Below are 71260 nucleotides of genomic sequence, written 5' to 3' on the forward strand. Positions count from 1 at the left end.
ACCGCACGCATAACTTTGACCTCGTCCGTACGAAGGGCCCACTTACAAAGGGGTGTTCGTGTATATTAATGATTCTGATGGGCCACAAATCTAATAATATAAATAAAAGGATCACCTAGGCACTAACATTCGGCGGGAGGCATTTGCTTATTGGATTTTGCCACGTGCTTGCAATGCAATCCCACATCATTGCATGCCACGTGCTAGATCTCTGAAGTGGCTCTTCATCATTGGCAAGAAAGAAGGGAAAAGAAAATGGGTATCATCATGGTTAATTATACCAATATTTTTTACAAGAGAAGTCAACTCCCCCACCGTAATGTTTATTTTTTTGACTTTTCATTCTTTAAATACTAAAGAGTTTTCATCTGAATTAGAACGGTTCAAAAGTATAAATAAAAAATGAACGGCACAGAACTACTTTTGGCCATAAAATATATTTTGATTGAGTTTGGTTAACCATGGCTTTTTTTTTTTCCATATAAGTTGATTTTTGCAAAATTAATTTGATTTGGCTAATCAAGCATGTCTCTAGTTCGTAAATGTATGCAACTTACATCTCCTGGAGGCATGAGTTTTATGCTATTGTCCATGTGAGAGCAGTACTGTAATGTAATATATATATATATATATATATATATATAAAAGAATGTCTATAATCGTTTTTGGAGTTTAAGGCTTATGGTAACTTCAGTGGGCATTTCTCAGTTTTTACGACCTACCTTAATAATAAAATACTACTATTTCAGTCTTTAATATAGAACTTAATTATTGAGTTGATTTTTGTTATAAATATATGATCTATTTATTATATTTACTAATTTTTTTTAAATTACCGCTATGAATACTCCCTCAACCATAATCAAATAGAAGAGAGAAAGGATATTAAGGAAGATGATTATTGTTTTGGAAAAAAAAATATGTTATATTTTTATAATTAACTAACTTATATGGTTTTCTTAATTTAATCAAAGTAATTAAATAGGTCTTATATTAAGACCGGAAGAATATCTTTCAGTATGAAAAATTTAGAAGGGAGGGACTTGGTTCCCTTCTCATGGGTTGGTTTTACAAATTTTTATGGGATTTTTGAGGGGGGGGGGGATTTGTTTCCACTTCCCCTCCCAAGGGTCTCTTTGGTTTAATTTGTGGGGGGGGGGGGTTTAATGTTATTTCGTTCAATTTAGGGAGGGAGAAAAAAAGAGGATAGCAGTATTAATCAATGACATGCAAAATAAATATATAAAGAAGAAATTCATTACACTCATACAAGTAGTATTCAGAGATAAAATGACATAGGTAAATATACTTTCACGTGTAGCCAACTTCACTTATTTACATTTATTCTCTATGTTCCATTTTTGTAGTTTTGGCCAAAAGAAATTATATAGTTTCGCATTTGTAAACTTATAAAATAGATCATATGTACAATTAAATTGTGAGCCATAGATTTGCGTGGAATCTGAGGTGAGTTGTAAATTCATGATTCGTTTTTTGCCAACAAAATTCATGGTTTATACTTTATACACATTACATTTTGTTATACGTTTTATATTATGCATATTAATACTATCTCCGGTTCTAATCATAAGAGTTAGTTGAATAATTTGAAAAGATTAAGAAAATAAGTTATATTAGTTATTTATAATAAATAAATATTATCTTTCCTAAAATATCCTTACTAATCAAGTGTATTGGCTAAGAACTATCATTGTTAGAAAGACTACCTTGAAAAGATATATATTTATAAATATAAGAAACAAAATGGATTAGAGTCTTATATTCATGATCAAAATAAAAATCAAATAAAGTCTTATATTAAGTACTGGAAGTAGCATATGAATGTATAGATGGTACTGGCTGATGGCACTTCACTTTTTCAAATGCAAAATGAGATGTGGGTTGGGCAAGCCTTTTGCTTGCGACCCAAAGCGGCATACAGCCTGCGTTTAGACTTTAGAACTCTCATTTGGGCTTCCTCCAGGTCAACAGTACTGGTTAATATCTTAATTACGTAATTTGAATAAATTATTTAATCATAATCCAAAATTTGAGAACATTAGGGAAAATTAATTGCAGGTGCTTATAATTTTTTTTTTCAGTTTTTAATTTGATACTGGGTTATTCTCTTCTCTTAATTAAACACTCTAATTTTGCTCTGTTAGTACTATTGTTACCTTTTATGTGGAGGCTAACAGTACTAACAACAAAATTACAGAGGCCAATGGTGCGAACATATATTAAATGGTTTTCCCAGAACATTATCACAGAGTTCAATAAAAAAAAAAGGAAGTAAGGGAATTGTGTGACTGTATTCTCACTTTATGGAGCGTATTTTTTGAAACAAGGTCATTAACTAATCATTATTTTTTTTTCCAAAAATGATTTATGTTTTAACTCGCACATTTAATACGATCCTCCCGCAAATATTTTCTCTCTTTTTCCTAATGAAATGGACTATTTATAGATGAAAAACTACTTATGGACTTGTAAGTTATGAACTTCCTCCCATCTTCATTACAAGACAATTAAAGCTTTGTGTAGTCCAAAATATGAAGTAAAAATGCAATGTCTATATATGTTTTCAATCTTGTCATTCTTTTATTGCATTAAATTGCTGGCAAGCTTTTAATCCTGATATAATATTTTATTGGATATTAACTTAAGGGACAAGATAAAAAAGATTAAAATTTTCATACAAGCGTGTGTACACATATCAGTTGCTACTCCATCAAAATGTCGGAGTAATTAGTTTGCCCTGTAACTAAGAGTGGGAGAAAGTATGCGTATAAATATATAATAGGAACAAGGGTAGAATGGTCCCAAAGGATTGAATCAGTGACATTTAAGTCTAACAATATCCTCTTCTTTTTTGAGCAAAGCTAACAATATCCTTTTCAGGAAAGAAGTTCTAAATATAGCTTTCGTTGCAAATAATTCCTCGATAATTAATTGCAGTCTTTTTTTTCTGGACCAGAGGCTGAAAGGAAAACCACCTAACGCGGACGATATTAATTGCAGTCTGCAGACAAGACAATTTAAGTTTTAGACATAGTTGTAATTATTTTAATTAATATTTGCAACTCATTTTCAAAAGTTTTTTGAGACCTAATTATCAAATTGAACTTTAATATTATTCTCTCTATTTTAATGCTCACTCTTTTTTACCTCATAATTCAAACTCACGGCCTGTGTTTAAGAAAGATTTGAGAAAAATATTTAGTAGTGCCACCCTGGTTCTAATTCATAAGTCACTTGTAGAAAAAAAATTTAATCCTAAATATAAGTCAGATGTAATATATTTAATACTTATTTTTTAATTTTACTTCTTACTCAATTCTCATTGAAAAGAGAAAAAGAAGAGGGATACATAAAAATGATTTGTAAATATAACAAAAGAAAACTTTAATAAGAAAATAAAACTAATTTTTTTTATCAATTTAATACTATGCGAGAATTTATTATAAGGTTACAGAGAATGTATTATAAATTTATATTGAGCATAATAGTGCTATATTTGAGGCCAAGTGCCTGACATTTTAATACTCGGTCTATCTATTTATCTTAACGATTGCAGCCTGCCAACCTCCAACCAATAACATAACATCAAAAAATTAAAAACTCAAGGTCCATACTTATGAGGCGCTGTTATATATATGTATGAAACTGCCACCCGCAAACTAATCAGGTGAGGAGGCCAGAAAACAAGCTAGAGTTATATGGCGATGGATAACGCGCTCGTTTCAGAAGCCAATAACCTGGCCACCTCCCCGCACCCACCTTCCACCTACTCCATCGATTTGGGCGCTTTCGACCTCGACGAGGCTCTCGCCTCATCAGCCGGTGATTCATGCCGCCGATTTGCCCACTCTAAGAGCTTCGTTGCCACATTGCCGGCCGTTCAGCACATGGACGGCGATGCTGTTTGCTCCGTTTGCATGCAAGGCTTTGACCAGCGCAGCAACCTCGACTCCGACGATGGAAACAAACAAATACAAATACCCTGCGGCCACGTGTACCACTCCGGCTGCATCGCCGCCTGGATCTCTCGCTCCAACTCCTGCCCCCTCTGCCGCTCTCATATCTTCCCTCCACTCTCATCAATTACCTACACAATGTCTTGATCAACGTTGTCATATATACTATATACCAGTATGAGTATCTTTACACCTTTATATGTATATATGTGTAGTGCCTTGTTATTACTTATTCTTCCCTTAACGGGGGTTTTGTTCTTGGAATTAATGAGCTCCATGCATGGAGGAAGTGAAAATAAAGAGAAGGGCACATATAGAGGAAGAAGAAACAGTCCAGCGAGTATTGTTTCATCCAATGAGAATACGAATTAAAACGGAAGACTTTCCTGAAGATCTCAACATCGTTACAGGTATGCTGTATGCCTAAATTCAAATGTTTTAAATGAACTGAAAAGGTCAGGTAAGGAAAAGAGAGAGAGAGAGAGAGAGAGAGAGAGAATGTCGACGTTGAATGCGTACAAGATAAATATATACATCTAATGGATAGATTTATGGATGATGACGACGACACTGGGAGCTAAGTCCAAACCGAAAAAATGAGTAGGCTAAATGCGAGGCGACAACTCTTTATTATCCTATCCTTTCAAATGATAAGGCGGGGGTATTAGTAAATGGTCTTCCGGCAAGCATAGAAACCTGACAACCAAGTTACGGCAAAGTGAGCCACAAACGAGTAATTACCTTTTCTGTCAATAAATGAAAAGACAATTTCTAGAAGATGATGAAGATGACGAGAGGATTTAATTAGTTATGAAGTTGAAATTAATATATACTACTTTCGATCATAATTATAAGACGTTATTTATAGTCTACAAATGAGGTCTTATAAATAAGACTGGAGGTAGTAGATATATATAGTATAAAATTTACATATACATTTTTATAGTAAAAATATATAAAGTAAAGAAAGTCATTGTTCAGAGTCCACCGAAAAAGAGTGCCATTTTTGAGTTGTTTTTAGATGACCTGCTTGATTTGCTGTTGGGTCTGCTTTTAGGCCACATGGGCTGCATTGAAAGAGAAGAGAAAGCAAAAGCTTATAGATCATCATGAACAAACATCACATTTGTCACCGACGGGGTTGGTCCAAGTGGTAAGTAACTTGGTATCACTTAAGTGAAGTCTCGAGTTCGAGCCTCAACATATGTAGAAATCCCTGTTGGAAGACTCACCCATCACAGCCAGATATGCGACGCGGGTCGAATCCCGATAGGTGCTTCTGGGTACGCAGACTTAGAAATTACCATGCACATACAGATACACATTCGGAAGCTTTACCGGAGATATATATAAAAGGTATCCGAAAAATGCAAAGAAGTAAATGTTTTAAGAGAAGATGGATTTATTTTTCTGAATGTGAGGATGTATATGATGGTTGATTGCCTTTAATTTCATTGTTTCATCAGTTGGACGAAAATTCTTTGTTGTGACGATTAGAATATATATAACAGCAAGTTCTAGTTAGCCGCGAACATGAAGTGACTCCTTAATGGCAGTTTGTTCGCAAGCATTTTATGCAGCCAGATACCTCATACTCACTATGCTTATGGTTATGGATATATACCTCCATCCACATATTTCAAATCTCATGAGATATGTCATCAATTTTCTCTATGAAGCAACACAAATGCTCTTAGACTACGTACTCACCCACTTTCAGCAGTTTTGAGTTAAGAACCTTATGGTTTGTCCATTAAGGGATTATTAATCCTTCAGATTATTGTCAATTTTTATCAAGGCTATTGAAGACGATGTGCTACTGACTGGCCATGATTTAGTATTAGTAGGAGATCTGATCAAATTTTAGAGAGGTTTAACCTAAATTCACCCTAACTTACAAAAACAAAAAAATTATATTTTCTCAAAATGATAACCACTGACATTTAAAATCTAGACTTGCCTTTTCAAAACAGTCCATGGGGCCGAAACTTTTGTTACAGTCTCATATAATTAAAATTGTTTTTTTTTAAAAAAAATCAAGTGGTAGTATTACAATTGATATTCACGTATCGCCTTGCTTAAATCTCAAGCATAATTTTTTAAAATGCTGATTATCGCTACCTAAACTTTCATTTTTATTTATATAAATTTATTTGTTATTTTTAAGGTAAAAAGTAATAATTGATTTTATAATCATTATTTGCCAATAATTTCTTAGCCGACTGTGGCTGTCACTTGAATTTTTTTAACACAAAAACAGTATGATCATTTCACAACGAAAGTTAATATAAAAAAAATCCCGAAATTTTTTGTAAAAAATTACGTCATTTCATAGTTTTAATATAAAATTTGCATATCAGCTCAAAAAAAAAAATAAATAAATAAATAATCAATTCTGGTGTCCAATTTCAGCCCAAAAAAAAAAAAAAAAACTAAGCACTAGTTATCGCTCAACGCGTCTTTGTGCGCCCGGAACCCCCAAATCCCTAGTCCCTAATCGCAGGACGACGTCGGCTTCTTCCCGCTTTCTGACGCCATCACCACACCCTCGAGTCCTTTCCGGTGATCCCCTATTCCGTCATACCTTTTGGAAGCATAGAGAAGCGGAGGTAACGCTTATTTCTTACTCAATCAAGCAGCAGCAAGCTCGACTGTCCAAATTCATGAAGTCTACATGTGAAGTTCAGAAGTTGTCTTGCGGGATCGTCGTTGTTGGCAAGCTTGGGCTTCGATTTATATGGCGCTTTCTACATGTACTTGTCAGCATATGGTATTCCATATTAGCCCTGGGTAATAAGTGTGAAAGCTTCCTGATCTCTTCGGCAGTATTGAAAAGCTACAAATTATGTAATTTGGGAAAGCTTCATTACCTCGCTATCGTGATAGAAAGCGACGATGCTCATCAGACTTCAAAAGTCGTTGAGCTTTTGCGGTGGTTGGATTCTCTTGGTGTGAAGAACGTATGCCTCTATGACAGGATTGGAGTGATCAAGAAGTCTAAGAAAGCGATTGTGCAGCAACTGAAGATTGAGGAGGCTAATGACGCTGACGCACTCCATGGTCCTAATCACATGACTATAGAATTTGCTTCGTATGCAGATGGGAGGGAGGGAATGACAAAGGCAGCGAACTGGATTTTTGCTCAAAATTTGAAGCGACATAGTTTGGGTGACACACTTGATGTTCAACACTTGACTGAACCTCAATTGGATGAGGCTCTGAGAATTGTTGGTTACGGAGGTCAGGAACCTGACCTTTTGCTGGTCTATGGACCTGTGAGGTGCCACCTTGGTTTTCCTGCATGGAGAATTAAGTACACGGAGATTGTACACATGGGATCATTGAACTCCATGAGATACGGTTCCTTAGTGAAGGCTATTTATGATTTCACGAAGGTGCATCAAAACTATGGTAAATGAGAAGGATTTTGCTAGTTGTTGCATAGCATAGGTATTTAGAATTGTGAAGAAGATCCCTTCCTTTTAGTAAATTTTTAAGATGTAACACGATGAGAAATGGAATCGCCTTGTCATATTTCTTATTTAAATTTCAATTTCGCTCATGCTATGGCCTGATTTGTACCCTGCGCTCTCAATTCATGGAATCACAAGTCGTTCACTTGAAAAAAAAGGGCTACTTTCACTTCTTCCGTTTGCCAGTTGTGTTCATATAAATCATTACTATAAATTTATTCATTGACCGAAAAGAAACAGGAACTTTTCTAAGTAACTGGATTCCATTTAGATTTGAGTATGTAAAATAAGATGTTGCAAGTGGAGAATGCTTTCTAAACGTGGTGATCAATAGATTGTTGTATATATATCAGCCAGAAAGATATGGGAATATTTGGATCAATAATTGGATTCCATTTCCATTTTTTGAGTATTATGAAAAATTTGAAGTGCATGTGTAGAATGCTCCCTGAGCATGTCGATCTATAGGTTGTCGTATAGCCCCGAAAAACTTAACTGATAAGCGTTAGTTCACCGTAGCGATTCTAATTCGATTTATTATTATAATGCTATATGATAGAATTAGAATTATAACCACATTATAAAAAATTTTGTTTCATGCCGCGTTCTACTGATATAGAATTATTAGAGACTCTGAAAGACATTGATGTTTCGAGCCCATCATGCAAAGTACAGATAATATTCAAGCCTTCCAAGTTGATCACGTCTTTTGTGCAAGTATATATCAATCTGAGAAAATATAACGCGGTTCATTCATATTAATGTCATGTTGATTCTATAAATGATCGTCTTTTAGATGCGATATGCCCATTGATCTGATTCGTTATCATTCAGTCTCCGGATGAGTAATTGCTGGACAGGCCATATCTTTGACACTTTAGTTTTTTACGAACTTCCATTTCATATTCAAGGTAAAAATTCCACATGCAATTTGATCTCCCCGTGCACGGGGGAGTAAGTTTTAGTCATAACTAAGCCAGTAGGCCATTACAGGGACAAGAGCCAGAGGCTCTATTTCCTAAAACAAAGTGGCCAAGGCAAAGTAACTTAGGCCACCACGATTCCTCAAGCACTTTTCAAGGCGAGTTTTGTTACACATTGGCATTACATGGCACGATATAAGATTTTCATAATGGTAAGCATACAATTACTCATTCTTGCATGTGCTGCATAAAAAGCACATTATTCTACATGTCACACGCAAATCCTTATTTGAGCCGATATCTTAGCATGTTTGGGCCAATCATTCACCGATAGTTGCGGTAGACAGGAGTATACATGCAGCTTTCGGCATACTTCAGAAGATTTTCAGGACGAGGGAGACGTGTAGCCACCCCTACAATCGAAGTTCAGTGATTATTATGAGTTACGCAAGGAAATGCGTGCATTCCTGAGAAGCATGAAATGGATTGATAAGAGTTCAAGACAAAGAGAAACACACACCTAGTTCATACGCCTTGGCAGCAACATTAGCAGCTATATTAGCTGAGATTTTTCTGATGTCAGAGAATGGTGGGTATATCAATCCATTTTTGTAGTTATCCTCTGTCACTTGTTTAGCCAGGGTTTCCGCTGCGCAAGACAAAGAAACCAAGTTCAATAGAGCATTTCTTTGTTGTTCTTACAGCCACAAGCAATTGTTGTAGATTTCTTTTTTAGAAAGACATTTACAGTGGAAGAAACGAAGAAAATATATGCAGTGGGCTCACAAAGAGGACAGACAGAACAAAATATTATGTACTTAGAATGCATCATATGCTACATTTGCCATCATCCACTTACAGGCTGCTAGAAGCATATCATCATGTACGCGAATTGCCCCTGAGATTACTAAACCCAAGCCAAGGCCTGGGAAAATGTAAGCATTGTTTGCCTGGTTTGTCGAGAAAAGAAAGTATATAAATCCCAGTTCTCGAACCAGTTAAAGGAGGATCACATAAAATAAGTTAGAGGAGATTGTGAAACCTGGCCAGAAGCATAGACTTTGCCCTTGTATTCAACAGGATCAAAAGGACTCCCACTGGCAAAAATTGCACGACCCTTTTTCATGGAAACAAACATAAATTATGGCTCATGTTATCACAATAAAATTGAGTATCAAACATAATTTGCATCAAATCCTCCAAACCAGTATCAAACATAATCTGCTACTGCTATCTTACCCCACTCCATTGGTATGCTTCCTCAGCTGTACACTCAGACTGTGACGTTGGATTAGAGAGAGCCAAAATAAGAGGTTTCTACAGGCCAAGCATGACACAGATACAGTTATTACTGAAGAAGTTATATTCAAATAAACAAACACATACTAATAAAAGCAAATGTTCAGGCACAACATGAGAGAGACAGAGAGGTGTTTACTTCATTGAATGAAGCTACAGCCTCAATCACTTCCTTCGTAAAGGTTCTTCCCACTCCTGATGATCCAATCAAAACTGTAGGCTTGATTACCTGAATATGTAAACTATTTAAGCGTCAAGACCGTTCCAAAAACAACTGTTAAATAAACAGAAAAATTTTGGCACCTTGACAGCTTCTAAGAGACTGTTAAGAGGTTCATGTTCATGAGCCCAAGGCTTCTTGAAATGTTGAAGTGAATTCTTTCTTGAACTAACAATCAAACCCTGAAAGAGATAAAAAAAGCAAAAAACACTTAATTGGAACCAAACTGAACTTGAGGAAACAAGAAAGTAAATAAATGTAAAAGGAACAATTTTCCGAGGAATGATATCAAGCTCTCAACCACCTTTGAGTCTACAAGCCATATCTTCTTGCGAGTCTCTTCTATAGGTTTCTTTGTCTGGAGCAAAAAAATATAAGTTAATGTAAGAAAATCACTGATTATGAGGTAAATTCCATTGCAAAACAAATTTCGCTTTTTATAGGCCACAAATAGGTCTTCACCTGCTTTGACATCTCAAGAGCTATTAGCTCTGCAATACCAGTTCCTGCCTGAAATCATGATAGAAAATAAGTTAGATGAAATAAAAACAAGTCAAATACATTAGAATGAGTGAATTTTTGCACACGAATTGTTGACCAAGTTAAGTAGATACATAAAAGCAAACAGAAAGGTGTGTGCGTGATTCTCTATAGGAAAAATGGTTTAATCTTTTGTACTACTTAGTTTATTCCCTTTCAGTTTAACAGGGCGGGAACAAGCATTGATATTTAAGCTATAAATAAAATAAGGAAAAATAAGGAGTCTTTACTTCTCCAGCACCAAGGAACAGGAATGTATGGTCGGCCAGAGAGCCACCAATGAGCTTCAATGCTGCAACAACCCCAGCAAGAACAACAGATGCAGTGCCCTGATGCAACAAGACAATAATTAATTAGAACATAATAATCTTCCAAGAATAGATGTCAGCTTTCAAGCAAGTTGGTACCTGAATATCGTCATTGAAAACAAGATGAGTTGTGCCATATTTTGCCAGCAACTCAAAAGCATTGTGATTTGCAAAATCTTCAAACTGCAGAATTTATTTTCTTAAATAGTCAGTCGAAGAGCTGGGCTAATGCATATAGAATCAAAAGCCTCATAATGCATGCATGAAAGTGATAACCTGTATAAGAACTTTTTCTCCATAGTTTTGCTTCACAGCAGTCATGAATTCTTGCAGAAGATCACTATATTCCTAAGAAAAAACCACCACAGTTGCCTCAAATTAATGCAAGTCAAACGATGCAGATAGTAAGATTATGTCAAAATAAGTTCAAGCTAGACATATATGATGTAAAAACCTGTCCAGTTGCCCTCTTTTGTCTAAGTCCAATGTAGAACTCGTTGTTCAGCAATTCCTCATTGTTGGTCCCCACATCAATTGTTATGGGTAAGCACTAGCCACAGAAAAGAAAATAAACGAAAAGTGAAACAAAAGACAGTCGCAGCATGATGTTTCTACATTCTGATTCTTGACCTCTACACAATCTAAATATAATGATATAATGAAAAGAAGCAGGCAATAAGCTGAAAATGCTTACTGCAGAGGGACGAACTCCTCCAAGTGCTGTGTACAGAGCCAATTTACCAACAGGAATTCCCATTCCCTGAAATACTTTCAACATTATTATGTGAAGGCTTGTTCATCTATTCCAACCATGAACGATCTGGAATGATTTAATATCACTGTACATCATGGAATATCAGTATCTTGCAGAAATACCTGGCATCCAAGATCTCCAAGTCCCAAAATTCGCTCACCATCAGTTACAACTATGACCTGAATACTCCTCTCAGGCCAGTTTTTCAGTACCTCAAGGATCTTCCCTCTGCAAAATGCCAACACCTTTGTAACACTGAATCAAGTCAAATCTTGTCCAAAATTGCATGGGGGAATACAGGAATTTATTTATATACTTCTCTTTCAAACTAATGTAGAGGCCCTGAGGACGCCTGAAGATGCTTCCGTATTTCTGGCAAGCCTCACCAACTGTTGGAGTATAAACAACTGGGAGCAATTCCTCAACATTGTCAATGAGAAGTTTGTAAAACAGCCTCTCGTTCCTCTCCTGTAGACCAGAATAACACACAATGTTACTCTCTCATATCATCCTTTTAGCTACATATATGGGAAGCACAACAAGGAAGTCCAAGCATCACAAAAAGGAGAAACGAAACAAATGGCATAGTCATTCAAGACATAAAAATGGAAAGGTCTGATTTTCCCAAAAGCTATATCAAGCGGTGTCACGTGATCATAACGAGGCTATCGAAGATGCATACCTGAAGGTCCATCATTGCCATATACTTTTGCAACGGGACCTGATATTGTCGGATGTTGTTCATCAGTTTCTTCTCCTGGGAACAAAAGAAAATAAAACAGAGAGAATAAGAAAGAAGGGGTAGAAAAATGAAAATATACCACTAACAAGTAAGAGAAAAAGGTGTCAATTTTATCATTGAAATGCAAACCTGAAGTTGTTGGGAGCTAACCACGGGAGGGAGGAGTCCACGCAAATAGTGAGCATCCCTCTCTTTCTCAGTGAAAGCAAGCCCCTTGTTGTACTGAGGATCCCTCAACAAAGCGTAACCACTGCAACACAAGTCTCACACAAACTCAGACCACAAAGACTGAAAACATGCTGGCAACAAAAACAAAACATGCTGGCCGAGAAACTTGGTGAAATTATTTGTTAGAAAAGACTGCACGATCAAGCATACAAGCAACCATGAAGTGAGCTAAAGGAAGTACAAAGTTTTGAGAAGCTGACCTGGCAACTGAGTAAGTCCAGGGGGTGACGAGTTGATCCTCGGTGGCGCGATCCTCGCCGTAAATATCCTCAACGCCGCCGCTGACGACGGATCTTGGGCTGAGGTCCAGCACCGACTCTCCATCTCTGATCGCCTTCAGGGTGCTCTCCATCCTGCGAATTCCTTCTTCTTGTTTCCTTCCAACTGTGCAATGGTCCTTTTGATATCACTCTGATATTTTCCTCCGCGAACCACCAAAGCTACCACGAAGTCCGGAGTTGATTGGAATCCAGTGTCCCCGCTTCACAAGAACTCTGCTTTTCTTTGCATGCACGGCGATGATTTTATACATCAAGTCAGTGGGAGGCCACTAAGCAAGTGGCCATGTCAATTCAATTTGTTTAAAGGTTGGACCATGTGCCCCGGCCGACTGAAAAAATAGACACAGCGCACCGGTGACTAAAAAAATAGACACAGTGCACATCTGTTTCTCATGGATAATAAAGTAATCATCTTTAGTTTTAATGGGGTTGTTTTTCACTTTTTTCTCTATGATTGATGATCAAAGCGTAATAATACTGAAAAATTACCGTTTATCTGGGTAAATCAAGTAGTTGGTTATTAATAAAACAAAATAGAGGATTACGCGATGGGAAGGTGGAAGAGAGAAAGGAAAGACGGAAGCTTTTGTTGTGTCCGTGTTCGGCGCGAGAGGGAGAAGTGGAAACAACTAGGAGGTGGTGTGGACTTTTCAAGTCCAAGAAGAGAAATTAAAAGTCGTCTCTGGTGGACACACGTGTCTTAATTGGGGTCCATGCTGGCAGCCTGGCGCCAAAGGCTTCAAGGGACTAGTAAGCTTTAGGGAATATCTTGGAGAGCAGTAAAGGATATACATTACAATTTACATTTCCATTAAGCATATGCTCAAACAAGTGATAATTAAAAAAGTAAATTACACCACAAATAAATTAAAACACATTGAATTCTTTCCACTTTTAACAGACTGTTAATCCACTCTCATAATCTAATTTTAAGTAAGTATATGAAGGAAATTATTATTATTCACTGTTAAGGTGATACCAAATACCAAAATAATTCTTAATATAAAAGTTCATTTGACTTTTATTTTAGTCCTAAATATAAAGCTATAATATATTTTATCTTTCATATTTATTTATTTTTTTAAGATAATTCTTGTAATAATGATATTTATCCCTTTTTTTAAGATAGTCCTTGTAATAATTTTTTTAATATATTTAAATTAGTCAATTAGTTTTTATATTAATAACAGAAGTTAATAATTTGGAAAGAAACATGTAAATTGAAGAAAATAGTGATCTGAATAATTGGGGCTGGGTGGTGCGGAGAGATATTTACTGTGCAAAGTCACAATCATATATGTGATTTGAAGTACTAATTGAGAGAATTTAGATTAATTTTGTATTATTCGATCCTGAGATAACATTATCCAGCTCAGCAAATAATGGATAGATGCAAAGACATGATTGGTGGGACATGCATAATCCCCACCGTCGGCGTAGGGTTAATTAATGCGAAACAAAACAAAAGGAAAAAAGAAAAATGGAGGATGAGGACGACTTTGCATAGAAGAGTTAGAAACATGACAGCTCGTACCTGGGGGATAGCATTAGCAAGCAGCCACTTTTGAAGTTTGAATATTCTGTTGATTTGATTTCTGAATGCAATTATTTCGAAGCATACCTCCAAATATAAAAACTAGTTTAATATATTTGTCTACTTTTTTAAGAGTAATTCTGATAGCGGTTACACATATTAAACATCTTATTAAATAGTAATTTTAACTAATATACATGATTAATAAGGATATTTTAAGAAAGATAATACATATTTATTACAAATAATTAATTTAATTAATTTTTTTAATCTATTAAAATTAGTCAATCAGTTCTTATATTTATATTAAGAATTGAAAGTAATATTTAATCATTCATACTCTTCCATGAGTGTTTTAGGGGTAGAAAATGCTCCCGTCAATTTGAAATTATCAGTCGACGTCAATGTCGATTAGTCAAAAAGTTATGTTCCAATAATTTTAACACTTTCAAAAAAAAGTATTATTCGAATAAATAGCCTAGGAAACTCAGAGGTCCTCACAGAATTATCCAGCTCCGACGATGTTCGGCTTGGATGTATATCCAAGAAGTGGAGGATAGGGAGAATGGCCACAATTAGCAGCACAATGAAACGAATAGTTGGGAAATGCATGCTAAATAAGACCTTTTTAGTCTATGTAATCCTTATTAGTCCTTTTTTTTGCCAACGTGATCTTTATTACATTGATTCTTAACTATTATTCAATGATTTTTTTGGGCCAAATCTGTTTTTCAAACGTAAGAGGACAACGACAAGGTACCGGAGAACGGTAAGGGTCGATTGAAGTATCAGAGTAAGAAAGTCTATCAAATATAAAACTTCTATAACATATAGTTTAGCTTTGTGATTATCGATTTCCTCACACATACAAGTCACCAGTCATACAGAATATTAACGGTATAGAGCGGGAGTTTTATTGTTGTTGTTATTCACAAATAAGAGCCGATAAGCTTGAAGGGGCGGAATATAAAACTTTAATGTCATCTTCACATTGAATCTCAAAACCCATACTACCTCACGCGAAGCACAAATTCTGAGAGGTGGTGAATCCGCTCCTTTGGTTTGCTAGAGCATGAAAATCCCATCATAAATCCTATCATCTAGGCCTCCTTGGGCACCCCGTGGGGATATGCCTTGTGCATCAGTTATCCCACAAGGGAGTAGAGAGACGGAGTGCAAGACAAGACAGAGATTGAGACTATTCCTTCCTTCTTTCTCTAACCCCCCCTTTCCCTTCTCTCCCTTCCCTACCTCCTTTTCTTACCCTTCATTTGGGCCTAGATAGATATACGAGATTATTCAACATCAAAACCCGCGGACCTTCCGTCCAGGATAGACACGGCTTGAGTTTAGTTGCTGAGCCTATTAGCTCGAACTCTTGAAGCTGAGATATTCACGATATAACATGGCTACTAAAATAAGGAACCCAAAATTCGGTAAATTTCCAATATTAAATATTCACATTTCGGTTGAAGAAATAGTAATCACGGCAACCAGACTTCCTAGGACAAAAAAATCTGCTATATGCAAGTTTAGTGTCAGTATCGGCAATGGCCCTAAGAAATGTAATTGTGTATCTACAGCAACTTTCTTCCACTCGTGTTATTTCTGCGCACCAACACAAAAAGAGGAAAGAGGGACCGAAAAAACATGCAATTACAAATCCAGTTATTCCCGCTGGGCATACTAAATGAGAGATGCAGCCACCAATTGGAATAGCTCAGCTTCCCCTAACTGTGTTTTCCAAACCCCAACATCGAGACACAGTAGTTTCTCAAAAAGCCTAGCTAAAGATGAATCATGACAGCGGACTTACTTTCCATTTTTGGGTGGCATACTTGGTAATTTGCTGCACACTAATTGAGCGACCACACAGCAGCTAAATTGGCTATATGCTTCAAAACATAAAGCCGGAAATAGATTAAAACTCATATGCGCCCTGGAGTATCCGGATACTCATGGTAAAGTAGGGTTAGCAAGTCCCATGGATGCTGCTACTTCTCTGGTAGCCAATTCGTCAGCTTGTTCCTGAATAGATAAGAAATTAAATCCAAAGTGAACATAATTTAATAATCTAAAAGGATTATCATGGTTGCTTGTATTAGTTATTGTCATAAACCATGTTCTATAAATATTGCAATCAACTGAACATTGTTACCTGAAGGCGATGCATCAGATACATCAAAAAGAGGTGTACAAACACCTGCGGACAATTTTTTCAGGTTAGCAAAGAGCTCAAATCTTTTTGTTTTATCCTATTTCAACCATTGAGCCTTTTAAACACATTTTGAACTGATCTCACCAGATAGAAAAACAGAAAAACTCGAGCTGTAGGATACCGCCAAAGAAATCTCGTGGCCCTAACAGCCCCTGAATCTAGCAGTTTCACTGCCTTTTGTAACTGTATCAAGCATGTCAAATATGAAGCCAAAATTAGTGCTGAAAGGAGAATGCAAATGACTTGAAATATGTTCGTTGTTATACCTGAGCACTTGCACCAATCAAATGACGATGATATAAGGGAAGAGGCCTGCGATATTAATTAATTCTATAAAATCACTTTCCTGATTCCCCAATTGGAAATGAAAACCAATCACTCCAGCAAGCATAACCAATCAAAAGAGTGAATTAATTTTGAATTGCAATGAAGAAAATGCATTTATTACCTTAGCATGCACAATAAAAAACAAACTGGAATCCCAGAAACGGACTAGATTTCATATTTAGATGCAAACAAGTGATTAATTAAACAGATTAAAGCATTATAGTTTCTCGTTCCTTTACAAATAAGGAGGACCTAAGTTCGGCAATGGAGGCCGGTAGGAACATGCATATCCCAATCAGCAAGCACAAAATCATTTAAGGTAGAGTTCTCAGTAATTTCCTTCATAAAATATCTTACAGAAAACAAGAAACATGCTAATATAAACTAAAGAGGAAACATACTCAAGAGATTTTATTTCAGTTTCTTCCTCCCAAGATGAAGATGCTCGTCGGGAAACCCGACTTCTTTCAGCCTCTACCTGTCGAAATGACAATGACTTCAACTTGCGTGGACCAAAACACTGATCATGCAGCCAAAAGCACCTAAACACATACCTGTGCTTCTTGAAGACGCTTTATTTCCTTCTCTAACTGAAATTCTGTGGCAGCTTTTTCACTGGCCATGGTTTCTAACTGTGTTTGCTTATAGTACTGGGTATGCAAAACAAGAAGCATTTCTATGACACACAAAAAAATCGAACATCACAAGCAACAAATGAAATTGAGCAATGAATTACCAAAAGATCAGTTAGTTCACGATAGCGTTTCTCGAGCTCCATATGCTCCTGAGAATGTAATATAACTACAATCAGCACAACCAGCGTTCCAAACTTCATCATGACATTAAAACATCTTAGAAAGGCATATTTAGTTCCAACTTGAATATGTGTTGAAAACTATAAATGAAAAGCAAGATCACATTTGAGGTGAAATTATTAATTACTAGTTTACTAATCCTCCAATGGTGGTTATGGACTTACAGTCTTATAGACAGCTACACCTCTATTAGAAATTTTACAGCCATCGTAACATCCACTTGATATAACATATTTAGCATGATAATGGAAATACCTGGATGCATGTGATTGCCTACTTACAGAAAACTCAAAGGAACCTTTTCACAATCAATCAAGTGAATTTATGTCTGCTACGTCAATTAATCCTGACTATCCAATTATCAACCATTAAATTTTCAAATGTCAAGTCCATTATATCCTCAAGTAAAAACCATTTAAATGATTAGTATACTTCAGCCAAAATTAACATAGTATAATACCATGTTGAGAAGTAAGCTTGAAAGTATTTTTTCATGTAACGAAAAATAATAATAATAGCTCTTAATTGATGAAATCAAAAGAATATGATGTTCTTTACTTTGACATTTGAGTCCACCACTAATGCAGCTGTGTAATCAAGTCTGAGTCCTGCTGATTTTAGAAACATGGTTCTGTGTCTCTCTTCATGCAATCTAAGAAAACAGACATCATGGAGAATTCCAGCGTCCACAAATGAACCAGGCTATTTTGGAAGGTACAAGGTCACAGTTTGTTTTCATAAATTTTTCTTGTTTTTACTTGAAAAATTTAATGGAGAACGTTCAAAAATTTGAATTAACAAAAACATTATAGGCTACACAACTCCAGCCAGAACCTTTAACGGGTCAAACAGATCCAAGGTTAAAAGAGGAACGTACTTTTAAAATAACCTCAAAAAACCAACTCCATTTGATGCCATTTGTTCACACACAGAAGTATATGAGGTAGTATGGACTTTTATTCTTAAATCTAGGACAAAAGTACATTAATTTAACCTTGAGAAAGATCCACAAGTGACAAAAACAAATGTCTAAGAATATAACACAGCTATTAGGAATTCTACTATCCAACAGATTTATGATTCACGATTCAAATAAAAGCTTTTCAATTTACAATTTGACAGCCTTGCTCATAAACTGAATAAACTAAATTTAATGTGGGAAGCTATGAAATTTCAAAAAGCCAGGGCCCTTGCTTTGTGTACTTACACATGTTTGACAAGAAGAGTTAACTTGTAAATAAACTAAGAAATATCAAAGGCAAATACCTGGCGAGAGTAATGCTCAGCATCCCTCTTCATGGCAGCCATTTCAACTCTCATTTTTTGCAACTCAGCCTGAAGTCAGAAATAATGAATATTAGTAAGCAAATTTTAAAACTAAAGATGGAAAATTATTATCTCATAAAAATCATTGCACAGAATTAGAAGTTATTTGCCTCCAAAGAAGAAAGCTTATTTTCAGCATCTCTCTGGCTCTGGCGTGCACGCTCCACTTCTTCTTGCCATGCCTGAATCTGAATGTATTAAAGTCATTATTACCTGAATCTAAATGTATGAAATTTACATTTAAATTTTATACAGCAGGATAGTTGCAAGTAGTTGATGCTTTCAGGCTCCCAGTCTACACTTCCTTCCATATGATACACAATATCCATTGAGTATGCATGCCAAAGTAGCAGCATAAAGTATAATTACTGAAGTACTAACATGGGCAAATACATGCTTTTTTGGTTTTTTGCTGGCCGGAAAAATATACCTAATGCTTGGAAATTTGCACACGTATAATGTAATCACCCTTTAATATGGGGTCCATGCATAATTACATCATACTACGTGTTGTTTGTATAAAGGTTAGGCCACAAAGTATATAGGGTGTCAGCTCTTTAAACATGTCTATTATAATAATTAGTTCATTAGAAGACTACAGTGTACAGAAACCTACAGCAAGAAAAATTAATTGATGAAGAGATGCCTAAGTAATACCTGAATTACTTGATTTGTTTCTTCTGGTGACTTTTTTTGTTCACGGCGAACACGTGCTTCCATATCTTGTAGTTCTTGATTTAAAGATGCACACTCAACCTAGTAACAGAAGACTCAAAAATTGATTTACTAGATCTTTATTTCAGAATTAACAATCAGCCTTAGCCTTTCCTTTATTTAAAAAAAAAAAAAAATCACTAACTAACTGTTCCCTATGTACCTCAAGAAGTGCCACCTTCTGCTCCAGTTCTGTGGCCTTCGCTGTTCTCTCATCCGCTATTCTCTGAAATGAGAAGCAATCAATTAATCAACGCATATGGTAAGCATTGATGTCAGAATTGGTTCTATAATTCCCAGAGCTTATCAGGGGGAACATAAATATACCCAGCTTATTAACAGAAGGATAAATACATTTACTTTAATAGAACCTGCATAGCACGATAAGTAGTCAAGTTACCTGTATCCTTGCAAGGGCTGTAGACGCCTCAACAGCTCTGTGCTCCAATTCTACTTCTCTCTCCATGGCAGACTGTCCCATCAATCACAAAATAAGAAAGGTACAAGATAAAGTGCAACAAGAATTAAGTACTCTATCTTCAGACCATTTTGGTAGCATTATGAGCAGCACGCTCCTCTTCTGCTCTTCGTTCAGCAGATGCTAGCTCCTCTCTTAAAGCCTATGAGAATAAAAATTTCATAACACAAGAGTTCATTTTAAAAAATCATAAACGTCAGAATAATTAAGGTAATCTTACATGTAGCAAATATTTTACTTACCTGCATCATTCTTGTCTCCGTAAGTTCTCGACTTCTCATCATAGACTCCATGCTTGCCTGATTAAATGTGATTAAGCACAGAATAAATGGAAGACCAAAATCATGGAGAAAATATGATATAGGCAAGTCAACATGCTACTCGGTCACTGCAGTATATTAGCTGATTATTTTTGTTTACCACAAAAAGACTCGCAGGTAGCAGTTAAATGATATATTTGAAAAAAGACTAAACTGACACAGAAAGAGCAATTTTATAAACGCAGCTCTGCCATTATCCTATGATAAATACAGCGGGTCATCTCATGCTCCGGTAGGCACTATTGGGCAATCTCTTCTGTATGCAAACCAGCTATTTTATTTTGCATCTCTAGCAAGGTATATCTTTTGAAAACTACACAGTAGGTAATGTAAATTAAATGGCTAAAACTCTTTTGTATATAAAAAAATGATGGTTAGCCAAATAGAACTGATAAAATGGAAAAGGAGCCCATCTAAACTTCAAGGAATACAATGACCACATGAAATTCTCAGCCAAACTCAAAGATGCCAATGCTTGAGTGACCCAATATGTTCAATGAAGAAGAAGGAGAAAACTTTTGCAGGGACTAAAGTAAATAATGCAGGACATATAGATCAGGTTGAGACAGTAGCCGCAGAAAAAAGATAAGCAAAATACACTTCAATATAACTATGAAGAACCTGCAGAGAAGCAAGATTTCCCTCTGATAATGCAGCCTGTCTTTTGACAGCATCCATAGAACCGACAAGAGTCTCGATTTCAGCATTCTTTGCTGCCAAGGCCTCAGACATATTTGATTCTACTCTTGATACTTCCCTTTTACATTCAGACAAATCTTTCTGCAGCTCTTTTATTCGAGCCTCACAAGATTTACTCAACTCTCTCTGTAAGCAATAATTTAGTATTAAAACCATTAGATATTCTCTAATCGAGAAGCATGATAACACTAGTCCTTTAAACAACAAATAGTAATGTAGCTTCACCTCTGCACTAAGAAGTTCCTCCAGCTGCGCATTTTCTGCTTTGTATTCTTGAAGTCGTGATGATAGTCCAGCACAAACCTGAAGAACAATAAGAAAATAAACTAGACATCTTAAGAAGAAAATTATGGCTAAGATCCCATGATCAATTTGCAAGATATGCCTCTGTAATCATGCCTCTCCCACTTAGGAAGGCGTTGGATGACAGACATGTTAGTTGACATCATTCTTACCCGAGCTAACCTTGCCTCTTTAGATTGGCCAGTAGATTTAGCTGTTTTAAGCAGTCCTTGAGCCTATGAGACCAACTTAAAAACTAGTCAGAAGAAATTCAATAGAAGACATGTATTCCAATTAATAATTTATAAGCTTCTCTCTTATAATAAATATGACACCTCATCAAGTTGATCTTGTACTTTCTTTGAATTATCAGTTTTATGATCGTCTTGGCTCTTTCCATCATCAATAGATTCAACTTTTAAACCAGCATCTTTACGAACAACATCACCATTAGAAGCAGTGTCAGAGGTCAGAGATTCAGATCTCTCTTGAGCCTTTTTGAAATTAGCATCCAAATTTCCAGGTTCCCTAGTTAGGCCAGTATCAGTGGATTGATTTTCACTGGGGCCTTCAATTCCTTTGTTAGATGGAGAGGAGGGCCCATCATGGATATCTGAAGCATTCTCTTTGGAAAGCTGGCCGTCTGTAGAAATTGGTGAAGGAATAGTGGAAGGTTCAGCATTATTATCATTTACTAAGACCTCCACATTGTCCATTTCAGGCTTATTCACATCATTAGTTATCTCTTCTGGTGATGGAATGCCTGACAAGGGTGGCATTGCTTCAGTAGATTGCTGCTCCTTATCAGCTTGGCTTGTAGACATAGAAGCACTCCCATCATTCTCAGCTACAAGATTAAGATCAACGTTATCACTCAGAGTAGTAACCTCTAATGGTTCTGCTGGTGTGCCAACTTGCTCTTTTGTAATATCATTTATTATAGGAGACGAGATAGATTGTCCCTTTTGAACCTTTGTTGAATCGAACTTATTACTTGGAGAAGTTACATTTACTGGGGCTTCTTGTATGCCACCTTGCTCCTTTGCAGTGTCACTACTTACAGGAGAAGGAACAGCTTGTCCCTTTTGAGCCTGCAAAAATAGTTCAAGAAGATATGATCAAGGTTCATATTATAAGAACACTACTTAAGGATAAACTTCGAAGGCAAACCTTAGATTTTGATTTTGACCTATTGCCTTGAGATCCTTGCCCGCTAGAAGCTAATTGTCAGAAAGGTTCCAAAAAAATGTTAGCACTTGTGCATCTGGAATTGTAAAATATGGAGTCATTCTAGAAAACTGAGCTTTGTATTGTTATTTTCTCTTGCAGATAACAGTTACACTTGGATACGCATCTTAGCACATCAATCCAGTAAATTTTAATCATGGTGAGTCAAGGTGACAGCAAAATTGCCATTCTAGCAATAAAAATTAGCTTATAATAAATTTAGAAGCGTCAGATGTGTCAGATTTAATCTTCCTAGTAAATGAACAATACAAAATTGTAGCAATAAATCCAGGATTAAGTTCAGGTCAAGCAGTCACTATTCAAACATCAGTGCATGAATGATTGTTATATACCTACACCCGGCGACTTAGAATCAGACTGCTCATCTGCTAATTCACTGACAACTAGTTTGGCCCTTCGATCTACAACTTCAAATAAATCTGTTCGCATAAATAGAAAAAGAGTGTCGTAAGTAAGAATTTATTTCAATATGAGCTGCATGCATGCACAGACCAAAATGTGGGGGGCGGAAAAGAGAAACTTTCCATTTAATACTGCAGTAGGTGATAGAACCAAAAACTATACAAAGGAAATGACCCCAAAGGACAATACTTCTTCAAACGGAAATGTAAAGGAGGCAAAAGATCAATTAGACTTGGTACAAATTTCTCCTGTGTGATTTAAAAACAAAAAAAAGAAGTGACCATGTAAAGAAGTATTTAAAGTGAAATTATGCTCCACGCGAAGTTGTAGAAAATTTACTGGCAATGCAATTGACCCGGGGGAGCTATTCCCTTTCTGTTGGGCAGCTTTAACAGCATTCATAAGTTTGGGCAAAATGTAAAGGTAATTTGCATTCTCCTCGGAAGCATACATCTTTGTCCAGCTAAAAACACCCACAAATCAGCAAGGAGCTGCTTTATGAAGCTTTTATGATTATAGTTCAAGCCAATGTTCAACATCCAAAACAATCCAGTAGAATTTGACTAAATGCTTTTAACCATTGAATCAGAGCATGTAAAGGCAGTAAGCCGAAAAATCACATAACCATAACTCACAAAATTTGTAAAAGAAACCAGATCAATCTCGAACCCTACGGGACGCTAAAGGGTTTGCCAGTTAAAGCAATGACACAATAATAATAGAAAGTGTCAAACTAGGGGAAATTCAGAATGCAGATTACAGAAGCAGTGAGATAGATCGATACCTTCAGCGGCCTTGAGCCAGGAAGCCATCTCAGATAAAAGTCGATTGGGATCTGAAAGGGTTTTGGGGTGCTTCCTTAGAGATCGAGGAATGAAGCCTCCATGAAGAAGCGGGGGAAAGGGTACGACGTCCCTTAGATTCAGAGAGCTGGAACAGGGAGCTGAAAAACGCAGTGATATTTGATTATGAAGGAAGACTCGCGCGAGAAATAAAACCGTTTCTTTTGAGGCATGGTGGACATCAAAGGATTCAGGAACTGAATTACAACTTCACGCAATCCAACGGACGTGATCGTTAGTTATGTTCCGAGGAGGTTGGTTTCGGCAAGCAATTCAGCTTCGAGTAATATTGAAGAAACAAGGGGCTTCTTCAGTTCACGCGTCCTATTCTTGTTTACGCAATTATTATTAATGTCAACTTAATTTCAATTTTTTTAAAAAAAAAAGTGGGGGATTTCATTCACTTTTTGGTTTTTCTTTCCTTTTTGAGCTGAAAGAACTTAATTTCAATTTGATAAAAAAAAATCATTAAATTTTGAAAAGGCATACTTTTTATTAGAGAAAGAAAATAATGTGTTTAATCAATGTATGCAAGAAAATTCCCTCTACAAAGTCTCAGCTACGCAACCAAATGTTCTTTTTTTTATTTTTGGCTTAAAGCCCTGGCATCTAACACCTTTTGGGTAACCGACTAATCCAGAATTTGCCCGCAACGGGCATGTTGCGTTTCGAATCCAGGACCTAGAAGCGTGAGAGTGTCTTATTACCCACTTTCTAACCATCCGGCCACCGGAATGCAGGCTTTCAAATGTTTTGTTTTTTGAATCCCTAATATCTCTATTAGCTGAAAATGTTAAAAGAGCATGCTGCTTTTTATATAAAGGCAATTTTTATTATGCTAAGAACTATTTTTGCAAAGATTTCAACCTTTGTTATGCTGTGAAAGATTAATTATTTTCTCGAAACTCAACCCGTTAGTAAAGGCAATTTATTTATTCTTAATAGTAAAATTTTGGACAGGTGTTCCCGACTCAACCCAAGTCAAGAGTATGATACTTAAATGGCTCTTAAGTAATATCAATGTTGGGCTGAGGAGTAAAAATATGCAAACTAGATTGGGCCTCAAGCATACCAGCTCATGTAGCCCAAAATGTTTCAGAAGATTAAAATTTAAAAGGTCCATTTTTTTCACATAGGAAGATTAAAAGTCCATCACATGTACCCAAAAAAAAAAAGTCCATGACATAGAAGGGAAAACCCCACAGGCCACAACAGGGAAACAAACTAATTATTACGTGCTATACAGATTGGGCCGGATGAGGCTCACAATCACGCAGATTAGTGGCTTCACGTAACCACATTAATCATTCATCAAAGGCCCCTTTAATGGGCCTGAGATTATAAACGCGCCGATATTAGTAATGGCAAACAGATAGAAAAGACGCACTATAGTGTCACTGTTTTTTAATTTTTTGTAAGCTCCCATGTGGTTAAAGATACATTAAATTAAATAAAAGAAATAAAAATGAGCGTAAAGTACAAACAACTATGTCTCATAGAAATTTTTATGCTTTTATCTTCTTAATTAATATACATTTGTAACGTTCTCGTAGGTAAGTGGAATGTGATTTAATTTCCATGTAACATAAAAAACATTGAAAACATAAAGCTTTCCCCCTGTTTTGCTCTTTTAAATTGAGAATGGAGACTATTAAAAAGAATACGCGAAAATTTAGAAGCACAGGTGCAATAAATTGTTTTTTTAAAAAAAAGAGTACCAACCGAAAGTCCTGCTTCTAGTGAATCACAGGGAAAAGTTAGTACCGGCCGAACGGTAAGATTAACGAGTGGCAGTGATAATACATAAAAGAATAATTCGTGCTTTTTGTTTTTTAATTTGATAGGGGCCCCTTGGTATTTCCTGCTTTATGCCCTTTTCTTTAATCCATCTATAATATTAGTCTTATGATCTTTCATTCCCAATTCCCTACATAATGGAGAAGGTTAGCCCCTTCAAATTAAACTTAATTAATTTTTTAACTCTATATAAATTAGTTACTAATTTCTATATTTAGGACAAAAAATATCATATCGTAGAAAAGCAAAACTCATCCATGCATGACCACTGTTGTTTAATTTGACGTTATATATACTGCTCCAAGCAAGTGTTATTATAAGAGAAAATTACTATAAAGTTCTAAGTAAATAACATAATTGTCATAAAACCTCACGAATAATGGAGCAGTCTGCAATAACAAATTTTATTATAATAAATAATAACTCCTTACCTATTATTAGAACTTACAGATAAATACTTGTTTCTCAGGACTTCTTCCTTACTATTATATATAAAAATATAGTACGTATATAACACACAAAGTGCGTGTAAAGTAAAGGGCTTTCAATGTGTGTGTACGTACCACAACCGGACATCCTCATAATACAGTACTCCTCTTGTGTTTATTATAAGTTTTAAATAACTAATCTATAAATAATAAATAATTAGTTAAAATTAGTTTAAAACAATAAATATGTTAAAAATATACTTTTATTTTCAAATATATCCTAATAATAAATAAAAAATGAAAGAAAATGTGTAGAAAAATATGATAAGAAAGAAATAATTAAGAGTAATATTAAAAAAATATATTAAATATTAAAATAAATTAAAATTAAAATTTATAAAATAAATCATATTTTTTTCTAAATTTGAAGTTTATAAATATTACGGGCGGGAGTAATATTTAAATAATAAACTCAAACGTTGAAACGCTGAGCCTCGCCTAAAAAAGTCCCTTTAATACGTATCCCACTATTACCCATTACACACCTAACGAAGCAACCAGGGTATGACTTTTATAAATGGGTCTTTTTTTTTTTTGCCAACTTATAAATGGGTCTTTTATTGAAGCTCGAAGGGGCAAAATTAAAGCACCTTTGCTTTAGGTACGTGTTTGACAAAATAGTTCAAGTGCCATTCATTCCTCTTTCTTTTAGGGGGTAAATTGACAAAACCCAACCCGTTCACTTGGTAAAAGCTTTGCCCCCACATATGCATATGTGTGTTATCAATAAACGCAGCTCCACGCTACATGTATAAAGCTTCCTTATCCCCGCGTGGGACTTAAAAGTTTGCTCAGATTGCGCTGCAAGTCCCTCCCTTTCCCCTGCAAGATTTACCATTCTATAAAGCAAAAGCTTAATCTTTTCATAGCTTTATTTAGTTTCTCTCTTCTTCTTTTTTAACTACAAGTATTCTGAATAGTTTGTGCTCATTTCATGACAATTATGCCGTAATCTCTGGTTTTTAATATAAAAGTTAAATAATTAATTTGTAAATATTTAAAAAAATTAATTAGGTTAATTATCTATAATAAATAAATGTTATTTTTTCTAAAATATTTTTTTAATCATATGCACGAAGATAAAAACTCTTTTAACATGTGTATTTATTATAGCAACTATTTTGGGAGAAAAGTGAATAAATATGGGCGAAAAGTATATTGATGCCTTATAGTTATGACCAAATTAAATCTATAACTAGCTCCTGTACTCTTTCAATGCTAAATGTAAAACTAATTTTATAGTGTAGATTACACTATAAAATGAGTCTTTTATTTTAAACCGGAAGAGTATTTAGAATCAGGTGTAGTATTATATAATTGATCCATGCTATTAACTAACTAACAATGAATTATTGATGTGAATCAATTATATAATCTAAAGTAAAATACACCAACCACCTTTATATTTTATCTAAATTACAGAAACCCCTCCTCTATTTTGAAAATATATATAGACCTTCATTGAAATTAAAATGTATGTTAATATTTAAAGTTTCATTTTCATCCATCTCACTGTTAAGTTTGACTTTTTTAAAAAAAAATTAACCAAAATACCCCTTTTAACATAAAAGTTATTTAAACATTTATACTTGTCAAAAAAAATTTTTGAACAACAAAAAATAATTTTAATACATGTATTTTCAAAACTTTTGAAATGTAATAAAATTTATTAATTTTTATTATATTATAAACTTTTATAATTTTAATTCTTCATCATATAAATGAAACTTATTTATTTAGTTTTTTTAAATGGTTATAAAATAAAATAAATACATATTATTTTCATCATATAATAAAAATTAATAAATTAATTCTTCATCATATAAATGAAACTTATTTATTTAGTTTTTTTAAATGGTTATAAAATAAAATAAATACATATTATTTTCATCATATAATATAAATTATCTAAGTTAGAAAGATTATAGAAATCATTTAAACTTATAATTTAAAATTTTTAAATAAAAATTTTGTTCGAAACATTTATGACCTTTTTAGTCAATTATTTACTTAAAGAATTAATCAAATTTTCGTTCAAGTTTTTTTTGTCTACATTAACTAAATTACTTAATTTTCTATGCCAATATGATGAAAACATTAAACAAATAACTATTTAAAAAAATAAAAAAATAAAATTAAGGGAAAGAAAAAACTTTCAATTCTTCAAAACTTTTTTTACCTAAAATTAAGAGATTTAGTATATGAAGGGTAAATTAGTAAGTAAAAAAATATGTTAATATAAATTTTAATTAAAAAGTATCTTTTTAAAACATTCTTAACAGAATTAATAATTTAGACTTAAGTGTCAAAATGAAGGGGAATGTCTGTGTAATTAGGAAAAAATATAAGAAATATTAGAGTATTTTGCTCTATAATCTAATAAAATTCGTCTGTTTGATATATCGGTGTAGGGATTTCATAACTCTTAAATTGAAATACTATGTGCTAATTTCATCACATTGGGTTATAGTTAAGATTAACTAATTATCACTGCTAGTGTCAATTTTTGTCCAGCTTGATTAATTAATTATCAATGCGATAGCATTCTAGAGAGCGTCAAGATCAGATCATAAATGTCTGTTTTTTTTTTTTCTCTCTCAGTAAATCAGGCTATCAATGTCTGCTAGCGTCTCCCATCGAATGGTCTGTATATGTCCCACGATCATAGAAGACACGTCTCATGGCGTGTGGCTCCTAAAGTATGGATATTGTTTGAATAAATAAAGCTTAATCAAATAAGAGCCACGAACATATATAAAAGTAAAGTTTATAGAAAGGGCCAAAGCATTGACAAAAGTATTAACAAAGGTGAAGGAGACGAGAGGGCATAAAATTAAATTTTTCTAGAAAGTTCTTTACTCAGAGATATTAATAATATTGCTCGTTACTGTTAAAAATGTATGTTAATGGTTAATGGTTGATGTTACTAAATTTCAAAACTTTTAAAATAAATTTGCACACAAATTTTTTTTCCCAGATGCCCAATAATAATATTTCTGGAACAAATTTATACATTATCCTTATATAAAATATATAATTTAATTGCAAAGAAATCACATCAGTATATTGATAAACAATACATTTTTCTTGGGTTGGGGACAACCATTTTATTTTTATTTTCAATAGTTATCCATACATTTCATGAATCTAGCGTTGTTTTGATGAGAAATTAGAAGATTGGTCCGGCAAAAAAAATTGGAACAGGTGTTGAAAAACTTAAACTTTCTAATTTTAATATTGGTTCAATGTTACATGAAACATTAAAACAATGGTATTTATACATTTCACAAAGAAATTGGTAATATATATGTATATAAACACTTCATCTTAAAACTTATACTGTTGACAAATTTCTAGTTAGTGTTTGTGTGTGTATATTACCTCGGGTCATATTTATAAGATCTCGTTTGTATAATCATCATACGGTTCATAAGTGATATATTACCTCCGGTCATAATTTGCAGTTTACAAATTATGACCGGAGGTAATATATCACTTATGAACTGTACGATGACTTCTCATAAATTTTACATTTTATATTGATGACAATGATATTTATGACTTCAATTACTTAATGCGTTAATTTGAATTTTAACTATTATCTCGCTCGCAAGATTATCAATGGAGAAAAGTGTGGTTGGGACATTTGATTTTGCCGATTCTTTGACCATTGCTATAGTGGATATATAAATATATATATATATATATATATATATATAAAATGGCGGCCTCTTCATTCTTCTCTGTGATGTGATTGATTAGAGGGACAACCCGTTGATGTTTATTTTCTTCATTACTTTAGCCAATCCAATAATTTTGATTCTTGTGAAACCCCCAGGTCCTCCTTCAATTATATTTTAACTGGGTTAATTGCTATAATTGCAATTTTTTTAGTTACAAGCGTTGCCCATCTATTGGCCATTGATCTATTCACATTCTCAATGATTGCACTAATCGATAATATGACCTGGATTATTTTAACAATAAGTTTCCACATCAAATAGTAGTGTACTATGAAAAATTGCATAGACGTTAATTGATGGCCACATGATATTAATTAAGCAATTAATTTAATCATGGTCCCTATTAACAAGTAAGAAAAAGAGTCCACACGTACATCCCCCCTAATGTTAGTTTATTGAATCTTAAGATCTCAGTCTAATTATTAGTGAAAACACGAATACTTTATTATTGATTACATTACTGTGATTAATTAATTAATTAATACACGCGATAAAACAGTAAGTGCGAAACACAGACCAATAAATGAATTACAACTTACAAAAACTTATTCGAATAAAACACCAAGATTTCTGCTTTCTGCTCTGTTACTATTACTTATCAGCCTTCATCATCTCTAAAATGTCCCGAGCTGGACGCCGCGTGTCCTTGAAATTTAAATGAGAGTTATAGTGACTCTTTGTGCTTTATTAGTGAATGCCCAATGGAATTAGTTGAACGAAAAAGACAAGCTGATCGAAACAAATTAGGAAAACTAAAAACGCATCTGTATTTTTAGTTGTTTTGGCCAGTTTGGAGAAGAATGACAAAATGCACATTACTCCCTCTAATCCTATATTTATAAATTACTTGAATTAATAAAATGTATTTGTTGATATATAAAAATGTGTTACAAATGATTTAAACTAAGCATCAGAGTGGTTATAACATCCTGCCCCGAAGCCTGCTATATATACACCAAGTCTATTGATTTGGGCAATTTATTTCGTCTGTTGTGTGCATTTCTCACTTCTTAGTTACTGCCAAAAGATATGCTTGAATTGAAGTATACAATGTTTTTTATAGTATGCTCTCTCTCTCTCTCTATATATATATATATGCGTCCATGCATGGATATATATTATATATACGATGGTTTTTGGAGTAGTGGCAGCACTAATAAAATTACATGCACAAAGAAATATAAACTTCAAAACCCTTAATAAATTGAATAATTTTTAATTAATTATCCTAAACACCCAATTTGAAAAGAAAACTATGATTTCTTATATCTTTCGTACATCTTATTAAACAATTTATTGTCCACAACTTAAAACAATTAAAGTACAGTACTGAAACGCCAAAGCCAAAGGATTGTATGGATATTGGACATATGCTCAAGCTAGCTATATATGCGATATACTCCATACTATATCATATAATTAATCATTGACTATTGGACTTAAAAAGACTAAAAATTCAAGTGACTTTGGAATAAGCGACGAGTACGTACAGTATCAATATGTATTACGAACCATAACCAGTGGTTCCGCCATTATAATAGTGAGTGGCCAAGAGATAAGAGAGACATAATAAAAGGTGGCTAATAAAGCCAAACTGATCCAACTCACCAATACTTAGAAAAGATAGCTGCACCTTGAATTTCTTCCTCTACCAACGACAAAACACAACGCTCTTGCTTTAGTCCCTCCTTTATCATCCAAAGTCTCCCGGTAGGTACGACGACGTCCTTTATTGAAAGAAGAGAAATTATTATTCCTAATCTTCCGCAAAAAGACAGGCACAATTCCATCATCCCCTTCATTCTGTAATTCCTTTTATTATCACCATGAACAGATCACAACATTGTGACAAAAGGGTTTTCACAACCCAAAAACAGAGGGAGCTGTCAAATTTTAATTAAAAAGAGGGAGGAAAAAAAAAACACCAAGACGACAGTGTGATGACAAATCAGAAGTAACCCCCAAGTACGTCCGAGCACGCACTGGATAGCTAGCTAGCTAGCTCTCACTTCAAGAACCAACCCAGAAAAAAACTGCTCATTATGCGACGTTACAGCAGCGAAAAATAGAAGGTCTTGATTCGTGAGATGTAGTAGCCAGTTTTGAGGTATATACGCGTGGGATCAAATACAGAGATACGAGCGACGTCGTAATTCACCTATCCCACAAATATTTAGGGCGGGGCGAATCAAGAACGGCCATTGTCTTCTGCAAATTTAGATCTTTGTAGAACTTCTTAATGAATTCTTCTGCCGCCAAGTCCACCTGGCTATCTCCGTCGTCCTTCAAGGGAAACGGCGAGTCGGTCACTCTCAGTTGCTTCCCGATAGGGCTTTTCCCGAAGCCTGGCAATGTCACCAGAGGCGAGGCTTCCACGAACTTGGAATTCTCATTGTTCAGCATCTCCAGCACTTTCTGGAAGGCATTCACGGTGCACACGTCGTCGTATTGGTACGACTTACCCAGCTTGTGCTTGCGCTTGATGGCGGAGGCGAAGGGGTAGGCGGGGCTGTTGCTGCAGCTGAACTCGTATTCACGCGGAGGGATGAAGGAATGGTGGTGGTTGTTAGATCGAGAGGCAAAGGCGGCGGCGAAGTGGTGGTGGAGCATCAGAGTGCTGTCGGCTAAGGCCTTTCCGGCAAGCTTCCCGCGTTTGAGAAGCAAATGGAGCTCAAGCGCGACCTTGCTCTTGGCTATACCTTTTCTCAACATGACCAGAACCAACCGTACAATGCTCCAAACCTTCTTGGCCACCACCGGAGCTTTAGCCTCAGTTTCCATTTCGATCGAGAGGGAGGGAGATACAGAGAGAAAGCGAATAAGAAATTGAGATTGGATATGGAACGAGAAAGAGCGAGCGAGAACAGGTATATAAAGGGACGTAGTGCATGATTGGAGAGCGAGTGAAATCCCACGAGCGCGTGCGCGTGTTGTTGAACTAATGAGATTTGAGAGGGATAGGCACGAGATGGAAAGGGAGGCATGCATGTGTGGACAAGAACGATATAGATAATGTTTTTAAATTAAATTAAATGCTAAATTGTGGGGGATGCTGTTTCCTGTTTGTGCCTTTTATGGAGACTGTGAGTAGAACAGTGCGAGCAGCTCAAACGGCGTGTGTTTTACGATGAAGTGGCAAGGAAACAGGTGAGAGCCTGGTTTACGATAACAAAAGAGAATTAGTTTCACTGTTCATCTCCTTAATAAACACTCCCAGTCCATGACTATTGAAATTTTATTTAAATGGTTCAGATTTAAAATTTTTAATTAACTATTTTTAAATAAAAATTTATTTTTAAAAAAATATAATTAAGAGATTATTTTTATTTTTTATTTTATGTATATTAAAATAATTATTTTAAATAAATAAAAAAATAAATTTGGACCACTCATATAAAATCTGGATAGTAGAGATCTAATGATAAGGTCAGGACGCGTCATTGAAGTGATAAGCACAGTAACTAGTTACATAATAAACGACATCGACCCCTGCAGTCCGCACTCACTTTGCGGACGGATATCTCCCTCTGCACACTAGAGTTGAATGTATAATTGAGGAGAAATTCGGGGTCAAATTTAAATTATCATTTCCCCATTGCCGTGCACTCTAAGCTAATCCATACCGCTAGCTCTGATGCGTTAACTTTGAAACCCCCGACCCAAAAAACAAAACAAAAAATGATGCCTTTCATATAATGTAAAAATAAATACTACTCATCTAATTTTTAATATAAGACCTATTTAATTAATTTGTTAAAATTAAAAAAATTAGATAAGTTAGTTAATTATAAGAAACATGATACTACATTCAGTTCTAATTATAAGACTTAGTTGACTAATTGGAAGAGATTAAGGAAATAGGTTAAGTTAGTTATTTGTAATAAATAAGTGTTGTCATTCCTAAAATATCCTTACTAATTAAGTGTATTGGTTAGAACTATCATTATTAGAAGGACTATCTTGGAAAAAATGCATAAATATGAGAAACAAAATAAATTGGGGTCTTATAATTAGGACCAAACTAAAAGTCAAATGAGGTCTTATATTAAGGACTGGAGGTAGTATATTTTTTTCTAAAACCCCATAATCATTTTTCTTAATATATTTCTTTTCTTACTTACTTTATTATGGTTAAAGAAGTATCCATAGAGGTAATTTGAAAAAAATTTGATAAATATAAAAAATAGATCTTATATTTAAAACTAAAATTAACTTAATAATTAGGTTCTATATTAAAAACTGAAAGAGTATATTCAAACTTGGGATAGTACTCCTCCGGTCCTTATTATAAGACCCCATTTGACTTTTTATTTGGTCCTAATTATAAGATCCCAATTCATTTTGTCTCTTATATTTATGCATTTTTTTCCAAGATAATCCTTCTAATAATAATAGTTTTAGTCAATATACTTAATTAGCAAGGATATTTTAGGAATGACAACACTTATTTATTATAAATAACCAACTTAACTTACTTCCTTAATCTCCTCAAATAAATCAATTAGGTCTTATAATTAGGACCGGAGGAGTATTAATTATGAGTCCATTATATGCATACTTTCAGCAAAGCTAATCCATGCCCATTCTTTATGTAAAAGACGGCGACAGGTGCCAACGATCTATTCTGACAGACGTGGTAATGCCCATTTCCAGTTTTCCACTGTGGCAAGGTAAGATCGCCAGCTCAGAATTTTGGCAATCTACTTAACAATGAAAAATTTATCTGTTTTTTTTTTGTAGTAATAATAATTTAGTTCAGGAATAGCGCATGCATGATAATTTTAATGTGGACAGTAGATTTTATTTTATTGTGTGTATTGGTTTTAATCAAATTTTGCATAAGAATTTACTAATTATCCGGCGATCCCTTAAAATAAAAGCGTAGTAGCAGTGTATGACGGAGCGTGTGTCTCAAATTATTGCATTTTGAGAATGAAATAGTTTGTTCAAGACATATCTTCGACGGTACCGGCATTTGAATTATCATTGCTCTGCATGATCTAAGGTACTGGTCCTTGCATAGCCATAGCGGACGGAGCCTTGTGTAAGTTAAACTGTTAAAAGGGAAAATTGTTGGCAAAAAAAAAAAAAAAAGGTTCAACGGAAAATTATAGAAAAGTTTGTTATTGGAGAAAAATTTTATTGGTAAAAATAACTTGAGTTAAAATATCGACGCCTTGTTTGTTTTATCGTTTTCTTTATTTTAACTACCGCACAGTGGGTTGGTATGGCAATTCGATGAAAAGTTATGCAGTGTAATAACACTGAATACGGAATAATTACATCTACGCGAAGTAAATAATGCATATTATAAATTAATTTGACTTCTTCACATCTTCAATCGACTAACTGAACACGGACGACATTTTAGAGTGCCTGTAAATTCTTCCGATACTTAATATAAAACTTAATTAACTTATTTAAGTATGTTAAAAATATTAGTTAAATTAGTTAATACTGTATATTTTTACTGAAATACCATAAACATTTTTTTTTAAATATTTTTTACATCTTCTACTTAATTATTATTAGTGGAATATCAATAGAGTTAATTTAAAAAATTAATAAACATTTAAAATAGATTTTATATATGGGACTAATATTAATATATCGATTAGGTTTTATATTAAATATTAAAGGAATGGATGTTGCAGTGGAATCTCAGACGACGTAAGAAAGAACATGAGATGTCTGTTCATATTTCGTTCTGGTAATTTAGATATCAAGTTCATGTTTTATTTAAGCAATTATTTTAAATGAATTGAATATAAAATAAAAATAATATTATAACATAAAATTTTTTAATAACTTTGTTTCCAAAAAATATATATTTTTAATAATATAATACACACTAGATTGGACTGATTAAGCATAAGGCGAAGAAATATATTTCAAATCATATAAATTTGCTCTATAAAATGATTTTCGTGTAAAAGAAATCTTTTTTTTAAAAAAAAAAAAAATCCCCTCCTCGAGTTAAATGGCATATTCTGAACACGTGGCACGCTCAGGACTGCGTCCATCCATCGCGATTCGCCGCATCACCCGGGTGGCCGAGGCTAGCCTATGGCCTATAGGCAGTCTCTTCCCCCAGACCCAAATAAACCTCTCTTTTTAGGAATAAAATGTTATAGGCAATTCAGTCACTGAAACGCTATTTCGTAGCGACGAAGTCTCTGGCTAGTGGCCACCGGAACTGGCCATCCTTTTTCTATTGTTGTTTTTGTTTGTTCTCTCGCGCTGCTGGCAATACCACTAATTATTTATTTTTTCTGGGGTCCTCCTTCATGCTCCTAGAAATTAAGCTGTGTGATTTTGTTTTGGGTTGGGTTTGGATTAAGTATTGTTGGTGGTTTGCTTACCAGCGGAAAGTACGGAAATAAAAAGTGGAATTAAAATATTACGAGAAACTTGTATTTGTGGCAATTCTGATTTTGACCAGTGGAGTTTCCTTAGCTCTCTCATCTTCCTTCCCACATTCCTTCATTCCCCGAGAAATTCGTGTTTTTGCATGCTTCGCTTCACTTTTAACACGCCGCCCCATGCTATTATTAGTATTATACTGGGGCACCCCGTTGGCAACACAAGAGAGATATGAAAAGACAAACGCATCCCTATATCTCGCAACCAGTTACACTGTTCAGTACCAGTTCTTTTCTTCGTCACCCCCCATTCATTTCAATGACTATTTTTAGCGACTAAGTAAAGATATCATTATTATTCTGAGAATAATCAAATGAGGAAGAATAGGCACTGTAGTGAATTATGGGAGCGGGAAAGGGTTGCGTGAAGATATTTGGATATGTATAGGGCGGTCCTGATTTATAAAGTAGTACTCCCACTTTCATCATGTCTTTGTCTTTGGCTCCCCATATTACTAATTATATATAAAGTATATAATTATTTTCCACACAATTCATGTTATTGAACCCCTTTTCAATCTAGTGCTTCTGCTTTTCCCTACTTTATTTTTTGTTTCTGTGCCAATCACATATCCTTTTCCGTTCATTCAACTCCTCTCTTCATAATTTATTGCCTTTTGTTTTAGGGCTCTCCACGAGGATCCCCCTCCCGCTCTGCCTTGTCCACATCTATCATATTATATCCAACATTTTCGTCCTCATCTATGAAATGATTGCCGCATTTTTGTGTCTTGTATGCGACTTTGCCGGAGTTCAGAATTTAACGTACACGTGGCATACCACGGCACACTTGTTCCAGATTAATATATTCATTTAGTTTTTTGCCAAGCACAGTCCCGCAGTATCTTCCTAATAGAAACAATCCCGTTTAAAATATTATCAGGCACTACGTGTGAACACCTTTCTCACTGGTAATTTGAATAGTAGTTTGTTACATTGTGATAAACTAATCTCTTTTACTAAACTCAACGCCATCAGTTTATACTCGTCTTTTTTTTTTTTTTTTTGGGGGCATTCTATATTCATTTAGTTTTATTTATAAAAAGGAGCTCCGCTGGGAGTGGGCGTAGATCACATCCGGAAGAGATAACCCAGCCTCCATTTAAATTGGGCCTTGTTTTGAGAATTGTATAGTCACGGGCCGAAATTTGGACCTTCTTATGGACCCAACCTCAATTTTAGCCCAATGGCTAGAAGTCAAGATAAATTCATCTGGTTTCAAAGGTTTGACAAATTAATTTAAAATACACGAATTGATTCACAAGCATAAATAATTGAAAATATGAGTAGATCTTGTTCAAGAGTGACGACTGACTAGAGAAGAGAGAGGGAAGGAGAGAGAATATGTTTTGTATGCAGCAACAACAAGGTAACCGTTGACATTTCACATTTGACAATTCCCTGCACTTCCTTTTCACTACTCGTTCATTCACGTAGACGAAACCAATTTGGATTTCTAAACTTCTCAACCCCACATCACACCAGCTGACCAAGAGCAAATGATTCCACAATCTTCTTGATTATTATTGTTATTATTTTTTGGGTCATTATTATTTTAGTTCAAATGAAATTCAGAACTTTCAATGGAGGTCCCCAGTTTTTAATTCTGATAAATCCAAGAAGGTCCGGTTGATTCAAAATCAGACAACAGAACGGACACTAATAAAATTGAATCATTTGCTTGCACACCTGTATTTGACTATTTTGTTAACTATCAAACTGATAAATCCGAATCAAAGGGAGTCTGTCAAATTATTATAAAATTAATTAATAATGATGATATGATACTCTAAACTTCTAATAATCTGGTTGCAGTGATATTTTAGTTGTTTAATTTTCGCCAGCCCAATTTGATGAGTCTATCTCACCTTAATCATGATTAAAAAATTGGGGAAAATACAATCACCGCATAGAAAATTTGGCATTAATTTCGGGAATTTAAAAAGCAGAAGAAAAATAGGGATAAGGCGATTTGGGACTCCAAGGCATTTCATGATTTGATTTCCCTAATTACCCTCAGAGAAGTCAATGCTTAGTCAATCTTAACCCTGCGCACGCTTTGAGTAAGCAGCAAGGTTCGGCGAGGAAGGCGGGGGTATTTTGGAGATGACACACAAAAAGCAACCGCCACTCTGGGTCCTCTCAACGACTCTCAGCGTGCCAAACTATTAATTTTGATCTCCTCTGTAAAATTTTTGGAAAGCACAAAGAACAAGAAGAGCAAGTAGACAACTCCTCAGAGCAAGATCATCAAGCTCTTCATTTGCAATAGGTAACCTTTATCGCGTTTTCTTTCTCGTTAAGAGTTCTTGACCGTCGCTTCCTCGTTTCCAATTTGCCTCGCTTTTTATGTATGTTTGATTTCTGGGTGGTTTTCTTTTGGCCATGCCGTGGTAATGCTTGTTTCTTGAATTCTAGTGTGCGTTGAAGTTCTTGATTCTTCTATGGTTGCTAATGACTAATTTTTCTTGGATAAATTTGGAACTAGGACGAGCATTGGGCGAACCGACCTTATTTTTCTTAGACTTGAACCAGTTCTCTGTTTTCTTCTCCCCTTTTGACTTTTTATTTCAGTTTTTCTGTTCAATTCAATCCGATTTTCTCATTTGATCTTTCGGTGACAAGTTTCCGGTTTCCCTGTTGTGACAAATGGATTATTGGGTCTAGTCGATTTATAGGAATTAGAATGATCGAGAAGCACAGGTGAAAGGAAAGTTCAAGAACTGGGCTTTTCCGTACCACGGATTTCTATTCATTCAAATTTAAGGGGGCTTACTGGGAACTGTAATGGTGATCTAAGGACCCCCCCCTTTTTTTTATAATCAGCCTCCATTGTTTTGCTCTAGTTTCGGGGAGGCCGACCGAGAGTTATCTACCCTGGTGTCTGAAGTAACTGATTACGCAGTTTCATTCAAAAAATAAAGTAAAACAAAGGGGCTAAATCATCAGAAAGAAAAATCTCAATGGGCTTCGGTGCTTCTAGTTCCTAAAACTCGATTTCCTTCCCCGGGGGATAACGTCGGATTTATTACTGCGTCTTGCCGGCGCTGCCAATTCTTTAATCTCTAAATTTCATAAGGCCAGAATTTTCCTATTAAAAATATCTTGGGGGTTTCTTCTTCCTTAGAGTTTGACTTATTTCATCATTGGCAGAAATGGAATATCAGAACCTGGGAAGGCAACAGAGATCTAAAGGGGCCAACATGAAGCAGGCATTGATGGTGATGCTGCTTGTGGTTGGTTGTGCTTGGTTGACATACCAGATCAACCATTCAAGACATAAACCAGACGACTATGGCCGACTACCCAAGCCTCTTGAGCAATACTGGGCTGTGTCCTTGGGGCGTAAAGGCTCACCATCATGGTTGTATGAAATTCAGTTCCCTACTACCTTGGGAAAAGTCCATATAGAAGAACCTAAGAACGATGATAATTCTGGAAATACGGATGACACAGCAAGCAAAAGTGAGGCAGATGACAAAGGGCAAGGCAATGTTGAGAATTCCAAGATGGCAGTCATTAATGATTTTGAAAGTAATGAGAAGGAAGCTAAAACCTTGACAGGTGGGGCTTGGGCCCATACCTTTGACGATGAAAACGGTGTTCCGCCTGAAGTTAATGGAACTGAGACAATGGGCGGCGTGGCGCAGATCGACATCGTGCATGGAGAAAACATATCAAATGATAGTAAGGGAAATGGAGCCGTCAAAAGCAATATTTTAGGAGTCAAATCTTCAGAAAATGACATTGTTGAAGTGACTTTTGGAGGCTCAGAGTCTATAGTAGTTGATGCAGAAGTAAATTCTCAAAGTATTATTGCTCATGCTGATGCATGAGTTTGTAAGACTCTGAGTCTGTTTCGCGTAATTGTAAATAAGAACTCATCAGAATCACCTGTTATCATTAGCAGCAAAAGCAAAAAGCTGCTGGGAACAGAAGATCTTTCTTTCTTTCGTTCTTTCTTTCCATCATGTACAATCTTATTTTTTCAGAAGAAATCAGTGGCTGCATGATTTTTGATGGAGGCTTTCACACTTTTTTCCCCCCCCGGTTGTGAAGTATAAACATAAAGACCTGTTACTCGTCCTTTGTTTTTGTTTTCAACTTCTTTTCTTTTCAAGTCATCACCATTGCTACTAATTGAGTCTCACTGATTTCCTCTATTCAGCCTTTTCCCCCTTTGAACTTGGTTACGGCAACGTGGCCAATCATGAAGTGTTCAAGCATGAATAGGGTGCATGAGACATACAAGTCTAAATCTAAAATCTAATTTGTAGTGCAACTTACATTAGAAACCAAATCTTATATTTAAATTCGAAAGTAGTATAATCCTGTGTTTCAAAATTCAAAGCTGAGTCGAACAGATCTATAGAGAAAAACTATTGATTGCTGTGTTGGCAAGCATCATACTGAATAACCATAAAAAACCAGAAATTCTGTACTATGACTTTTTTAATTGAAAATCGAAAATGCAATTGGACTATTTTTGTGCTGTTTAGCATCTTGCTCAGCTCCGGTCACTGTCTGTATTGCTGGCTAAAATGTAAATAAACGTGCTTTGAGAATGTAGTGCGGACTGTGTCAAAATTGAAAATGGACCCTGAAACAAACAAGGACAATCAAATACTTGGCCACTACCAGTGGTATCTAAAATTGAAGGATGCATATATTTCAGACAAAGTAGTGGTAGTGGATCAGAGACACTTTGTGATTGGCCTTTGTTTCTGCATTATGCTTCACCACTTCGCCGAGATTGTCTTCTTTCTTGACCCCTAACTTCTTCTGGTTCATATTTCAGCTAGGCTGGACTATTGAGGGGACCGTTTGTATTATTTGTAATTCATTCAATCCAACGTGATTTTAAGGCTGTGGCCCTGGCACCGTGACGCTTCCTTCCTAGTTTCTGTGGAAGTTTCGGATTAATCTATTTTTCTATATATAAAATCGTTGTATAACTATAAACGATTGGTTGGTTAGGAAAAAACGGATGCATCCTGACACAAAACATAGCGCAGTTACTGTTCATCGTGATCATTCCCTTGTCTTCTTTTTTATTTCTGAAAAAAAAAAGGAAAAAGAAAAAACGGTTCATGTTGACATTGACAGGTGGGTGAGGCCAACAGCAATAACCAAAATATCAATGAAGAAAGAAGATATATGTGATGATCGTGCACCAAGAGTTAGATATAGATATTAAATTTGGTTCTAAATATAAAATATCAATTTATTTTGATTTTAATATTCATTTATTCTCCTCCTAAGTAATCCTTACAATGACTGAATATGTTAAAAAAAATTTTATACTATCAGGGAGAAATTTAAATCTACACAATTAATGAAGGTATTTTTTCAAATAAATAATATCTATCTATTAACTAATTTAACTAGTTTGTTTTATTATATTTTAGGGAGGTAGTATTATATTGCGTCTATGTGGCTCCAACCTATCATGAGGATGGAAGGTGAGTTTTTCATTAAAATCATTTCCCAAACCTTCTAATTCCAAAGGAGGATGTGGAGGCATATTCGACCGCATGAGCAAATATTAGATGTAAACTTGCGTTGTCTCTTTGTGTGTGTATGTTTTTATAGCTGAGAATAGAGGCAGCCCGTGCATTGCAGGCTAGCTCATCACAACCTACAGGTTATGCAGTGTGGGTTGAAGGAGCCCGTATTTTCAAGGTCTGGAAAAATACCAACCTTGACCCGCTATAGTAGATTGGCGGGCTAGCCCGCTAGCCTGTCATTTTTTTTAATTCTTAATTTTTAAACCTTATTTTTACTTATTTTTAAAATTAATAAATAGTGATCCAAAGTTTCAAAAGCAATTACAAATATAAATTATGTTTAACTACATTTAAAATAGTCAATACAAATATAAAACAATACATTACAAATATTTTACATGATTAACATTCAACATCAACTCATCAAGTGATAAATTTTACAATTTTTTTCATACAAGTACCATGTTTGATACAAAAAATTATCTCTTAATAAATTAGAAGGGCATTTATCTATTTTTTTTTTAAAGTTGATTCATCTTGTTTTTCTAAAACACTTTTTTTCCATTACAAATATTGTCTTATATTTGATTTTAGTTATTAAATTTTTTTATAAATATACTATGCTTATTTTTTAAAAATATTTTTTTATATGTATAATGTAACATGAAAATTGAAATGTAAACAAGGGAAAAAAATTTCAAATATAACAACCTATTATTTATGTGGAGAAAAAAAAATGGCGGCTTAAGCGGGTCAACCTGCGAGTTAGCCCGCCACAGCTCACGGGTTATACAGTGCAGGTTAGAGTAGCTTGCATCTTAACTGGTTAGCAAAATGCCAACCCTAACCCATTCTTTTTTAGCTGGTTGGCGGATTGACCTGTGAGCTCCAACCCATATTCCCTGCTCTATGTGTTTTTTTTTTTGGGCCGAAGATTATGTTTTGTTGGGGATTATTATTACCCGAACCTATTTATAAAAAATAAGTTATGAATAAAGTTTAACTAAAACTTATTTTTAATAAATAGACGCCAAAATGATATTTTGTCACGGGACTTCGATTTTAAGCCATGGCTCATCATTTTTTGTGTATAAAATTACTCATAAATCTCAGGTGAAAAATTTAAATACAGAAACTTTCTAACAAAATTATTTTTGGAAAGATGAATATTTTAATCCTCTAAGTTTTAACTCAGTTATGATTCAGCCCTCAGCATAACTCAAACCTTAAACTTTTATATCCTGTTTGCTACGAAACATTGCATATAAGGGTAAGGATTGAAGTTGAGGTTAAAAAAAATTATATGTTAAAAAAGTATTTAATATAAGTGATTGCTTATTATTTAGAATTGAGCAAATCCATGTATGCGGGATTGAAAAATATCATGGGGAGGTAGTATTCCCTGATCCTACTTATATGGGATTACTTAGTTCCATGTAACAAGAAATTACACATATTAAATACTCTTTAATAGCTTTATACAATCTCAATCCAAACGAGACTTTAACTCTTTTAAAACTTAGTTATTAATATTTACTCCATTTAAAAACTTTATCCTGTCATTCATAAGTCAAACTGAGTCATCTAACCTAACAAAACGTCAGAACTAGGTTTGCCTTCTCTAGCAATGGTCTCTTCTTTGACATTTTTTATTGCCCAAGCTTTTCTCCCTTCTCTCCTCATGCTGACGTGGCTTTTATATGTTTGTTGATTCAAGCTAGGTTGGATGACTCATTTCTGCTTATGGATGATAAGTGTAAACTTTTTAAATGGAGTAAATACTAATGACTAAATTTTAAGCGAGTTATTAAAAATTTAGGGATTGGGTTACATCGAATTATAACTGAGAGGTTAAGTTATAATTGAGCTAAAATTTGAAGGACTGAAAGACTAATTTTTTAACTATTTTTTTACAAGTTTAACTTGTAAGCATGAGTTTTGACAAAAAAAAAAAAAAATTGTAAGCATGAGAGTTTGTTTGTAAACAAAAGTTGTCCAATTTGACTTATAAATAAAATTTTTTGAGATCTTTTCGAAAATGCATCTTTAATGTAGGGTAGATTTGGGGAAAATATGGCATAAAATAAAGGGAAAATTACAATTAGGTTCCACCTAAAGAAATTAAATACAAAAAAGTCTCTTCAAATCATGAAATTATTCTGAAATCTCAAGAGACTTTTTCGTAATAAATTTTATTTGTTTAATTATTAAATTACTCTTCTTCTTTTTTTTTTTTGAAAAATTTTACATTGACAACTGAAAGAGTAATGGTTGACAACTTAGGGTGCAAGGATTGACAACTATCACGGCTGGTTTGACAACTTAGGGTGTGATATGCTGAGAAAATGTGTTGTCAAACCAATCGCGATAGTTGTCAATCCTTATACCCTAAGTTGTCAATCACTGCTCTTTCAGTTGTCAATACAAACTTAAAAAAAAAGAGTAATTTTGTAATTAAACAAATAAAATTTATTACAAAAAAGTCCCTTGAGACTTCAGAATAATTTCATAATTTTAAGAAACTTTTTTGTATTTAATTTCCTTGAATGGGACCTAATTACAATTCTCCCTAAAATAAACTCCTTGCGTGCATGTTTTTATCAATTACATGCTATATATTTAGGGCAGAAGCATGAACTCACTGCGACCTAGCTACATGTGCTCCCTGTCCAGGGGTACCAAACACCAGAATCTCATAGGTTTTTCTCTCCTCCACCAAATTCAGTTGAGTTATTTAGATCAAATTTTAGTAGTTAAAATTTATTTATCTATTTTTAAGTAAAATACTAAAATTATAATGATATTTTTATAAAATATTAAATAGGGACCATTAAATAGTAATGAGCTTTTCAGATTAAATTTTAGCCATTATAAGATTTATTTATATACTTTTTAAGTATGGAATGTTGAAGTTTTAATCCAATTATGATTAAGAGAAAAAAAGCGTAGAGTAGAGTAGAAAGTCCTGCCGTTTTAAGGGTGAAGGATGAAATTATAAGTGGGTAGAGAATTTCATATTCAATCTTCTGATTTTAAATATAAAACCCATTTTATGATATATTTTTTATTATAAAATGAATATTATATTTAAAACAAGAGGAGTATTAAATAACCGCACAACAAAAAGCTAGTAGTAAAGATTCATACGCGGGTGTTAGTTGAGAGGGACCAGGAGGGGTAAAGGCTTGGAATAATATACTACGTCCGCTTCTTGTTAATATAAAAATTAATTGGAGAGCTGAATTTGATTCTAAATGTATGCTCTTAATTTATCACCCTTTTTTTTAAAAAATATTCTTATTGATGGTAAAGGGATTCATACTAAGAGATAATTCTCATCATCTAATACATATAATTGAAAATGATAATTTAATTTAGGAAGACCAAAACACATTTGTAATAAATAATCAAGTTAACTAATTTTTTTAATAAATCCAAATTAGCTATCTAATCATTATATTAAGAATAGGGAGTAATACATGGCGGACAGAGATACCAGACCCACATTAAAAACGACCTTGTGCCCCACCTCACGTTAGTGGCTTTGGCGTTTTGCACTGTACCTTGCGAAAGTCGCCCAGCATAATCAATTTTCATTGTACTTTTTTTAATAATATTTTTATTAATTAAAATAATTTAAAAAAGTGCTACTTAATATCTAATATACTACCTCCGGTCCTTCTAAGAGAAACCTCGTTTTGACTTTTATTTTGACGTTAAATATATGATTCTAATTTATTTTGTTTCTCATATTTATTTTTTTTTTAAAATAGTCTTTTTAATAATGGTAGTTCTAACTCATAAATTTGATTAGCAAGGATATTTTAAAAAAGACAACACATATTTATTACAAATAACTAACTTAACTTGTTTCGTTAATCTACTCAAATTAGTTAACTAGTTCTTATATTTTGAAAACTATCATATCATATTTAATTTAACATTAAAGTAATCATTCCGCCGTCTAATTGAGGACAACTCCTTTAATATAATTTTTTTTTTCATTCATAAAATTTGAGTCCTCAACTGTAAAAATTTAAGGTGAATGTGAACCATTCCATTCAATCAAACCAAACAATGTAACGACTTTGTAATAATAAAATCAGATATTTTCTATGAGAGCGCCACCACATGTCATGACGCACGATGGATGAAAACTCCACTGCGTTTTCTTTTTAGTTTTAAACATGTAAAATGCAATTCGAAAGGCGGACATTGTCTGTATTTGTCAAATCTTCACCTACTTGCCTTGTTATGTTGTGTAAATATTCCACTTCTTCCTCTTATTTACAAAAGAAAAGAAAAGAAAAGGAGAGACCATATTGATTATTGAGTGACCTCTTTGTCACCACGTTTCGAAGATATATGGCATGTGTCATATATCAGCCTCTCAATGTGGTTATGTTTTTTATTTGATTTAAATTTTCACGAGTCACTAAGGCGAACGCATGCTCTGTGTATAAAACCATGTCCAAACCACACCACAGCAAGCAACCTGATACTGATCAGTGTGGGAATACAGTTTGGTTGGTTAATTGGAGGAAAAATGGAAGAAGCTGGTGGGAGAAAATGGAAGGGGAAGGCGAAGACGGAGGTAAGGGGACACAAAGCAGAGAAAGTATGGCCACTCATCGCCGACTTCACTGGCCTCAGCAAGTGGTTCCCTACTCCGACATGCATCCCGGTGGAAGGCGTCTCCGGCCAACCCGGCTGCGTTCGCTTCTGTGCCGGCTTCAAGACGCCGGTGGATCATCAAAAGGACAGACAGACAACGAATTGGACGAAGCAGAAACTGCTGTCCATTGACCACACGAACAAGACCTTAAAGTATACGATCACAGAGAGCAACGTGGGATTCTACTCGTACGTAGCCACATGGAGAGTGAAGGATTGTGGAGAAGGAAGTGAAGTTGAGTGGGAATACGAAGTTAAGCCTGCGCAGGGATGGACTCTGCAACAGTTGGATTCCTTCGCTAGCTCTGGCATGAAAGTGATGGGTGAGAGGATGGAGGCTGATCTCACTGCTATGGAACAAGCTCTTCAGGCTTCCAATTGAATTAAGCCTCCTTCGGTTTTAAATTAAAGCTGATCTTATTGGCTGTTGCTGTGTGTGTGTGTTCGCAAGAGTTTAGCAGAATAATTTGGAAATTACTAATGAGTGTGAGTACGTTTGAGTTTCAGGTGGTGCTGTTGCTCTGTGTCGATCAGTGTGATATCTTTTGTAGCCGTGTCTTCTTCTGCGCTCATGTTTTACTTGGGATCTTAGGATCTATAATTGACAGTAAATAAGAGGGAGAGGGAGTGGAAAAAGAGAACCATGAATGAGTTCAATATTTTGTTTCCTGGGCCTCTTTGCCTTTGCTTGAAAAATCTCACATTTTCATGGCCATAACATTTTGCTTGAATGCAATATTTGAAGCAAATTAAAAGACTGCCTCGTCTTCTCTCTCTCTCTCTCTCTCTGAGTTCCTCTTCCTTTTCGAGTGAGGGAGCCATATACAAATCAACAAATGGTTTCCCTTTCTAATGTAAATTACCATTTTATCATTTATTTTATTTTTATTTGGGTAAGTTGCGTTATTTTATTATCTCTGTCATGGTCATTGAGGATAATGACAGCTGTCTTGGTTACGTTGGTGGTAAAAGTGGAGGATTAGGTGAATTGTTTTGTGGGAAGGGCAGGGCCCAGAATGATTTCATCGTATTTCTCATGATAAGAAAAATGAGTTATTTCACAATATAGAGGTTTAATGTAAATTTTTACATTCTATATTGACATTGATATTGATGATTGATGTTAATATGGTAGGAAAAGTTAACCTAAGCCACTTTATTTTGTCTCAGTTTTTTAGATGGGTCCTCATAGTTTTTCTTTTTTTTGGAGGATAGTACTATCCCTAAGGGATACATGTCGATCAGCAAATCGCATCTACAATTTTTTTTTGGGGTGATTGATGAGGTCTTGGGTGTAATTTTACTTTTCTCTTTCTTTTTTCTTCAACCTTTAAATATGACATATTCGATGAAGACGATGACTTTTTTTTTTATAGGTACATTTTTCTTGCTATGCGCATATTTTCATATTGGAAGTAATTTTGTTTGAGGAATTATCAAATACTAAATGTTCTTTTTGACTAGACACGGGTATTATTGGAGGCAATTTTATTCGAAATGCTATCAGACATTAAATGTGAACACCTCTTCTAACGGAGATTTAAATCTTAGCTTATCATGTTATAGGGAACTAACTTATTCTGCTAGACTTATTATTAAAATAATAACTCAATCAATGCTAATTTTGATTTCTTTCTTGCCCATTGGGCCTGCGTTCCTTCGTCTTAGGGCCCAAAATGTCAGAAGCCTATAGCGCTAAACAATGAATGAATGCCCATGCAATAATTTAGTACTTGTTTGTCATCACTTATATCAGAACTTATAAGTATATTTTACATAAATTAAGACAAAATTTCTTCTATATATGATTAAAAAGCTACTTATAAACCACTCCAAACAGCTTGTAGTGTTTAACTTCTGAATTGTACAAAATGAATGGGCTGAATTTAATTCTCAGACTTCATGTCAACTTTCCTCTCTATTATATTTGCTTACCATCATTCATTCCAGGTTTTCAACCTTAAAAACCGATCTTGTTTCCGTTTTAACTGGACATCACCATTATTCAACTTCTGGAGGCGTATTCTTCCACAAACTAGCTAGTACTATAGTTATTTTTCTTTTCTTAACTTAAACATCTGCTATTGTAGATGTAAACAACATGCAAACTAATGTTTGGACAGCATATGGCTCTCATAATAGCACCAGGTTTTGATCAAGATAATTCCACGTTTGAAAAGACGGTTTTTTCCGAACAAGTTCCTCAACGTGATAAGTTTTCTTTTTGAAAAACAGGGCAGCATGGATAATATATATTGATTAAATATGTTGCACAAATAGAGAACTAAAAGCTTCACTTATTTATGAAGCCAAGGGATGGGGCAAATACAACATTGGCCGAAGAAAATGAAAAGAAAAGAAGTTATTTTGTGTAATTCTCCAGATATAGGAGGCAACAAAGGCTTAAGTGGCAATTTGAAGAAAGGGAGAGAAAGCAAGCCAAGAATAACAAGAAAATTAGTCCCAAATGTCACAAAAGGAAAAGCTGCAAAGGTGAAGCTAGCATACATGAAGCTTGGTATTAGCCAAATTCTTTCATGGAATTTAATTTCATTATTCATCTCACAACTATATACTCATCTAATTTCATGGCATCTTCAAGTTCCAGCATTACATAAACACTAGGAATTTACGTATGCAACAAACAGAACAAGTATTGGATGTAAGAATTGACTACGATTAATAAAAATATTAGGAATTCACTTAATCGGGCAGCGCCATGGGAAGCAGCAGAAGGCCGAACGCGAAGTACAGGAAAACTAAGGAGCAAGGTTTTTTACTAATTCTCCTCTTGTTTTACCTGGGATCTCAGAATTTATATGAGGGGAACAATTGAAGTAAATAAGAGGGAGAGATCAGAATGGAAAGAGAACCATGAACAAATTCCTTATTTACTGTGTCAGTTTATTATTATTATTTTTTAATAGATGTTTTACTTATTTACGTCAAAAATCTCAGATTTTCTTTTTCTCTCTTCTATCACAAACAAATTCGCACGCTTTTATTCGGTTTCCGGATCCTGACGACCGATCCAGCCAGCTTCCCCCACCCAAAAAAGAATTATATTAAAAGAACATTTGTTTTTTGATGTTGTGTTAAAAGAACATTTAGGTTCCGTTTGATACGAAACATTAAAAATGAAAGATAAGGACTGAGGTTGAGAGTGAAAAATTATATTAAAAAAGTATTTAGCATGAGTAATTGTGTAATACTTGGGATTAGGCAATCTCATATATGTGGGATTGGAGAATATCATGTGGAGACATGGTATTCTCCAATCCCACATATATGGGATAGGCTAATCCCACGTGATAAGAAATTACTCATGTTAAATAATTTTTTAATATATGTTTTCAACCTCAAGCATAATTTTTATCTCTTAGTTTTAATGCTTCGTACTTTAAAGTACAATGTTCAATGTAATTTTCATATGACAAATAGCAGGAAAATAAAAGAGCTTACCAGAAAACTAGGATCGTTAATATAAAAGCAAATATTGGCGAAAGAATTAAACATACGAAGAATATCAGGCCAAATAGCATTGAGAAACACGTCGCAGTCCTGTTCTTTAGGAAATCAGATTTAGCGCAAATGACCATTAAGTTGTGATGGGGTTGCCATCCATTACATTTGAGTATCCAATGGCTTCTTTTCCCCTTAACCTTCAGCAAGATGGAATCCATGGAGCCATTATTATTATTATTATTTTTTGAAAAAAAGCTTTATAATAGGCCAAGAAAGATATAAAAACTAGATAATAAATTATGCGGAATGATGTAAAATGTTGTGAAAATGTTAAACAATAAAATTTAATTTATTGTTTAGTGTCATTAAAACACAAGCCCTTGGAAGATCAGAATAGGAGCAAACAGTCGAGTTCTTGGTCATGCTCATGAAACTTAATTGGATGCAAGATTTGAAGCAACAAACTGCCTCGTCTTGTATTTATTTGTCTCTTCCTCCCGGTTCCTATTGATATGCATGGTTGATATCACTTTAGGTAGAATTTAATTTTATGAATACAATTTTTTTTAAAAAAAATACATTTCTTTCTTCCCCATTGGGCGCAGGTTCATTCGTCGTATTAGAAAAAGATATAAGCCCATTGAATTAAGCATCGAATACCCGCGGAATGATTTAGGGTGTGTTTGGATAGAAACCAAACCATGGTTTCAGAAGTGCTTTTACGGATTACGAAGTAAATATGTGGAGGAGATTATCTCGTTTTGCGGAAAATTGCTTCTGAAACTACGGTTTTGAGATACCCAAACAGGCCCTTAGTGTTGGACTTGTAAATATGTCCTAATTATGATGGACATATTTGACCCAAACAAAATACGCACCCCTTTCAGAGTTCCTTCGATGGCCCATTTGGTAGATTGAAAATAACATGTTAGCTTTCTTACGTCCTATATTTCCTGAGACACTGAATATGAGGAATATAATCTATTCGTCTTGCAAGACACCTGGCTGTTCTGGCATGAAGAAGAAATGTACTACTTGTATATCACATTTTTTCAGAGCTCCATTAATTACTACTTCATTCTTGCAAGCATGCGTGAGATTCCATATTGTGTATAGAAAAATCTTTCCTCTGTAAAGCCAGCTCATTTCCCGATTCGAGGACTTGTTACTTCATTCTTGCAAGCCCGCATCGAGAAGATAATTGATGCGAACTACACTAATACAGTTGGTTTGTGATTACTTTCTGCGCTTGTTCGGATTAATATTATTTGGATCAATCTAAAGAACAGCTAAAAATTAAAAGTTAAGAAAAAAAAGTTACTCATAGCTTCCATTTGATTTTTGACCCAAAAATATTTCGGCTGCGTGTTCTGCTACGGCTCCTGCGGAGGGGTCACATCACAATGCGATTTGGATAAAGTGATGGCCTAAAACATTTGTGCTCAAATTGGCTTCTACGGATTTCTTTGTGGACCTGGCTTCTCTCCATTGCCTGGTACCCTCTGCTTCCCTGCTCTACCCAAAACACTGCCCTATCGGGTGCAAAATAAGACGGGCTGATTGCTTCTTTTTTCTTTTGACATTTTGAAGTTTTTTTAAATAACATCTAATATTCTGAAATAATTTTTAGTATACTTAATACATTAAAATATTTTTTTAAAAGCACCTTGCATTCTAAAGTAATATTTTCTAAAATATTTTTTCCGTAGCACTTAGTATTTTATAATAATTTTTAGTTCATTCAACACTTTAAAATATTTTTCCAGTAATATCTAGTATCTTAAATATACTTTTTAGTAGCAACAAACACTCTAAATCTAGGACATTTTTGCTACTTCAAAAACACTTTTAAGGTAAAAACTACTTTATAAAATTGGATGTCACTAAAAGAATATTTCATAAACTGGGTGTAACGAAAAATTATTTAGAATATTAGATGCTTATGAAAAATATTTTAATATACTAAGTGTACCAAAAATTATTTTAAGATATTAGATGCTACTTAAAAAACTTCAAAATACCAACAAAAAAAAAAGTAATCAGCCCCTCTCATTTTGCACCCAAAACGACAGTGTTTTGGGTAGAGGAGGGAGGCGGAGGGGACCTGGCAGCGGAGAGGAGCCAGGTCCCCGTCGGGCGTCAGCATAAAGTAATGCCATATCAAATTTGTGCTAAAATAAAATTTAATTTTTTAATAAAAATATTATAACAAATAAATTCCAAATTGCTAAAAAAAAAAAAATCGAATGAGTGGGTCAATAAAAGGAAAAAAGAAAAAAAAAAAAGGAGTGAGCAGTGAACAGCCATCCCCACCATCAACATCTCTCAGTCCGACCAACGTGAAATCCATACTGTGGAGGGATCAAATCGAAGAGTGCTTTATTTTGCCAAAATTACGTCGTTTGTGATTGCAAATTCCAAACATGATGATGATGTGAGACCAAGTCTACGGGGCGTGTTTGGTAAGAGGGAAATAGAAGGGAGAGGGAGGGAAAAATTTTAGTGAGATCGTTTAAAAAAAATTTAAAAATAAGAGTTACAAAATGTTAATAAAGAGAAAATGTAATACAAAAGAGTAAGAAAAATTAGTTAAGAAATTTTAACTCTATTTCTGAAATTTTTCGAACGAGTTTATTAAAATTTTTTCCCTTCCTCTTCCCACCATCTCCTTAATACCAAACGGACCCTAAGTCCGGGTCCCAGTGGCCGTAGCCCCCTCCAAGAAGTTTCACATCCGCCTATAAATATATTGCTACGCCGAATGAAATCCAAGGCTCATGATCGAGTCTGCGGTAAAAGATAGAAGGCTGACGATTAAACGAAATCCCTTGTTGCTTTCTTTCCATCATCGTTGCCGCCATGGCTTCAAAGAGGAGTGAGGTTGCTCAGCTGAACAACATTGTGTGCCAGTACCTGGAGCGTCTAAGTATGAGCGAGGAAGCAAAGCTGGAGTTTACAAGCAAAGCTAATTCCATGCTACGACTTGAATCCCACCGCTCCGTCTGGTTCCGCAGGATCACCACTCAGCTCTCTCAAATTCTGCACCAAATACAACAACCTCGTCCTGAAATCGATCTCAATGAACCTGCTGATCCCCACGACGATAAGGCATATATATATATATATATATATATATAACTAACTCAACACTCCTCCTCCTCCTCCTCCTCCTCTTCCTCTTCCTCTTCCTCTTCTTATATATAACTAACTCAACACTTCTTCTTCGTCTTCCTCTTCCTCTTCCTCCTACTCTTCTTCCTCCTCCTCCTCCTCCTCCCTCTTCCCCTTCCCCTTCCCCTTCTTCTTCCTCTTCTTCTTCTTCTTATATATAACTAACTCAACACTTCTTCTTCTTCTTCCTCCTCCTCTTCCTCTTCCTCTTCCTCTTCCTCTTCTTCTTCCTCTTCTTCTTCCTTTTCCTCTTCTTCTTATATATAACTAACTCAACACTTCTTCTTCCTCCTCCTCTTCTGCTTCCTCTTCTTCTTCGTTTTCGTCTTCCTATTCCTCTTCCTCTTCTTCTTATATATAACTAACTCAACACTTCTTCTTCGTCTTCCTCTTCCTCTTCTTCTTCTTATATATATAAATAACTCAACACTTCTTCTTCTTCTTCTTCTTCGGCAATGAATAAGTACGAGTGACTTGGGTATGCCTCAATATATAACACCGTTTAGTGTTGATGATCATCAGGTGGAAGATGATTCCCATGGAAAACGTAAGGGGGTAGGAAGCCAGAGGATCACTAGTACTGCACTGCGCACCCGTAATGAGAGCAAGGAAGGACCATCGGGCATGCCAAAGCCCAACAACGTTCGTCCCTTCCACAACCATAACGACCAAGTTTCGCCGATTCTGCTGTCAGACTCCGATTAACAGCCACAAATCTACATCCCAGGAAGGCTCACCCTCTCTCTTTTCTGTCGTGTCATGGATCCCCCAGTTTGTGTAGTGTTTCCTGTGGAGTCTTTTTATTGTTCCCTTTTATCTACTCTTTCCCGTTTGTAGTAATGTCAGAAATTAAAAGGGGGAGTGATGTTTTGTTTATGAGCCTTTCATCAGCAGTGTTTTTTCCTTAATCTAGCCACAACTTTTTTGATTTATTTGAATTTAGATCGATCTTAACTTTATGATCAATATATAATTATCTGGAAACATTTTTACCCTTAAAAAATTAAACCAAGTTAATTTCCCCCGAAATTCTTAGATGAAAGTATGCGGCCTCCTGTCATGTTAATTAATTAATCTTGCCTGTTATTGGCCTCAATTCACTCTTAGAAAATAGGAACAGTTTCAGTACTTATCACTTTGATGAGCATTTTAGACTCATCAAATCTAGATTGTTTATATTTTATTTGGATGGTTCAGATTTGATTTTTTTTAATTTGTTCAAAATAATTATTTTAATATGTATAGAATCTAAAATAAAAATAATCTCTTAACTGTCATTTTTTCAAAAAAATGATTTTTTATTTAAAAATAATTAATTAAAGATTTTAAATTTGAACCGTTCAAATCAGATATAGAAGGTGTAAATTTGATGAGTTTAAAGTACTTATCAAAGTGATGAGCACTAAAACTGATTCCAAATAAAAAACATGATCGAACTTACCAGAAAATAATTCTGTGTCCCTAATACCACGAGGGGAAAACGAACTTAATTATGCTTGACACACTTTTTCTTCACTCAATCAAATTAGGATTGCAAAAGTTTATCCTTCGCCCATATTTGACAGTTCATTTTTCACCCCTACTGTTGACAACACTGCCACAAGAGGTATAAAATCAATATTAAAAAAATAGACCGGTTATTGACCCAGTCAAATTAAAGTACTAGCTTATAATTCAATAGTGGGGCCATGATCTAAGCTGTATTCAGATCTGTTATGAATAAATTAATACTACCTTCCTTTGTTTTTTAAATAGAAGAATTAGTTAATTAATTTGAGTAAATTAAAAAAATTAGTTAAATTAGTAATTTATAATAAATCGATATTATCTTTCCTAAAATATCGTTGTTAATCAAGTGTATTAGCTGCAATCATTATTATTACAAGAACTATTTTTTTAAAAAATGGATAAATATGAGAGACAAAGTAGATTCGGATTTTATATTTAGGATTAAAATATAAGTCAAACGAGTTCTTATATTAAAATCCAGAGGTAGTATATTTTAAATTACGTAAGCCTAAATTAAAGGACATGAGGAGTAACATTTAAATGATTAAATTTCACTCTTTCATGAGAATATTATAAAAAAGTTAAATTATAAAAAAAATTCAAATTGCCAAATTTTTTTTAATTGTTTAAAATTATAGACAAAAAATTAAAAACAGTAAATTTAAACTGAAAAATATTAATTTAATTTTTTGAGGTAAAAAATGGAAGAGAATTTGTGGCCTGGATTGCGAATTATGAAAAGTAAAGCTAAATATATAAATTAAAAGTAAAGTTTTATACATAGCCTCATATATTCGTCACTAGCTTGGGGGAGCCTCATATATTTGTCACTAGTTTGGGGGGTTTTAAATTAAAGCTCCTATTGGCTGTTGCTGTGTGTGTTCGTAAGAGTTTAGCAGAATAATCAGGAAATTAGTGATGAGTGTGAGTAGTGTTGTGAGTTAATGCATGCAGTGTGTGTCGTTAACGCAGTGTCGTTAGTGTGTTCTTGCGCCCTCATCATGCTTTACTCGGGAAAGAATTGGGAGAGATCAGAATGGAAAGAGAGCCATGAATAAATTCCCTATTTCCTGTGTCAGATTTTTTTTTGATAGATGTTTGTATATTTAGTTAGTACCTTTAGTCCTAATTATAAAGTCTTGTTTTATAATTATAACTAGAGGTGGTATTTAGGAACCTATTCTTCTCGCAAAACACTTGATCTATGTGACAAAAATATGTAATTAAGTGTTTTGAGACTTGGACCGGACGAGGATTAGACAGTTAGACATTGAGAACCAAAACGAACAATGGAGAATTATATTGGACGAGTATATCTAGTGAGAAAAATAATTAGCTAGATACCACATTGTTCCAGCTTCTGGATGTAATTTTCTTCACAAACTAGTACTTTGACATTAATGTTGCGGATGCCCAAATTCCATCAACATCACAATCCGACCAAATCCACGTCCGCAAGGGATCAAATTCACATTTTGGCACAAAAACCCAAGTTTGGAGGGCAATTCCGTCACTTAGCATGAGAATTACTGCCCCCAAGCTTACTCTTCTAGTTCTATTTATAGGACAGAGAGAAAATATATTTTTTAATCTTATTTATAGAGTATTAAAAAAAAAAATTTTGTATGGATCTATAATTTTACCATTCATTTATTATTGTGTTGGTTTTATTTATATGAGGAATAATGTATATTAAACAGTGATAAAATTGAAAAATTATCAAATTTTAAAAGAGAGTTAATAGAGTTTAAATTTTTTTTAATCTGTATAAACCACATTAAAAATAACTTATAAGTAGGATCAGAAAAGTATAACAAAACCATCCAACTCACCCAATATTCGTGGCCTTCATCAAACGAGGGGCTCAGCTACCCTTCGCTGACGTTACCATCCGCTGCGGATAAACGACAATGCGTTTGGAATATTTTGTCAAACGCAGCAGAAGTGATGTGCCCTAAGGTCCAAGTCCTGACTCCTGAATTAAGGAAAATGAGGAGTCCGATCTCATGTCTTTGATCCTTTGATGCGGTGATTGTCCATCATCAGCAAAATTTTATTTTCATCTAAAAAAATTATTTGTAAATAAACAAAGATTCCTGTTTTCCTAATAAAATTCTCCATTGAAAAAAAGCCATATAAACCAAGAAATGAATCCCATTAAATAAAATTTTTTGAACAATATTTATATCAATTTTTTATATTAATTATGTCAAGTTTTCTAATCATAGATAACCATATGTCATATTTTTAAATTATTAGCATTTAATAGCATTTAATCATAAATTTACACAAAATAAAAAAAATATGGTTATATATGATTGGAAAGCTTGAAGGAACTTGATCTAGGTTTCCTCCAAATTTTTTGAAAAATATACTACGTCCAACCCTTAACATAAGGGCTTGCTAGAGATTCAATTTTGGTTTCAAATATAAAACCTCTATTTATTTTGTCTTCAATATTTATCAATTTTATCCTAAATAATCCTTATAATAATAAACTAATGTTTAACTAAATTAGTCGAAATTAATTGTTACCCATATGAAATCAGATTTATCAAGATTATAAAAATTAAGTTAACGTAAAATTTTGAAAGAAATTGATATGTTAGGTCAATAAAATATGAGGCGTTATGATTCATTAAAAGAAAAGTATAAATTTCATTTTTTTCATTGAGAATTTTAGTTACTACATATGGTTCTTGATATATAAGCTAATTATCTAATTTGTACATATTAAAAAAATTCGTTATTTATAATAAATAGATATTGTCTTTTTTAAAATATCGTTATTAATTATGTGTATTTGAATTATCTTTAATATATGATGTTATTATAAGAATTACTTGAGAGTAAAATGAATAAATATTAGAGACAAAGTGAATTGAGATCTTATATTTAGAACTAAATTAAATATCTAACTAGCTTTTATATTAAAGATTAGAAGTAGTCTATTTTTAAAAAACTTTTATTAAATAGGATTCATTACTTAGTTTATATGGCTCTTTTTAACATTGAATTTTATTACGTAAAACAGGAATATCTGTTTACTTACAAATAATTTTTTTAGATGAAAATAAAATTTTGTCCTGGTCCAACAAAACAATCGAAGAGACGAACTCTTTTTTTCTTTCTGTCTTAATCACAAAATAATCGAAAAGCAATAAAGTCAATCGAAGGGAATGACTCTTTTTTACAATCCAAAAGAAAAAGTGGATGAATATTTTTTGCAATGCAGAATGCAGAATGATTCTTTCTGTCTTAATCACAAAATAATCGAAAAGCAATAAAGTCAATCGAAGGGAATGACTCTTTTTAACAATCCAGAAGAAAAAGTGGATGAATATTTTTTGCAGTGCAGGCAATCGAAGGGAATGACTCTTTTTTACAATCCAGAAGAAAAAGTGGGGTGGATGAATATTTTTTGCAGTGCAGGCAATCGAAGGGAATGACTCTTTTTTACAATCCAGAAGAAAAGTGGATGAATATTTTTTGCAATGCAGAATGCAGAAATTTGCAATGCAGGCAATCGAAGGGAATGACTCTTTTTTACAATCCAGAAGAAAAAGTGGGGTGGATGAATATTTTTTGCAGTGCAGGCAATCGAAGGGAATGACTCTTTTTTACAATCCAGAAGAAAAGTGGATGAATATTTTTTGCAATGCAGAATGCATAATTTTGCAATGCAGACAATCGAAGGGAATGACTCTTTTTTACAATCCAGAAGAAAAAATGTAGAATTTTGCAATGCAGGTAATCGAAGGGAATGACTCTTTTTTACAATCCAGAAGAAAAAGTGGGGTGGATGAATATTTTTTTGCAGTGCAGGCAATCGAAGGGAATGACTCTTTTTTACAATCCAGAAGAAAAGTGGATGAATATTTTTTGCAATGCAGAATGCAGAATTTTGCAATGCAGGCAATCGAAGGGAATAACTCTTTTTTACAATCCAGAAGAAAAAGTGGGGTGGATGAATTTTTTTGCAGTGCAGGCAATCGAAGGGAATGACTCTTTTTTACAATCCAGAAGAAAAGTGGATGAATATTTTTTGCAATGCAGAATGCAGAATTTTGCAATGCAGGCAATCGAAGGGAATGACTCTTTTTTACAATCCAGAAGAAAAAGTGGGGTGGATGAATATTTTTTGCAGTGCAGGCAATCGAAGGGAATGACTCTTTTTTACAATCCAGAAGAAAAGTGGATGAATATTTTTTGCAATGCAGAATGCAGAATTTTGCAATGCAGGCAATCGAAGGGAATGACTCTTTTTTACAATCCAGAAGAAAAAGTGGGGTGGATGAATATTTTTTGCAGTGCAGGCAATCGAAGGGAATGACTCTTTTTACAATCCAGAAGAAAAGTGGATGAATATTTTTTGCAATGCAGAATGCAGAATTTTGCAATGCAGGCAATCGAAGGGAATGACTCTTTTTTACAATCCAGAAGAAAAAGTGGGGTGGATGAATATTTTTTGCAGTGCAGGCAATCGAAGGGAATGACTCTTTTTTACAATCCAGAAGAAAAGTGGATGAATATTTTTTGCAATGCAGAATGCAGAATTTTGCAATGCAGGCAATCGAAGGGAATGACTCTTTTTTACAATCCAGAAGAAAAAGTGGGGTGGATGAATATTTTTTGCAGTGCAGGCAATCGAAGGGAATGACTCTTTTTTACAATCCAGAAGAAAAGTGGATGAATATTTTTTGCAATGCAGAATGCAGAATTTTGCAATGCAGGCAATCGAAGGGAATGACTCTTTTTTACAATCCAGAAGAAAAAGTGGGGTGGATGAATATTTTTTGCAGTGCAGGCAATCGAAGGGAATGACTCTTTTTTACAATCCAGAAGAAAAGTGGATGAATATTTTTTGCAATGCAGAATGCAGAATTTTGCAATGCAGGCAATCGAAGGGAATGACTCTTTTTTACAATCCAGAAGAAAAAGTGGGGTGGATGAATATTTTTTGCAGTGCAGGCAATCGAAGGGAATGACTCTTTTTTACAATCCAGAAGAAAAGTGGATGAATATTTTTTGCAATGCAGAATGCAGAATTTTGCAATGCAGGCAATCGAAGGGAATGACTCTTTTTTACAATCCAGAAGAAAAAGTGGGGTGGATGAATATTTTTTGCAGTGCAGGCAATCGAAGGGAATGACTCTTTTTTACAATCCAGAAGAAAAGTGGATGAATATTTTTTGCAATGCAGAATGCAGAATTTTGCAATGCAGGCAATCGAAGGGAATGACTCTTTTTTACAATCCAGAAGAAAAAGTGGGGTGGATGAATATTTTTTGCAGTGCAGGCAATCGAAGGGAATGACTCTTTTTTACAATCCAGAAGAAAAGTGGATGAGTATTTTTTGCAATGCAGAATGCAGAATTTTGCAATGCAGGCAATCGAAGGGAATGACTCTTTTTTACAATCCAGAAGAAAAAGTGGGGTGGATGAATATTTTTTGCAGTGCAGGCAATCGAAGGGAATGACTCTTTTTTACAATCCAGAAGAAAAGTGGATGAATATTTTTTGCAATGCAGAATGCAGAATTTTGCAATGCAGGCAATCGAAGGGAATGACTCTTTTTTACAATCCAGAAGAAAAAGTGGGGTGGATGAATATTTTTTGCAGTGCAGGCAATCGAAGGGAATGACTCTTTTTTACAATCCAGAAGAAAAGTGGATGAGTATTTTTTGCAATGCAGAATGCAGAATTTTGCAATGCAGGCAATCGAAGGGAATGACTCTTTTTTACAATCCAGAAGAAAAGTGGATGAATATTTTTTGCAATGCAGAATGCAGAATTTTGCAATGCAGGCAATCGAAGGGAATGACTCTTTTTTACAATCCAGAAGAAAAAGTGGGGTGGATGAATATTTTTTGCAGTGCAGGCAATCGAAGGGAATGACTCTTTTTTACAGTCCAGAAGAAAAGTGGATGAATATTTTTTGCAATGCAGAATGCATAATTTTGCAATGCAGGCAATCGAAGGGAATGACTCTTTTTTACAATCCAGAAGAAAAAGTGGGGTGGATGAATATTTTTTGCAGTGCAGGCAATCGAAGGGAATGACTCTTTTTTACAATCCAGAAGAAAAAGTGGGGTGGATGAATATTTTTTGCAGTGCAGGCAATCGAAGGGAATGACTCTTTTTTACAATCCAGAAGAAAAGTGGATGAATATTTTTTGCAATGCAGAATGCAGAATTTTGCAATGCAGGCAATCGAAGGGAATGACTCTTTTTTACAATCCAGAAGAAAAAGTGGGGTGGATGAATATTTTTTGCAGTGCAGGCAATCGAAGGGAATGACTCTTTTTTACAATCCAGAAGAAAAGTGGATGAATATTTTTTGCAATGCAGAATGTAGAATTTTGCAATGCAGGCAATCGAAGGGAATGACTCTTTTTTACAATCCAGAAGAAAAAGTGGGGTGGATGAATATTTTTTGCAGTGCAGGCAATCGAAGGGAATGACTCTTTTTTACAATCCAGAAGAAAAGTGGATGAATATTTTTTGCAATGCAGAATGCATAATTTTGCAATGCAGGCAATCGAAGGGAATGACTCTTTTTTACAATCCAAAAGAAAAAGTGGGGTGGATGAATATTTTTTACAGTGCAGGCAATCGAAGGGATTGACTCTTTTTTACAATCCAGAAGAAAAGTGGATGAATATTTTTTGCAATGCAGAATGCAGAATTTTGCAATGCAGGCAATCGAAGGGAATGACTCTTTTTTACAATCCAGAAGAAAAGTGGGGTGGATGAATATTTTTTGCAGTGCAGGCAATCGAAGGGAATGACTCTTTTTTACAATCCAGAAGAAAAGTGGATGAATATTTTTTGCAATGCAGAATGCAGAATCTTGCGCGGCAAGAATCTTGCAAGATTCTTTCTTTTTGCAAGAACTTGCAAGTTCTTTCTTTTTGCAATCCAGAAGAAAAGTGGATGAATATTTTTTGCAATGCAGAATGCAGAATCTTGCGCGGCAAGAATCTTGCAAGATTCTTTCTTTTTGCAAGAACTTGCAAGTTCTTTCTTTTTGCAAATTCCTGCAAAATTCTTGCAGATTCTTTCTTTTTGCAAGAACTTGCAAGTTCTTTCTTTTTGCAAGTTCCTGCAAAATTCTTGCTGCAAGAATTTTGCAGGAACTTGCAAAAAGAAAGAACTTGCAAGTTCTTGCAAAAAGAAAGAATCTGCAAGAATTTTGCAGGAATTTGCAAAAAGAAAGAACTTGCAAGTTCTTGCAAAAAGAAAGAATCTTGCAAGATTCTTGCCGCGCAAGATTCTGCATTCTGCATTGCAAAAAATATTCATCCACTTTTCTTCTGGATTGTAAAAAAGAGTCATTCCCTTCGATTGCTTGGTTGGACCAGGACTTTTTTCCACACCCAGGGGCACCGGCTCCCGCCTATATATTGCCTCCGCGAAATGAAGTCCCGCAAGGAGCTATCTGGTAGCCAGAGGACTGAACATCCAGTTCCCTTGTTGCTTTCTTCCGGTCAGCGTTGGCGTCATGACTTCCAAGAGGAGTGAGGTTGTCCATCTGAACAACAGTGTGTGGGAGTACCTGGACCAACTGGGTATGAGCGAGGAAGCCAAGCGTGAGTTTAGACGCAAGGCTGATTCCATGGTAGGACTTGAATCCTACAGCTCCCTCTGGTTCTCCAGGTTCACCGCTCAACTCTGTCAAGCTCTGCACCAAATCCAACAACCTCATCCTGAAATCGATCTCAATGAGCCTGCTGATCCCCTCGACGACAAGGTATAACTAACCATACACTTCTTCTTCTTCGTTGTCAATGAATACGTACGCGTGACTTGTGCATGCCTGAATATATAACACCGTTTAGTGTCGATGATCATCAGGTGGAAGATGATTCCCATGGAAAACGTAAGAGGATAGGAAACCGGGGTATCACCAGTACTGCACCGCGCATCCGTGAAAGCGAGGAAGGACCATCTGGCAGGCCAGCGCCCAGCAACGTTCGTCGCTTCCGCAAGGATAACAGCCAAGTTCCGATGATTCTGCTGTCGGACTCTGACTGAAAGCCCCAATTCTACATCCCAGGAAGGCTCACGGCTCTCGTTTCTACCGTGTCGTGGATATCCTCCCAGTGTGTCTTGTGTTCCTTGAGAGTGATTGTCTTTTTAGTTTTTAATGTTCCCTTTTTCTGCTTCCCCGTTGGTGGGAAGAATAATCAGTAGTCAGAAATTAATAGTGGGGGAATGATGTTCTGTATGAGCCTTTCATCAACAGTGTTTTTTCTTTAATTTAACTGGCTACTGTTTTCTTATTTGAATTTAGATCCTGACTTTATGATCAAAGTATGTATAATTTGAAAAGACTAAGAAAATTATTAAATTACTTAATTATAGCATATATTTATAAAGTCTTTATCATTAAATTATATGCTAATTTGTAAATAGAGAAAATTGATTTGAAAAAAAATAATAAATATAATACTTAAAAATAAAAAATACTATAAAAAGACTTAAAATTCTGTTTTTATACAGATTTTCTATAGAAATGTAACATGATAGAGGTGGTGTTTAGATAAAACTAAACTATGGTTTGGAGAATAGATTTTATAAAAAAATAATTCTGATAAAGTGAGAGTGTTTGAATAGTTGTTATCAGAAACACTTTTTATATTTACAAATTACTAAAAAGAAAAAAATAATAATCAATCACTTTATCCGTTTACCGTTTTAACCCCGCAACGACGACGTATTTACTGATTATACTTCCGAGCACTCGCAAATTCTGTAGCCTCCAGACAATTGCTCCCATCCCATAATATTCGAGCAGGGTATTGCATCTTTTCGAAACCATCGATCTTCAGCCTCAAAGATGAACGATGGCGCCCAATCTCCTGCGGCTCGTGATCCCAACGTTGAGGATCCGGCTGAGGTTGAGGACGATCCTTCGTCCACCCTCCTTGATCTCACCAGCTGTCAACTTCACGACCTCGACTCCGTCGACTTGCCTCCCTACCTCACCAAATTGGACCTGACCACCAATCGCTTATCCGCCTTGGACCCTCGCATAGCCCACCTCTCTAACCTCAAGAAGCTTTCTCTTCGTCAGAACCTTCTCACTGATGCTGCCGTTGAGCCCCTTTCTACCTGGCACGACATTGCCCGTCTTGAGGTAATTCAAGTTATGCTTTTGCCTCCCATTGCTTTTCGCTTGCTGCAAAGGCTTGGTAAAATCGGTCCTTGTGTTCTCTATGCGTTTCCCAAGAGAAACATCGAGCATGAATATCCTCCTTTTTTTTTTGAGGCTTAGGTGGGCGCGATGCTGTGAATTTGATCTTCGGTTGCTCGAAAATTGAGCTTCGATGAGAACCTTTTCAACTTTCTTTCAAAAGTTTCCTAACGAGAGGAACTTAAAATTGTAAAGCAGGGAGAACTTTGAAGGATGTTGGAAGGTTTATTCTACCCTCTTTATTAACTATTCCTAAACAAGAGAAAGGTTACAGAAAACCTTCCCTTCTCCTCTCCATCCTAACATAACCCCCAAAAAAGGCATGACGATGCAGGATGATTCGGAGGACATTTCTAATGGAATTTGACGTCTTAAGTGAGATAGATATTTTCCTTGAAAATGTTTATGTTTATGCTCCTACCAATTTCAGATGATGGGAGTGAGTTAAGGAGTTAGTTAGTTCTTTCGTATTCTTCATACTCTGTTAGTTGCTTTAAAATTTTAATCTCTATGGAAATCTATTACCTCCAAACATTGAATCTTCATAATCGGAACGAAAGAGGAAAAGGAAGTTTCCAGACCTTGTTAAATAACTTCGGATGGATTTTACATATAGTTGCTTTAATTTATAAGCCACAAAGTAGTTGGTAATCTGTGTAGAATGCCTGTTAGATGTGCTTCTTTCTCATGTACAATTGTGTTAGAAGCCGTGATCCTCTCCCCCATCTTCTCCCTTGATTTACTCTATTAATTACCTAGAATAAGTTCCTAATTTCGTGTGATATTGCATTATTACTGATTGATTGTAATCTCTTTGCATTATTATTATTGATTGTAACTGGATTGCATTCTCCCATCCGGACTCTATAAATTGTACTCAGATCATATGAAATAAGATATATGAGTGAATTTACATACTCCACAAATATGGTATCAGAGCACTGGGTTCGGTCTGAACCCAGAAAAGCTCCTTAAACGTCTGCTGTGAGCCAGAGAGAGAGAGACAGCACGGGGAGAGAGAGAGAGAGAGTGAGGCGTCCTCAAACTAGTGCAAGAAGAGCTGCGTGGACGACACCACCCCTCCAGTCCTCACCGGCGTCCCTTGATCGGCCAGTCCCCAGAAGCCGACGTCGAACGGAGCTGCGCGTGACTCTCACGCGCCGTCACAAGCTCTGCGCGTGAAGTCCACGCGCCGCCACGCCCCTGTCACTGTTCCAGCGCGTGAAGCCCACGCGCCGCCACCAGAGACCTCCAGTACCTTCCAGAGACCCAGAAAATGGATGACCCAGAATTTCCACCACTTTTTGGATCTGTTCGCAATATTCCAAGGGCCTCATGTCCGGTACATCTTCTAATACTCAAGCTACTCCTTCTAAAAACTCCACTGCAGAATCAGACTTGACAATAGCCACTGAACCTCAAGCTATGGGGGTAGCTCACAAACTTAATGGTAGCAACTATCTCCAATGGTCTCAAAGTGTCTTAATGTATCTGCGTGGGAAGCGTAAGGAGAAGTATATCAATGGAGAAGCACAACAACCTTCACATAATGACCCCAAATTTGACACCTGGTTCGCTGAAAATAATCAGGTGATGTCTTGGTTGTGCAATTCAATGACCCTCGAAATCAGTGAAGGATACCTTCTTGCAAGCACAGCCAAGGAAATCTGGGATGCTGCTAAGCGGACCTACTCTACCCTCGACAACACTGCAGCCTTATTAGATCTCAAGAGGCAACTCAAAGATCTGAAGCAAGGCAACTTAACTGTAACACAATACTACAGTACTCTGACAAAGATATGGCAGCAATTGGATCTCTTTGAAGTACATCCTTGGAAGGATATAGATGATGCTAATTACTACAGACAATTGGTGGAAAAGGGACGAACATATGAATTTTTGTTGGGCTTGAATGATGTGTTTGAAGAAGTGAGGGGGAGAATTATGGGACTGAAACCTCTGCCATCCCTATTTGAAGTCTTCAGTATGGTTAAGTTCGAAGAAAGCCGAAGACACCTCACCCAAGGTAATCTGACCCCAGCAGAGGGCTCGGCATTGGTGACGAGAGGGTTCCAGACATCAGAGGGGCCTGAGAAGAGAGGGAACAAGTGGTGCAATCATTGTAACAAGAGAGGCCACACCAGAGATGAATGTTGGAAACTACATGGAAAACCAACCCAAGGGAAGCAGAAACGAGAAGATAGAAAGAGCCACCACACCTCATCTGAAGAAAGAGGTGACGATGGAGACCAGTTGACCAGAGAAGAGCTTCAAATGCTTCGTAAGATACTTGAAAAACAAAACAAGTCAAAATCTGTTCCCAACGTGAACTTGATACAGTCAGGTAACTCCATTATAGCCCTTAATGCAATGGTAACTAGTGATGAGACTTGGATTATTGACTCCGGTGCTATCGATCACATGACTGGTAATAAGTCCTTCTTCAAATCCCTCAAATATTGCCATGAGAACCTTAGGGTAAAAGTAGCAACTGGACTATATACGAAAGTTGAGGGTGTTGGCATTGTGGCTCTATCTGAAGATCTGGAAATCCATAATGTTTTGTTTGTCCCTGCTCTTACTTGCAATCTTATTTCTGTGAGCAAATTAACTAAAGGGCACGTATGTCGGGTGATCTTTGATGATGTTAAATGTGTTTTTCAGGATTCGACCTCGGGGAGGAAGATTTTGACTGCTAAAGAATGGGATGGACTCTACTACTTTGAAGGAAAGGATATGAAGATAGCAGGAGCAAAGAAAGCTATGGTTAGCTCCAATTCTCAGAATAAAAATGTAATGTTGTGGCATCTAAGATTAGGCCACCCCAGCTTTGATTATATGAAGCATGTGTTTCCAACTTTATTCAATAAAAATTCTTCTCCTTTCCAATGCGAAACGTGCCAAATTGCAAAACAAACTCGCGCCTCTTATCCCAAACATACTTACAAACCTACTGCCCCGTTCACAATGATCCATACCGACATTTGGGGACCTGCCAAAACCAACACCCGAACAGGCACAAGGTGGTTTATCACATTCATAGATGATCACACCCGGGTCACATGGGTTTACCTTATGAAAGAGAAATCCGAAGCCTTACAAATTTTCAAAAACTTTTGCTCGTTTGTGAGAACCCAATTCCAAACTCCCATCAAAGTTTTGAGAAGTGACAATGCCAAAGAATACGTGAGTGGAGCCTTTAGGGAATTTCTTGAGCAGGAAGGAATCCATCACCAAACCTCATGTGTCTATACCCCCCAACAAAATGGAATTGCTGAGCGAAAGAATAGACATCTTTTGGAAGTAACTCGAGCTATTATGATGGAAAGAAACGTTCCGAATATGTTTTGGGGAGATGCTGTACTGACCGCAGCTTACCTTATCAATCGCATGGCCTCCAAAATCCTCCATTTCAGTACCCCTATTCAGAAATTCCTCGAGACTTACCCCACCTCACCTATCATCAATTCCATTCCCCAAAAGATCTTTGGGTGTGTTGTCTTTGTTCATAAACATGATGGAGGCAAACTAGGTGCTAGAGCAGAAAAATGTATTTTCCTCGGGTATTCCTCCACCCAAAAAGGGTATAAGTGTTATAGTCCTACTACCAGAAAACTCATCATCTCCAAAGATGCCGTCTTTTACGAGGATGACGCTTACTACCCCAAATTACCCATTCAGGGGGAGCACTATGGAGTAGAATGGCTAATTACACCTGAACCTATAACCACCTCCAACCTACCTCTTAACCCTCTTGAATCTTCCACACCTCAAGAAGAAATCCCTGAACCAGAATCACAAACCCCTAGTCCTACACCTTCTCCAAAACACCAAAACACCACAAACACTCCTCACCCAATGGAAACCAATGCTGAAATTGATGCAGGGGTGACAGAGCACTCAAGTTCTCAATCAGGTAGTAGGGTTCCTTCCATTCCAAGGCAGCAACATGATTCCAATCCGGAGTTGGATCCTGAAGAGCTGGGATGGCCTATTGCACTCAGAAAGGGGGTAAGATCGTGTACTCAGCATCCTATTCAAAAATTTGTCTCCTATGGCAATTTATCTGCGCGAATGCAAACCTTTATAGTGAATAGTTCACAGGTGAAGATTCCAGAAACATTTCAACAGGCTATGACAGATCCTAATTGGAAACATGCTGCATATGAGGAGTTAAGAGCCTTGAAGGAAAACAACACGTGGGATATTACCACACTTCCTAAGGGCAAGAAAGCAGTGGGCTGTAGGTGGATCTTCACCCCTAAATTCAATCCTGATGGAAGCATCAACAAGTACAAAGGAAGATTAGTGGCTAAAGGGTACACTCAAACCTATGGGATTGATTATCAAGAAACGTTTGCTCCTGTGGCAAAATTCAACACCATCCAGGTACTCCTATCCCTTGCTGCTAACCTTGACTGGTCTCTACATCAGCTAGACGTGAAGAATGCTTTCCTAAATGGAGATTTGGAGGAGGAAGTATACATGGAAATTCCAGATGGAGTAATAGCTCCACCCAACTCAGTTTGCAAATTGAAGAAATCATTGTATGGCCTGAAACAGTCTCCACGAGCTTGGTTCGACAGGTTTGCCAAAGCAATCAAAAGGTTTGGTTACATTCAAGGACAAGCTGATCACACTCTTTTCGTCAAACACAATGATGGAAAGGTAACGATCCTAATTGTGTATGTGGATGATATAGTCATAACTGGCAATGATGAGGTTTCTATCTCCCATCTCAAGAAAGCCCTGGCTAGGGAATTCCAAGTGAAGGACCTAGGACAAATGAAGTACTTTCTTGGAATGGAAGTTGCTAGATCCAAAAAGGGTATAAGTGTGTCTCAACGAAAGTACACACTTGACTTACTCCACGAAACAGGAATACTTGGGGCTAAGCCTAGTGAGACTCCTATGGAAGAGTCATGCAATCTGGAAGTGAAACCAAACGAGACACCAGTTAACTCAGAAAGGTATAGAAGACTTGTGGGTAAACTGATCTACTTGACTCATACAAGGCCTGACATTAGCTATGCAGTTGGAGTGGTAAGCCAATTTATGCATCAACCCCAGGAAGAACACATGGAAGCAGTATACAGAATCCTCACCTACCTCAAACTCAATCCTGGAAGAGGAATATTCTTTCGAAAGGGGAATACAAGGAGCATAGAGGTCTACACTGATGCAGATCACGGGGAGAGCTGTGGATAACAGGAGATCAGTCACAGGATACTGCACTTATGTTTGGGGAAACCTAGTCACTTGGCGAAGCAAGAAACAAACAGTGGTCTTAAGGAGCAGTGCTGAAGCTGAGCTAAGAGCTGTAGCCCTCGGGGTATGTGAAGGAATGTGGGTGATTAGACTCCTAAAGGAATTAAGAATTTAATCTCTGGTGTGATAATCAAGCCAGCATTGAAATGACCAAAAATCCTGTGTATCACGACCGAACAAAACATGTTGACATTGATCGGCACTTCATCAAAGAAAAGGTCGAAGATGGCACCATTAACTTGAACTATGTGCGTTCAACTGATCAGATTACTGACATCATGACCAAGCCGTTAGCCAGAGTCAAGTTTGAAGGGCTTCGGAGCTTGACATTTACTCTCCAGCTTGAGGGGGAGTGTTAGAAGCCGTGATCCTCTCCGCCATCTTCTCCCTTGATTTACTCTATTAATTACCTAGAATAAGTTCCTGATTTCTTGTGATATTGCATTATTACTGATTGATTGTAATCTCTTTGCATTATTATTATTGATTGTAACCGGATTGCATTCTCCCATCCGGACTCTATAAATTGTACTCAGATCATATGAAATAAGATATATGAGTGAATTTACATACTCCACAAATAAATTGTTCTTGTCATTGGTTATGATTACCCTGTTTCTATATCTAAGCTGATGACAAACTGGTATTTATGCAGGAGCTGGTGCTACGTGATAATCAATTAAAAAAAATTCCTGATGCCAGCATATTTGAGAAACTATTGGTTTTTGATGTTTCTTTTAATGAAATTACTTCACTAAATGGATTGTGCCGGGCCACCAACATATTGAAAGAGCTCTATGTATCTAAGAATGAAGTGATGAAGATGGAGGAGATCGATCACTTTCTTGAATTGCAGATTCTTGAGCTTGGCTCTAACAAATTACGGGTGAGTAATATGGTTTGTTGTAGGAGAATCTATCATATAGGATTATTTGAGACAGATACCACTTTTGTGCTGGCATGCATGATGTGACAACCGCTCTTTCAAAACCATTTTAGATTAAATCCAACAATTTATTTGAATGATTAACCATGATAGAAAAGAAGAAACCTTAAAATTTTAAAATCGCTATCATGGTTAAAAGAAATAAACCTATAATAAGAGTAACATCGATCGTTACCTTGGGCCTTGGACTTCCAAAGTCCAGAAATATCATTCAACCATTAGCCCAAACCAAACTTATATTTTCAACCATACGAACTGATAAATCAGTTTAATATAAACTATAGAGCTCATTAGTCAAAAGTCAACACTTTCAAAGGAGCGTTACACGCAGAGTCTAAAATGCCTCGGGCCTACTCACGCCCTATCATACCAAATAGTAGTAATTAAAAGTATTATTTTACATCATGATAGTAGATGAGCCCTATGTGGCAATATATAACAAGTCAACACATAGAACAAAAGCAGGGAGGCTATACAAGCTATAACAGCACACTATGCCTCCGGAGCCTTCCCTGATGGGCCACCACCTGAACTATCGCCTGAAAATGTTAAACCACGGGGTGAGACAAATGCCTCAGTAACCAACTTTCCAACTCATCATACATACTAACACGTGCTCGTGAGGTGTCAAGTGGGACAGTTATAAATTCTCGAGAACTATAGATATATCCATAGAAATATAATTTCAATCATCCAAACCCTCACTATGGGGGCCAACACACAAGCCACATAAGTCTATCCCTCACTCTGGGGGATCAATCAAACATATGGGCCTATCCCTCATTCTGGGGGACGAATAAGAAGCCACAAAGGCCTATCCCTCACTATGGGGGACGAAAGAAAAAGCCAACCAATGTGCACCAATGGGGGCCTTACCACGTGGTAGGATAGGACTCAATCCCAAAATCCAAATAACAACCAATCATTCACAATATAATAAAAATGTCTCAATCTTTTCTCAGTATAATCAATAAGATATAAATCATATATCTTTTCCAAACTTCTCAATCAGCATTCCAAAAATCCCACAAGACAATTTTCATAGCTCAAAAGATATAACATATCTATTCAAGTTCCAAATATCAAATATTATTCTAAAAATAGCAAAATACTCACAAACA

The 71260-nt window shown here is 35.4% G+C and overlaps 9 protein-coding genes across 10 annotated transcripts in view; 6 read left to right on the forward strand and 3 right to left on the reverse strand.

Annotated features, from left to right (window-relative positions):
• Nucleotides 1-3725: 3725 nt before the first annotated feature.
• LOC114711218 (E3 ubiquitin-protein ligase RNF181-like) lies at nucleotides 3726-4124 on the forward strand. Its single transcript, XM_028895592.1, has one exon. The coding sequence runs from the start codon at nucleotides 3726-3728 to the stop codon at nucleotides 4122-4124; it is 399 nt and encodes a 132-aa protein (XP_028751425.1).
• A 2280-nt stretch (nucleotides 4125-6404) lies between these two features.
• On the forward strand, nucleotides 6405-7524 carry LOC114711253 (dehydrodolichyl diphosphate synthase complex subunit NUS1-like). Its single transcript, XM_028895622.1, has one exon. It carries the CDS (start codon nucleotides 6641-6643, stop codon nucleotides 7394-7396), a length of 756 nt encoding a protein of 251 aa, XP_028751455.1. The 5' UTR covers nucleotides 6405-6640; the 3' UTR covers nucleotides 7397-7524.
• An 807-nt stretch (nucleotides 7525-8331) lies between these two features.
• On the reverse strand, nucleotides 8332-13137 carry LOC114711228 (NADP-dependent malic enzyme). The gene is made up of 19 exons (XM_028895601.1): nucleotides 12665-13137; nucleotides 12366-12486; nucleotides 12177-12251; nucleotides 11811-11962; nucleotides 11617-11722; nucleotides 11435-11500; nucleotides 11195-11290; nucleotides 11017-11088; nucleotides 10840-10923; nucleotides 10663-10761; nucleotides 10355-10402; nucleotides 10197-10250; nucleotides 9976-10074; nucleotides 9812-9901; nucleotides 9613-9690; nucleotides 9416-9490; nucleotides 9233-9323; nucleotides 8894-9022; nucleotides 8332-8786 (listed from the first exon to the last, which is right to left on the reverse strand). Exons 1-19 carry the CDS (start codon nucleotides 12814-12816, stop codon nucleotides 8698-8700), a joined length of 1776 nt encoding a protein of 591 aa, XP_028751434.1. The 5' UTR covers nucleotides 12817-13137; the 3' UTR covers nucleotides 8332-8697.
• Nucleotides 13138-16142: 3005 nt separating this feature from the next.
• LOC114711239 (golgin candidate 1) lies at nucleotides 16143-24244 on the reverse strand. 2 transcript variants are annotated; one of them, XM_028895613.1, is made up of 21 exons: nucleotides 23893-24244; nucleotides 23045-23125; nucleotides 22629-22678; nucleotides 21794-22549; nucleotides 21632-21694; nucleotides 21402-21479; nucleotides 21099-21302; nucleotides 20400-20456; nucleotides 20225-20299; nucleotides 20080-20151; nucleotides 19843-19905; nucleotides 19623-19721; nucleotides 19076-19153; nucleotides 18906-18974; nucleotides 17561-17608; nucleotides 17379-17474; nucleotides 17226-17302; nucleotides 16764-16809; nucleotides 16582-16680; nucleotides 16438-16482; nucleotides 16143-16307 (listed from the first exon to the last, which is right to left on the reverse strand). In XM_028895613.1, the coding sequence occupies exons 1-21, from the start codon at nucleotides 23918-23920 to the stop codon at nucleotides 16236-16238; spliced, it is 2256 nt and encodes a 751-aa protein (XP_028751446.1). In that variant the 5' UTR covers nucleotides 23921-24244; the 3' UTR covers nucleotides 16143-16235. The 2 variants fall into 2 exon arrangements, with proteins under 2 accessions (XP_028751446.1, XP_028751443.1); XM_028895610.1 differs by having other exon boundaries at nucleotides 23039-23125; nucleotides 23893-24243.
• A 7008-nt stretch (nucleotides 24245-31252) lies between these two features.
• On the reverse strand, nucleotides 31253-32804 carry LOC114711270 (uncharacterized). The gene has a single exon (XM_028895641.1). It carries the CDS (start codon nucleotides 32757-32759, stop codon nucleotides 32133-32135), a length of 627 nt encoding a protein of 208 aa, XP_028751474.1. The 5' UTR covers nucleotides 32760-32804; the 3' UTR covers nucleotides 31253-32132.
• A 5818-nt stretch (nucleotides 32805-38622) lies between these two features.
• LOC114711210 (uncharacterized) lies at nucleotides 38623-40339 on the forward strand. The gene is made up of 2 exons (XM_028895580.1): nucleotides 38623-38672; nucleotides 39554-40339. The coding sequence occupies exon 2, from the start codon at nucleotides 39556-39558 to the stop codon at nucleotides 40234-40236; it is 681 nt and encodes a 226-aa protein (XP_028751413.1). The 5' UTR covers nucleotides 38623-38672; nucleotides 39554-39555; the 3' UTR covers nucleotides 40237-40339.
• A 6046-nt stretch (nucleotides 40340-46385) lies between these two features.
• On the forward strand, nucleotides 46386-47326 carry LOC114711342 (lachrymatory-factor synthase-like). The gene has a single exon (XM_028895736.1). The coding sequence runs from the start codon at nucleotides 46454-46456 to the stop codon at nucleotides 46961-46963; it is 510 nt and encodes a 169-aa protein (XP_028751569.1). The 5' UTR covers nucleotides 46386-46453; the 3' UTR covers nucleotides 46964-47326.
• Nucleotides 47327-63491: 16165 nt separating this feature from the next.
• Nucleotides 63492-71260, forward strand: part of LOC114711325 (protein phosphatase 1 regulatory inhibitor subunit PPP1R7 homolog) — a 16804-nt gene continuing 9035 nt past the window's right edge. The window contains exon 1 of the mRNA XM_028895713.1: nucleotides 63492-63868. Within this exon, the coding sequence (XP_028751546.1) occupies nucleotides 63569-63868 (300 nt within the window). The 5' untranslated portion in view covers nucleotides 63492-63568. The remainder of the gene's footprint in view (nucleotides 63869-71260) is intronic.
• The window catches only part of LOC114711335 (protein phosphatase 1 regulatory inhibitor subunit PPP1R7 homolog), a 3044-nt gene continuing 1570 nt past the window's right edge, over nucleotides 69787-71260 (forward strand). The window contains exon 1 of the mRNA XM_028895724.1: nucleotides 69787-70079. Within this exon, the coding sequence (XP_028751557.1) occupies nucleotides 69843-70079 (237 nt within the window). The 5' untranslated portion in view covers nucleotides 69787-69842. The remainder of the gene's footprint in view (nucleotides 70080-71260) is intronic.

The sequence above is a fragment of the Neltuma alba genome, unplaced genomic scaffold (assembly GCF_004799145.2).
Source record: "Neltuma alba isolate B1F8T4 unplaced genomic scaffold, ASM479914v2 tig00001775_pilon, whole genome shotgun sequence".
Lineage (NCBI taxonomy): Eukaryota > Viridiplantae > Streptophyta > Magnoliopsida > Fabales > Fabaceae > Neltuma > Neltuma alba.

Bases quoted from the DNA above. Each gene is read 5' to 3' on its own strand.
- LOC114711218 (XM_028895592.1), top strand. From the start codon at position 3,726: ATGGATAACGCGCTCGTTTCAGAAGCCAATAACCTGGCCACCTCCCCG.
- LOC114711253 (XM_028895622.1), top strand. From the start codon at position 6,641: ATGAAGTCTACATGTGAAGTTCAGAAGTTGTCTTGCGGGATCGTCGTT.
- LOC114711228 (XM_028895601.1), bottom strand. From the start codon at position 12,816: ATGGAGAGCACCCTGAAGGCGATCAGAGATGGAGAGTCGGTGCTGGAC. The intron at 11,089-11,194 runs GTTTTTACATCA...GTTTTTTCTTAG, and splicing joins AAAAGAGGGCAACTGGACAG to GAATATAGTGATCTTCTGCA. The intron at 8,787-8,893 runs GTGTGTGTTTCT...CTTCGATTGTAG, and splicing joins TGCCAAGGCGTATGAACTAG to GGGTGGCTACACGTCTCCCT.
- LOC114711239 (XM_028895610.1), bottom strand. From the start codon at position 23,920: ATGGCTTCCTGGCTCAAGGCCGCTGAAG. The intron at 21,480-21,631 runs GTAAGAATGATG...ATTGTTCTTCAG, and splicing joins AAGAGGCAAGGTTAGCTCGG to GTTTGTGCTGGACTATCATC. The intron at 16,681-16,763 runs GTATAACAACGA...TGCTTGATACAG, and splicing joins TGATTGGTGCAAGTGCTCAG to TTACAAAAGGCAGTGAAACT.
- LOC114711270 (XM_028895641.1), bottom strand. From the start codon at position 32,759: ATGGAAACTGAGGCTAAAGCTCCGGTGGTGGCCAAGAAGGTTTGGAGC.
- LOC114711210 (XM_028895580.1), top strand. From the start codon at position 39,556: ATGGAATATCAGAACCTGGGAAGGCAACAGAGATCTAAAGGGGCCAAC.
- LOC114711342 (XM_028895736.1), top strand. From the start codon at position 46,454: ATGGAAGAAGCTGGTGGGAGAAAATGGAAGGGGAAGGCGAAGACGGAG.